Raw genomic sequence first — 72,089 nt, 5'->3', positions numbered from 1 at the left:
AAGGTGTCTTTGTGCAGCTCATTCACCTTCCTGTAGGTTAATGCTTTTCATCAAATTTAAGAAGTTTTCAGCCATTATTTTGAGTAACTTTCTGCTCCCATCTCCTCTCCCATGATACCCCATTACACTTACACTGGTGTGTGTGATGGTGCCTCACATTTCTCTGGTGTTCTGCTCATGTCTCCTCTCTGTTCTTTGGATTGAGTAATAGTTATTGATCTATCTTCAAGTTTGCTGATTCTTTTTTTCTAGCTCAAATCAAATCATTAAGCCCCTTAGTGAATTTTTAATTTCAGCTGTTATGCTTTTAAAATCCAGTATTTTCATCTGTTTGTTTTTTATATCATTTCTATCTCTTCGCATTGATATTCTCCACTTGATTGTCAGCTTTGTCATCATACCTTATTTTTTTACTTTAATCATGGAGTCCTTTAATTCTTTGAATATATTTATAAGTCCTGCTTTGAAGTCTTTGTGCCTTAAATCTGAAATCAGCTTCCTCTCAGTGTCTATTACCTACATTTTTTCCTAGGTTACACCTCCCTGTTTCTTTGCATGTCTCATACTTTTTAATTAAAACTTAATGTTTTAGTGAGAGAGTGGCATGGACATATATACACTACCAAACGTAAAATAGATAGCTAGTGGGAAGCAGCCGCATAGCACAGGGAGATCAGCTCGGTGCTTTGTGAGCACCTAGAGGGGTGGGATAGGGAGGGTGGGAGGGAGGGAGACACAAGAGGGAAGAGATATGGGAACATATGTATATGTACAGCTGATTCACTTTGTTATAAAGCAGAAACTAACACACCGTTGTAAAGCAACTATACTCCAATAAAGATGTAAAAAAAAAAAAAAAAAACTTAATGCTTTAGATAATATATGTAGTAACACCGGATATTGAGTGCCTTTCCTCCCTCTGTGGAGCTTGTAACTCCATAGCTAAAAATTTTAAATCCTGATTGTTTCAAATGCATGTATGTTTATAAGGATAGGCTGATGTTTATGTAAAAGGTTAGTATCTATGAACCTCAAATCACGTTTTACTTCGGCCGTTTAAAATTAGATGAGAAGTAAATAGTCTTACAACTGTTGAAATTTGTCTGAGTGAGATCCCATCGAGGAACTCATATCCTTTTGTGTTATGATACTGTTATTAATTTTTTTCCAAAATAATCCTGGAGTAGTATTAACTTATGAGATGGAAGACTTCTGAATTATTGACTAGACCATTGGCCAGTCAGAGGATTTCACATCCAGTAATGATTAGTGCCAACTATAACTCCTAATAAAAAAAGACAAGGATTTATGTAGTACAAATATTTCTCAGAGCAACTCTTGACACTGAGGCAATAATCAGAGGAAAAGAACATCTGAAGGTATTAATATTATACTACTTCTTTGCTCTATTCAAATAAGTTAACTCTGAATACCAAGCCAAAACTACCAAGAGATTATAATTGATAAAATGGCATACATTTTAAACAGCTTCAAAAGCTGTGATTTAAATGTTTTTCCCTTATCCACAGAGCCCTCTAGTGGAAGCAAGGACCTCAAAACTGAATCTGCATGAAAAATTACCAGGCTTTAGAAATCTCCATTTTATTTCCTCTGGATATGAAATCTGGGCTTGGGAGACCTCTCCAGGAGAAGTGACTAGCATGAGGTTTCATCCCTTTCCTTACCAACAATATATTTGCAAAAAACTTGGTGCCAATCTTGGCAAAACATATGGAAATAGGTTTAATTTTGAGTGAGATACTGTTGATAAGCACATGGACATATAATGGCAATGATCTTTTTAAAACTATCTCGCATCTTCAGTTTTCTTATATATCTTGAAGTCGTAAGATTTCTGTTGATGAGCTGTGTTTTTTTTAAGGTAAAGGATATTAATGGGACTGAGCACACATAAAGCACCTCTCCTACATCACTGGCTAGTACATATTCTGACCCTTTAAAATTATTTAACAAATGTTTGAATTTCCTGCCAAAAGTTTTGCCCTACTTTTTTTTTTCAAGCCTTTATTTTTAACCCATTGTCATGGGAAATTTCCAATCTATGCAAAAGTAGACCCAAATGCCATGGACCCTTTACCCAGCTTCAGCAGTCAGCAACTCACAGCCTGACCTGCTTCATCTATATGCCTCCAGCCACTTCCCTCTCCATGTTAATCTGAGGTCCTGCTGGAGGGTCTCAGAAACGCACTTATGAAAGCATTTCCTCTCCTCCCTACCCTATCCTCTGCTGTCTGAAACACAGGGAAAATCTGATATTATTGTTATTGTTGGAAGTAAGATTTAAGTATATTGGATTTCAGAAATATTTTGCCATGAGTTTCTAGAACTAAATTTTTTTTCAACACTCACATCAATTGAACGAGCTAAGTGAGGTGGATGGACCTAGAGTCTGTCATACAGAGTGAAGTAAGTCAGAAAGAGAAAAACAAATACAGTATGCTAACACATATATATGGAATCTAAGAGAAAAAAAAAACGGTCATGAAGAACCTAGCGGCAAGACGGCAATAAAGACACAGACCTACTAGAGAATGGACTTGAGGGTATGGGGAGGGGGAAGGGTAAGCTGCGACAAAGCGAGAGAGTGGCATGGACATATATACACTACCAAATGTAAAATAGATAGCTAGTGGGAAGCAGCCGCATAGCACAGGGAGATCAGCTCGGTGCTCTGTGACCACCTAGAGGGGTGGAATAGGGAAGGTGGGAGGGAGGGAGACGCAAGAGGGAAAGGATATGGGAACATATGTATATGTATAAGTGATTCACTTTGTTATAAAGCAGAAACTAACACACCATTGTAAAGCAATTATACTCCAATAAAGACGTTGAAAAATAAAAATAATAAAAAATTGAACGAGCTAAGGAATGTTGGCCACCAAGTGCCCGATAACTAGCAGCTCTTGTTGGAAGTCTGGTCAATGTAGAGGTGATGCAGACTAAACTTGTTTTCCAGAGATCCACCGAGGAGTTTGCATGTCATCCCCACGTTTTTCCCCAACATGCTTCTCTTTCTGCGTTCCAGCTGACACTCAACTGCGTTATCAAGTATTAGTCACTGAAAGAGGAAACTGACCTTTAGCTCACTTCTCTCTATCTCCCTCACTTTCTACAGTCACTCAGTCCTATTTTATTTCCCCAAATTCTTTCCAAACTGTCCCACCTTCTCCCTCCCCTGCCTCCCCTGCCACTGTCTTAAGTTTGTCTCATAATTCTCCTCTGGGTTGTCAAAAAAAAGCGTCAATTGATGGCCCAGCCACTGATGGTGCCCCACTTTATTTATCTTCATTTATGTGGCTGGAATTCTTTTTCTCACCTAAATTTGCCATCTCCCAGTTCAAATACTTCCAAGTTTTCCTACTGTTTTCATCAGGACTCCCCAGTGTTCTCGCCATTTGGTCCACGTATCACGGCACTGAGCACGTGATGTTCCAGGATCAGCCCAGCTGCTTCTTCAGTCTCATCCCCCCGCCCAGCGCCCACCTTCGCCTCATCACAAAGGACGGCTCTTATTTTCCCTGTTGCACGATGTCCTCTCCTACCGGGAAGGCTTTGCGTGCGTTCTCTAGGCAGCCTCCCTCCCCTCGTCCTCTCACTAAGTGGGAGAAAGAAGTGAAACAATTAAGTGCAATGTAAAGTGACAACGGTGGTGATGTTCCCGGGGAGAGGAACACATCTCACACCACATGGGGAAACGCCCAGCCCAGTCTGGGTGGAGCAGCCCAGGACCCTCATCCCCCGGACCTGAAGGAACCGTGTCCCCAGAGACCTGCTCTGGAAGCAGCCACAGGGCAAGAAGGTCACCGGGAATGGGACACAGAGAGAAGCACAAGGCATGTGCCTGAGGCACCAGAGCCCAGGTGAGCCATGTCATAGGGAGACACCCAGATCAAGGAAAGCATGCTGGTCAATGTCCCCAAAATGTCCCCAAACAGTCCTATTCTTTACTAGGAAGTCAGGAGTTATTCTGAGCAGCAAATAGTTTGTGCTGGGTCACGTCTGGCGATGTTCACCATCCTCGTCTCTCCCTTCCACTCTCTCCTCTGCATGGAGAACAAGGAAGTCACATTTCCTAGTCTCACCTGTAGCCAGGTGTCCAGATGATGCATGAGTGTGGGTGGGGGAGGTGAGCTCCTGCTGCAGCTCTCAGCCCTGGGGACCTGATTTTGGTCCGTGGGGCTGCAGCTGCTTTCAGACGTCTGGGTCACAGCTGCAGTGGGGTGGCCCTGACATCCGCTTTCCTGGTCTTGCAACAATCTTGAAAGTCCTTAATCTCTATATTAAGCTTTTTTTAGCATAGATGTTGATGTTCCCCGCAATGGATGCTGGCTGATACGCAGTTGATTCGATTTCATTTTCTAAAGATCACTAGGGCAGCAGAATGCAAAACAGATCGGAGGGGAGTAGGAAGAAAGGTGGGGCAGCCTCTGAGTTCTGCTAAGGAAGCTGATAGGTCACAACGCATACCTATCAGGGGTGCAGCGAGGAGCAGGGCAGGTTGGAGCAACCCTCCTGAACGGTTGGAGGCAAAATTAGCCTAAACTGGGGCTGACCGGGTGTGAGAGTAGAGACGGGGCAGGTTTCAAGGGTGCTTCCTAACCGTCCAGACGGATGCGCTGGTCACTGAGATAAAGTGGAAAGATGGGGAATTCAGCTGCAGAGGTGTTGAGTCGAAGGGTTGTTCTGAGTCTTGGAAGTGGAAACGTCATCGAGATAGTGCAACATGCACATTTTTGTAGCTCTGAGAAGAGGTCGCTACCAGATACGAATCTGAGAATGATCGACAGTTAAGGCTGGCGTCGGAGAGAGAATAAATGCAGACAGATATGGTGGCCGGTGGGCGGCTGGGTCGTTCGTCCAGGCGTACTGTCCTGTGTTTTTCTGCCTTCGTCTCTGTCATCAGCAGCAATCCGTGCCGTTGGCCACTACACTTTCCAAACTCTCTTACTTCCTCCTGTTCCTCCTAAGCATACTCATACCCACCAAGTTTAATCCAGTGGTTTTACTTGCCGCTGAAACTCTGGGATTTTGCAGGAGTTGCAGGTCTGGGTCCCTCCCCTGCCCTCACGTGTAATGACCACCAGACCACCGCGCCGGCTGTTATCCAGCTGAGGTCATTGGTTTACTGCCACAAGGGGCGAGTGCACCTTGAGAACCATGAGGGGTCCCAGTAACGGTGTCACGGGGGCTCATCACAGCATTGGGGCTGGCGTCGGGTGGTTTGGGGCGGCACTCAGAGAGCGCTCAGAAAACAAGGATCGCTTGCATGGCTCACGCTGGAGGACCCCGGGGTCTTATGAGAGCCTTGGGCCCTGTCTCGAGCGCCTTCTCCTGGCCTCTGTGCCTGAAATACTTCTCATTTTCCACAATCGTGTCCAACTCCCGTCCCTTATCAAGTGTCGCCAGCATCCCCAGGGAGTCGTTTGCTCCCTGCCGTGTTCCAGCGCCCTCCGGTGCCCCTGTGACTGAGTACAGCTGTGCCCGGAGAGGGTGCGCCCCAGAGGGCAGGGAAGGCCTCTTATGCCTCTTATTTCTTCTGCTTTCTCCCACCTGGAGCATCACGTCGCTCGTGGAAAATCTTCCCAACTGAACAGGGCTGTCTCACCCAGGATGCTCGGCTTGTGAATCGGGCATCCAAATGAAGCCCAGTCTCACCTTGGAAGCTTCCGGTGGCCTGAACTCCTGGGGTGGCTTCTCGAGCTCCTCCCTGTGTTGCCCCAACCTGCCCTTCCAGTTTTACTCCCAGCGACTTCCCCACGTGCACCCGGTGTCGAGCCCCTCTTTACGCCCTAACCCTCCAATCTTCATGACTGTTCTCATGGCGTCTATCCCCTGGGCATCCTCTCCTGACGGCCCGGCCCTCGGCTCCAAGCATCAAGGCCCAGCTCCAGCACCGCCGTCCTCCTGAGCTCTGACACGCCTGTTCCTGCTTCTGCGGCCGAGGGCCCATCCTGGTTCCTGGGGGCCCCGCCTGAGCAGCTCTGTCTTGAGATGAGCCCTAATGTAACCTGACTCCTCTTATCTCTCATTTCTAAACAGCAAGGAAATGCACTGTGTCTGATGAGTCCTTTTATGCTTTACAATGTGTAACCAGAATGTTTAAAACGTATGAAGCACTCAATAAGCACACTACTTTATATTAAAGATATTTCAATACATTACATCAAATGTCACTTTCTTTTCTTTTTTTGCCAGTGAAAGAATATAAAAATTTTTTTATTTTCTAGGACAAAGAAAAAAAGAAAATATTTTCAAATTTTTATTGCATTGTAACAAATTCAAAAAATAATGAATTGATTAAACTCTGTTATAAAGCAGAAACTAACACACCATTGTAAAGCAATTATACTCCAATAAAGATGTTTAAAAAAAAAAAAAAGAATTGATTAAAATGGAAAAATTGCCTATCAATGTGATGCATATACCTGATTATATTTAATCAAAAATATTTCAAATGTCACTTTCTTACAATACATCTCACCCTGTTTTGTGAGGATAGGTTTTCGTAATGACAATTGTTAAGTCCACAGAAACATACTAAGTACCTTCTCAATCATCAATAAATTGCAGGTATAGTCAATATAGGTGTGATTTTTAAGATAGTTTCTGACACATTGTATGTTCACATTCTTGGAAAAATACATTAAGGCCACACGGTTTGGGAGTGGGATTAGATTTTTCTGGAAGCTCAGTAAAACCTAAAAGTGCCTTTTTTAAGTGTCCTGAGCCACCAGATGGCAGCAGTTTCATACAGTTTTGGAGCAAAAGCTGCAACTCATGCTTGTGGTCAGATCTGAACTGAAGCTGCCTTTTCCCAGAAAGCTTCAATATTATTTATACTGCAGTTAATTTTCCTAACGTAATTATTTAGCAATAAATTATAGAGAAGCCACCAGTCAGACTACATGGTTGTTTGTTATTTCTTCATTTTCCATTATCTGGGAACAAATTAAATGATTAAAACCCACTAATCTCCTAACTTTGCAATATTTACCATGAATGTCTGCATGAAATCACATTACCTATCCACATAAGCAATTGCACCTGTACACTCCTCTGTTTTGCTGGCATTCCTCTTAAGTAACTAGAGAGTTTGTTTACCATGGAATGGGGCGCCACAGAGCACAATGGAAAGAGGTATGAAGGAAGTGCTCCTAGATTTGGGAGCGGGTATGCAGGGGCAGATGGGGAAACCCGGCTTTGCGGGTCTCGCCGAAGCAGACCAGGGCAGGAAGCCACGGAGGCTGAATTCTCAGGTCTTAGGCCAGGGTGACTTGAAGCTTAGAGGCCACGAGGCTTGCAGCTTATGTCTCTGTCGATCAACCTTTAATCTTTAGTCAGGTTTAAAAAAAAAATGTAAAAGAAACGTAGAATTCTCACTAGATCTTTCCAACTAGCCAAGCTAGGTCATTGGTTAACAAAGAAGAGTTGACTCAGAACCAACAGAACTTTGAGTGACTCAGAGACCTTGGTCTTCAGTCGGCGGACGATGTGCTTTGGTCCACCAGGGCCACCTGACCTCCTGAGCTCATGCACATGTAGAGACAATCTTATTTGCAGGAGGCACTGGAATAAGAATGGGAGATCGATCACGGTGGAGGAAAACAACCCAGGGTCACTCAGAGCTGAAAAGACACACATCCACACCACTGAAACGAATCCATGACGTGGAAGGCTTCATGGGAGGTTCTGATTAGTCTCCAAGTCTCGGTGTTCAGAAGAGGTCCCTACCCAGTATTCGGGGAATTCGTTTTTCCTGTTCTGATGTTAATGACAATGATTATAATTTGCAGTTAGGTGTTGATTATGCACCAGGTTTGTTCTAAGTGCTGTATAGTCAACGGTAGAGATGGGATTACAATTCAGGTACTGGGTCCTGAGAAGATAAAGTGAATGTGAGGCTACCTGCCTCTGATGGTGCACACTTCCTAACTCAAAAACCGCCCACACTGGAAACGTGCTCTTACACAGCAGGAATTTAGATAGACTCAGCCAAAGAAGGTGTTTTCAACAGAAGGTTCCAGGGACACAGTTAGTGGAAGCGAAATGACCTGCAGTCCTCTGAGCGCTGAGCCCTGAGCACCTTTCTGGGCAGCTGGGAGGGAATTAGTTGAGACCGGGGACCCTCGACCTCCTGCAGCTTCTGGGGAACCATGCCTTTGCTCCAGGCCTAGAGACAGTCACAGTGGCTCGGTGTGCTCTGGCCCTGGCAGACAGAGATTTCCAGGAGATCATACAGAACGAGGGTCAGCAGAGGACTCAAACCTGGACGAGAACACAGCACTGCCCAGACTAAGACTCTATTGACGCCTGAAACGGGCTTGGTCAGCTTCACTTGGGGTACTTGTCATCATGCAGACTGTCCTGGATGTGACCTTGGAACTGACATTTTTAATGAGCTCTCCTGGTGAATCTGATACACATGACTCGCAAGGCTGCACACTTTGTAAAGCGGTGCTAGAAGGTACGGTCACTAATCCTCACGGGCCTGAGGATCATCCAGGGAGCTTTTCCCGGCACAGTTCACTGGGCTCCACCTCCCAGACCACCGGGCTCCACCTCCCAGACCACCGGGCTCCACCCCCCAGACCACCAGGCTCCACCCCCAGGCCACCGGGCTCCACCCCCAAGCCACCGGGCTCCACCCCCCAGACCACTGGGCTCCACCCCCAGGCTGACCAGTTGGTCAAGTTGGGGCCAAGCATCCGTTTCCAAAAGTTCCCCAAGTGTTTCTTAAGTGGGACCCAAGTTTGAGAATGGTCATCGTAAAGAGATAAATGGGTAGTTAACATGTGAAATGAACTACCTTATATTAGAAACTATTAGAAAGAAATAGGCAATTAGAGAGAGGAGGTGAGTTTCTGAGGACAGTGGGGCAGCTCTTATATTTAAAGTGTCGCTGCGGACCAGACAACGAAGGAGAGGTGAGGGCTGGGGACAGACCCGCCCTGACGCCTGGGAAATGGGTGTGGGCCCCTGATCGGTCATGAACTGTGGCAACATCGGAGGTCACAGAAGTGTGTGAGGACAAGAGTGGTTTCCTGAGAAGAAGCCTGGACACCCACGGGGCTTCTCCTCCGTCAGCTGTTTTTGCATCACCTGAGGTTTCTGTGTTTACTTCCCTTCCACAGTGGGACAGAAGACACAGCAGGAGACAAGGCACGCTGCACATTCTCAGTTACATCCTCTCCACGGTTATGCCCCTGTATGTGGTCATGGAGGTGAAGACGTTGGTGGCCTTTATAAAGAACCACGTTCTACAAATAGGCAGGTATTTTCACGGAGAGCTAGCTTAGCTAGTTGACACCAAAAGGGAAGGAGTTGGGTCCTGGCCCCGGGGGTCCAGAGCAGCCCTGGGAGGGCAGGAGAACTGGCCGCTCAGGTGGGTGTTGCCCCGCACGGAGGCCCAGCCCACACCTGAAAGACAGAAGAGAAACTGGACATTACATCTCCTCCTCACATTTTCCCACTGACTCTGTCAGCGTGATGGTTTGGGAAGGAAGTGACAGAAGTCAGAAACACTTTCAAAGCTCAACTGCGGGTGAGACTTGAAGTTGTTGTTTTATTTTTGTTTTGAATGGTTGCCTGTTTCTTTTTAGTATTTGGTGCTGCTTAGTGTAATGGTGCCTTCGAGCCATTCAGACAGTCATTTGTGTGTAGATGTGAGGGAACACGGCATTATCATTTTACAGATGAGAAATCTACGATAGAAAAAAAAATGCAACTTGCCTAAGGTCACAAAGGTCACAAAGGAGCTGATACACCTAGCAGAGAAGCCTCATCCTTGCGTGGAGAATGGAAGAACGTGCATTCGAGCTCCTTGAATTGGTTCGAGAATATATTCACATTGGGATGCGTCGTCAGATCTGTAGCTTGGGGAAATGAATGGGGGATTTGCAGGATTCTGTGCCGTGAAAGCAATGAGTTTGAATATCATTTTCTTCCTGGTATTATTCTTCCCCTTGTCAAGCTGCTTACCCATTTTTGTGCTAATCATCTCAAAACATTCTTCATTTAGGAAAGAATTAAAACTTTTGATGAGAAAAAACAAAGATCACCATGTCTAATGCTTTAGAAATGTTCGGTTTCCCTTCACAAGGTAGCGAAACTCTGCAGTGTTGATACTTTGGAAATAGAGGGCAGGTTGAAACTCTGTGTTCACGTCAATCAGTGTCTAGTTACCAGCGTTAAATGGAGAGAATATTAGTGTTGGCACATTGAAACGAATGCATACTCGAAACTCAAGTGTCTCAGCTTTCAGCCCTTCAAGTTCACCCCACCCGGCACCCTCACACCCACATCAACAACAAGGGTTGCATCAGTGTCAGTCCCACGGGTGCCACGTGCCAAGCTCAGCCTCCAGTTTCTATTCTGCCTCGGACCCGGACTCCAGCAGAGAGTGGAATGCACAGTGTAAGAGAATGCTGAACAAGCAAAAGGCGGAAGTGACTTGACACTAAAATCTGAGTCTACTGTATGTGTTTGGGGGACGTTCCAAGCACCAGAACCCACTTATATGTGGAGGACAACATCAAAACTTCAGTCACCCCATACACTTGGGGATGAATAAGATCAAAATCATTTCTAAACAACTGTAATAGAATAAAAAATGTGTACCGTTTCCTTATATTTTCCAGTTATGATCCAAAGCTGATAAAATGGACAAAAGTAACCTACTTCCCTGGAGTGTTTAGGAGCGTTAATTTGTGTGTCCAGCATCATTGGAAATTACATTCTAAAATTTATAGATTAAATTATCTTCATAAGGCTTTCTTTGAGATCTGAATAAAAACCATCCAAGATATAATTAAGGGTTTAAGAAATAATCATATCACAAAATGCTATGTTGAACTATTTGAAAGACAACCCAGATCACTTAAATATTTCAGTCCTGCCTGCTAGAGCTTTATGCAGAGTTGGAAGTTTTCTGTGATTGTACTCTCTTACCTTTTTATTAGGAGTTAAAATTTTATTTGTTCTGTCCCATAAACCAAATTGAGTAGGAATAAATGTTATCAGGAGAACAGCAGTGATGCTTTTTCAGAATTAAAGACAGATTTTCAGTGGTGAGGGGAAAATCACCAAGCTGGAAGCAAAGTCAGGTACAGATGTTTGCAGACTAAACAAAATCTACAAATCTGAATCGATTGAGAGCGTGTGCGTGAGGCTCTCCGAAATGACCCGCTTGATGCCTGGTGTCGGTGGTAACTTCACAGCGAGTTACAGGAGGACTAGACACACGTGCCCAGTAAACATGTCAATTTCCTCTGGCAAGCAGTTTCTCAGGGAGTGTTACATTGGTGCCGAAAGGTGCCTCCCCTGGCTAGTTTGTTTTCATTATTATTTCCAGTAAATCCGCTCCACGGAAAGTTCTGATTGATCATCTCTTTCCTTCTAAACAGCCCTAGAGCAGATGTGAATCCTTCTCTTGTTTTCTCTTCATTTACTTTTTAAATGACACTGAACGCGCTGCTCTTGCAGACATGTCACTAAGCAAGGACTAAATTAATGTAGTTTGATGTGGGGTAAAAGTCTTAACGTCTCTCGCACGCTGATGGCAGGTGCAGAACCTTGCCGACAAATGCACCACAAAATTTTTTTAAAAAAAGGTTAACCCAGTAAGTGTCTAAAGCATATTATAGAAATTCAGGGTAATATAGGGATATTCATGTCAATTACTAAATACTTTTAAATGCCTGTCTGTGCCGATGATAATGTTCTGTTGTGAATGGAATATTTGAAGTTATAGAAAAGTCCTTTTTATGAATAATGTTTTTGATAATAAAGTAAGTATATGCTTATTTCAGAGAACTTAGAAAATTTGGAAAGGCATAAAGAATAAAAATACATGGCCAGAAATTTCACTCCCAATTAATAACCGTTACTAACATTTTCATTTTCTTCCAATCCTTTTTTCTTCTGTGCAAATGTGTACATATCTTAATGATATTGTGATTCTGAGATAAAAGAGTAAATTAATTGTATGTTTTTATTTAGCAAATCATGAATATTTTGTATTGTTACTAGAAAGCATTTTTAAATGGCTCTCCAGTATCTCAGTATAAAAGATTTGCTTATTTTATTTTGTTAGGTAAAATGACGGTGGGTTGTTCAACTTTAAAAGTTCTTATCAGTTGGAGATGCACTTTGGAGAAGTATTTAAGGGTGAAAATTACATGACAGGTTTGCTGGAAAAAAACACAGCACACAAGTGAGAGGCTAGATAAACAAGTTTGCCAAAAAGTTTATAATCGTTGAAGCTGGAAGATTAACCCATATTCGTGGCTGATCCATGTTTTTACAGTGTTTCTGTGAAAGTGAGAATCCAACCTTATCCATATATAAATCATACCCAGTCTTTAAAAGGTAATATTCTATTTTTCATGTCTATGTCTCCTTAAAAATGCGCTAAATCCTTCTATATTCTGAAGTTAATTTCTGGTTCTCTAATTGGCTCCATTGAACGATGTTTGCATCAATACTGCACTCTTTTAATGATTACAGATTTTAATTACAGTTAATCTCATGAAAATGAGCCCCACATCTTCAACTGCCACTTGCAGTCTTATTTCATCTCCATGAACCGTCTCTGGTCCTGCCTCCTGGTTTCCCTCTCAGCCTCCTGCTTCCCATTGGCTGTGCCTTATCGTGATTCGTGTGACTGACAGAGGGTTGGTGACTGCAGTCAATCATCTCCTGTCCCAGTTTTATTCTGAGCCCTTAGGGTGGTGTTAACTTGTCTTTCCAGCCTAAGATAGATCGAATAGGCTTTTCTTCAGTTTGCTCTTAATTGAACAAAGAGCTTAGCAGGTGAGGAGCTCTCTGCTTGGCGCTTTGTCCGACCCTTCGCATACTAGCCACCAAGATATGGCGTTTCTACCCATCGCTGGCAGCCTGTAGACTTGAGATGCTCTTCAATGAAACCCGCGTTGCATTCCCTAGTGTCTTTGAGGGCAACTCTTCTAAACCCAGAAGAGTCTCTGCTTCCCACTCCCTGGTCTTTGCCACTTTGGAGTTATGAACTATACCTGTAAAGAATCAAATCCCCCAAACTCAATACCCTTTCTGCTCTGCAGCAGAGTTTTGCTCAAGGGGATCAGGATCCCCAACAGTCAGAGAACGTCCAGGCACCTTCGCACGCCTTCCTCCTGGTGGTTTTAGGGAGTTGCAGTGTGCAATGGGATTGCATTAGTTTTCTTTTGCTCTGTAACAAATTATCACCCACTAAGCACTTTGCAACAACAGCATTAATGAGCTCAGAGTTCAGTGGGACATACATCCAGGGGGTTTCTCAGAGCAGAGCATTGCAAGGTTGAGAGAGAAGAGTCAGCCAGGGCTGTGTCTCATCCGTAGCTGCCATCCCCTCCTAAACTTCTTGCTGTTGTTGCGCGAATCATTCTTTATGGTTGTAGGACTAACGTCCCCAGGTCCTGGCTGGCTGTCGGGGAGAAGGGGCTCCCATACCCCTTGCCACCCGGCTCCTCCGTCTTCAAGCCCGGCACACGGATCCTTCCCACACTATGCATCTCTGGCTTCCCCTTCTGCTACCAGCCAGAGAAAACTCTTCTCCCAAGAGGCTCCTATGACTAGATGACCACCCAGGTCATCTCCTCATTTTACAGCCAAGTGTGCCTTGAACGCGGGAATAACATCCATGCATGGTCCCAGCCACAGCAGCTGTAGGCAGGATGCGTACACCATGCATGGGGAGGAAAACTTGGGGGAACATTCTAGAATTCTGCCTACAACAGGAATGGATAAAAAGAAGTTATGACAAGGTATTAACTGACTCAATAAGCTGTTATGAGTTTTTGCTATTTTTATTACATCTGCAGAAAGAGTTATCAAAAAGCTATATTGTGGGTATGAACGTAAATTGTGCAAGAAATATTTTTAAAAACTTTTTATTTTTAGATTATTGCAGATTCACATGCAGTTGTAAGAAATACTATAGGGAGAACCCACACCCACCGCGTACCGGTAATGTCTTACAAAACTGCAGTCAATATCACAACCAGAATATTGACACTGGTTCAGGCAAGATCCAGAACACTTCCATCCGCACAAGGATGCCCTTTTATAGCCGTTCCTACTTTTCTCCCACCCCTGCCCCTTCTAGAATCTCTGGAAACCACAAATGTGTTCCCATATCTATAAGTTGGTCATTTTAAGATGTTATGTGAATGGAATCACACAGTGTGTTAACTTTTGTGGTTGGCTTTTTTCACGCAGTGTAATTCCCTGGAGGTTGATCCAGATTATTGAGACCATCAATAATTTGTTCATGTTTATTGCTTAGTAGTATGCAATGAATATTTATTATAAGTCAAGTTTTTCTCACTCAAGTGCCACCGTTGGCCATGCTGGCAGTAAACATCACGTTGTTCATTCACAGTCTCAGTGAGACCCTCATCTCCCTCACGCTTCTGACCAGGGAATTTAGCGATGCTTTTTAATCTCCTTCATCTAGATGCAAGTTTTTGGAGAACAAATACCAAAAACCTTGCTATTTCTGTTTTGCAACCTGCCTCATATTTACCTGCGGCAAGGACCCCAGAGCCTACATAGATGGAGGTGGGGAGAAAAGCTAAACATAATCGGAGAAATACATCTTCAAATAAGACCTTGTCCAGCTGCCCTGGGGGGCTTGCCAAATGTCATTTCAAATGGGAAGCTCCAGTGATATTGGCCCACAGAGGTCACACAGGAACTTGTGCTGTTTTCATCGATTCTGAGGCTTTGGGTACAGTCCGTGCTGGCTGTTTAGGGAGAAGGAGCCAGTACAACTGTGTGTGTTATGTGGATGCAAGTGAACATCATTACAGTTCCCAAGGTAACGCCATAGAGCATCTTATTGAAACTCCCAACCATCTTTTAAGAAAGAGTATGAGATAGTTTTTCTCATTGTAAAGGTGATGACAATTACATTTAGTGACTTACCTTGTAAGTTTGTGTGAGAGAAGGCATAGAACAATAATAGAAAATAATATAGATAAATCTTCTGATATTTGGCTGAGTTTATTTTTCCATTATAACTGTTCACCTGCCAAAACTGTATTGTCTTATAATATTCAGAGAGTAAATAATTGTCTTTTCTATGGAAAATGAGAGAACAATGACAAGATGTGGCATTTTTGAATGGAAAAGAAATAGAGTTCTTTGGAATAAAGAGGAAGATAGATATAAGAAAAATAACTAATTAAATATAACCACTCAAGTTTATCCCATGAGTGCAGGAATTTTCTCTTTTTTCAGTGCAATATGGTCAGTGTGTGTCACAGTTTATTATGAGGTATGTAAGTGCATATATACCTATATATAGTGAATTGTGACAGAAATCAAAAAGTCTGAGAATAAATTATTATAACTACATATTAAAGATCTAATTAAAGTACCAGGTGAGTGCATAGAATTCTCTCAGTAAGATACATGAATGTTTAGCAACATTACATTCTACCACTCTCAAGCAGAATTTTATTCTGTTCTTTTTTTAATGAAAATAAATAAGTTCCAACATAGAAAGTGCATTAAAAATCTTGTCATCTGCAAAGGTAATATATTCAGGGAAGAGCTTATTCTTTCACATTTTTTGTCGATCCGTTGGACACAAAGTCCAGTAAATATTTAATCATTAATCGGTTTAAAATTCCGCCCTCCGGTTTGGATTGCGTCTCCCTCTGAAAACTTATCGAGTGATGGTCTCACCCGTCTGGTCGTGTCAGGCTGCCTCACAGTGGATATTGATCACCATTGACACAGCCAATGCGGAGAGCCAGACTGTCATGGGCCGTTCACTGGGGACTTATAGAAATGACCTTCAAGTAAACTTGGGAGATTGGCAGTTTACTTACAATTGCTATTCTCCAGAAGAATTCAAGAATGCACCTCTGTCAGTTCCCATGGAAACAGCCATGCGATTTTCTTTCTCAGAACGTTCTCCTGTCCACTCCTTTTGCTATCACACACGACCGGTAAAATCTCAAGAAGACTCGTTGTTTTCATAACTCTGCAACATGTACCTTTTTCAGAAGACATGAAGCCTTTCCCAGTGAAGTTCGGGAAAACTTAGCTGTCTCCCTGCTCTGATCTAAATAGTTTTGCTAATGCTTAGGTACCTTCCCATGCAGGGCACATGGTGTATTTCAGAGAGGTAGAAGGTGGAGAAAATACTGCCACCAATACAATTAAAACACAGATGACTTGGGATTGATTTTCTTCTCAAGAATCCTGCCAATGACAGAAAGAATCTCCTTTCATCACTGGCTACAAGCTACTAATCTATTTTGAACGGTTACCACTCTGGCCCATACAAAATAAATACAGAGTAAGTGAGCATATCACCTACTTATTCATTGTATTGAATTGATATAATATCTCTCAGCCCAATTATAATATATTCCTGAAAATATCTGAACTTGCCCAAAGAAAGCAATCCCCCTGGCTGACAAGGTTGAGTGATTATTCATTTACATATCATGTATTTATTAATTGGTATTAGGTGTTTAATACACCGCAAAGCGCTGAGACAGAAGCTTTAAACTGGAGAGGCACTTCCCTATGGAGACCTCGGGAACCATTTGGGGGACTGAAGAATGACAATAAACAAATAAACAGTAAATAGCAACACAAGTTGATACGTGAGCACCAGAGCTTCAGATATTGTGAAGGTGAACAGGGTGATGGGTCAGTGATGGGTGGGTTATTTTACATTGTGTGGTCAGTGCCCTCCCCCTGAGAAGAAAAGGTGGCACAAAACCATTGATGTTGAAGCAGGAAGGAGGCAAAGGGCCCTCTCAGAGCCCTGGGCAGGGGAGACAAGCGTCACCAGTGGGACCGGGCAAGAGCTCGGGTGTGTTTGGGAAAACGAGAGCCGGAGCGGAGCGGCTGAGTCAGTGAGGAAGCGGGTGGGTGGTCCACGATGACGTCAGGAAGCGGGGAAGGGGCCGCATCTCGGGGACTTCAAGCTCTGGAGTTGTTTGGAGTTTGTTCTAAAAGTGGTGGAAAGTGCTTGGGTCTCCGGGAATGTCCAAGTGCACAAATGAAGGGTTTTGCTGTAAAAGGGACCTGGTCGCTGAGCGGAGACGTGATTGCCCGGGTCATGGTTGCAGGCAGAGCTCAGCATGGTTTGGACCCGTGGAGACGGGGGCTTGAACTAGGGGGGAGGAGGAGGAGATGGAGACACCTCAATGGCTGGTGCATATTTGGGGGACAAGGTTGATAGAAACTGTTGGTGGGTTAAATAGCGTGGGGTGAGGCAAAGGGAAGAACAAGATGACCCCTGGTCCCTCCATGAAGTATGGGGACGTGGCAGGAGCATTGCCGAGATCTAGATAACTTCCGCTTAGGGCCGTGTACCCTGTCCAACCACCACGCCCTGGACCCTCATCTCCACCCGGGAGGGGAAACACAACGGACGAGGGATACTCCTGTGACCGATTCCTCTTCAAACCTCACCCCTATCCTTCCGGCCAGCACGTGAGTACCAGACCTTCAGTGTTACATGGTGTTTGTTAGAACAGAGCAAATTCTCTCCAGGCTCCTTTAAGGGGGAGATTAAACACACCTGAATAACCTAATATAAATACACATTAAGCCACAGTAAAAGCCTCTCAACTTTAGTTAGAGAAAATAATTGAAAACCAATACCCCTTGTAAAGAAGAACACACCCATGAAGAAGGCTACACTAGATGGTTTTGGAGAGAAAGTCAATGGAAACATTTTTTTTATATGTGTGAGTTTCCAAGACCCCTTGGAAGGCACGTGAAAGTCTGACCACGGTCATTTCTTCAATGACAGAAGCAGAGCATATTATTAATCAGGGCAATCTCTCTGCTTTTTTTCTATTCATATGCTTCAGGAATATACGTCAGGATTTGAGGGAGTTGAGCATCAGTAATTTTCACAAATTAAATTGTATTCCACAACTAGAATAAGAACTGTTTCAGATGAACCACTCATGGTGGTTCTAGGGCTACCATGTCGGAGCACCTGCTTCTGCCTCCTCTCAGGAGGCTGGACCTGCGTTCATTAACTGCACCGCATCCCTGCGAGCTGGGCACTGTTTCCCCGTTCACACAGCTCATGTGGCTGCAAAATCTTTGTGATTTCCTCAGCTCAGCTGTCTTAGAACAAACCTCATTCTCTCTCTCTCTCTCTCTCTCTCTCTCTCTGTCTATTTGGGGGCATCATTTCTAATTCCTCAGTGGAAGGGAGGAACATTTTAAGTGCAAAAATGATGATCAAGGAGGCTTTAAGGCACAGAGGTTAAAACCATCGGCTCACCATTCTCCCAAGAAGCTACAGCACCTCCCCAGAGCCATTTTCCTTTTTGTTTTCATGAGGTGTTGGGAGCATAGGAAAATTCATCGAGGTCCAGGGATGGGCAGTGCCTTAAAAATGTAGGGGAACAGGAACTGTTGGAAACAACTTTCTGCCCCAGAGGAAGGGACCTATGACAACCCTCCTCCCCGAGTGAGCACAGAGCACAGAGATATCTGCAAAATCTCCCTGAAAATAGCAGGCCTTGTGGGCAAAGAGAACCAGGGCAGAGCGCGCAAAGCCTGAGGGGCTTTGTGACCAGATGGCCACACGTCACAGCGGCAGGGGCGTCCTGTCCCAGCCTGGCAGCCGCTGCAGACCCACAGCCGAGCGCCCCCCTCCTCCTTCCTCTCTCAGTGCCGGGCGGCATCCGCTTCCAACGGAGACCATGGTCCTCACAACTGAACTTCTGACCCGGGTCGGGCTTTCTTCACTGATGGTTGCCTTAACCCACAGAGAACGTCTTTGCTTTCCACTAAGAACAACGATAATACATTTACAGAAAAATGCAAGTGTCTGCACTAGAAACAGTCAAAAGACAAGTGACAGATGTGCAATTACATTCAGTATATCGGACAGACAAAGGCTATTGGTAACAAAGAAATACGTATTTATCATATTTATGTACTACATATTTGTAGAATATTTGTTCTATTTTATTTATATATTTATAACATATTAATTATTACAGAGATATAGAAGATATATTTCTATTATGTATACTGGATGCACATGATTGATGATCAGTAAGCAGAGATGAACCGTCCAACAGGAGAATCAATCAGGCCCAGGTGGGATGAAGCACATGTGCACAGACTCACCTGAGAGCCCTGGCATCTGCGGCTGAGCTGCAGGACCCGCGGGGTCCGAGCGAGGGAGCCGGGCAGCGCGCGTCTGGCTGGCTTCTCTCCTGCCCTTTGGTTCTCCACCTGGCAAAGCTGCCACCGGCCACGGCCACTTCCTCGGGGTCCTCAGCAGGGTCCTGCGGAACAGAGATGCCTGCCCTGTGTTCTCAGCTTCTCCCGACAACCCGGAAGATTGTTCTAACAGTCTCTCCACTTCTGTGCAAAGGGCTGCGTTCCTGGTCCATGAACCCAGCTCAGCTTCGGCAAGGGCCTGTCCTCGGAGGGGGGACAGCAGAGTCAGCGTGCAGGGACCTCCGTCTCCAGCCCACCAGCGTCCCAGGCAGCCCCCGCCCTGGAACATGCAAACAGGTAACACACAGAAGAATTGCTAATGGCCGGTAAACACGTGGAACGATGCTTGAAAGAAGCCCTCACTAGGCCCACAGTAAGCCTCAGCGAGGTCCCTGGTTTTACAAGGACGGCACGTTTTTAAAGTTTAATAATATGCAGCTTTGGCAACAGTGTAAGGCAATTGTTCATTTCACTTCCTTCGGGCAGGAGGTATGCCTAATGATGAAAATATCCGGAGAACAATTAGAACTGTGTATGCATCAGTGAGGATGGGCTCTGTGATGCAAAAATAGTTTCCCGGTTCTCAATGGCTAAGCCCAACACAGCTCGATTTCTAGTTCATACCCATCAACGGAGTTGGTGGGAAGGGGAGAACGAGGGCCCTTTCTCCTCCACCCAGCCGCTCCAGGCTCCTTTCCCTAGTGACCCACTCCCACTGGGTCACCCCAAGTCCTCCCCTGGATCCTTTGCATCCAGCAGGTCAGGAAAGAGAGGCTGCAGAGGATGTGATGAGAGGGTCCAGCAGCCTCAGGGCCAGACTGAAAGGGCACGTTCCCTCGTCCAGAACTGAGTTACGTGGTCCAGTCCCCCAGCCCAGGGGCCCTGGCGAGGGTCCAGCTCTGTGACCAAGAGGAAGGAGGTTTAGTGAAAATGTAGCATTTTCGGCCACACCCATTAACACATGCGTGTCACTCGTTACCGTGTTCACCCACTCCACTGCAATAATGTAATGTCTATCATGGACCAGGCACTGTGCCAGCAGGTAGATGAACAGCAGATGTGAGGAAATGAGCACCCCAGGTGAAATGCAAGCTGCAAAAGAGGCCACGTCATACAATTCCATTTAAGTATGTCTATTGATTATGAGCACACATAGAAAATTACAGAAGGATTAATCTCTACAAGTTATTCAGTGCTTCTACCTGATGAGTGGCATTCTGGCTCCTTTTGTGCTTTGTGTTTATGTTTCTTTATTGTTGGATTTTTTTTTTTTTTTTAATTTATTTTTGGCTGTGTTGGGTCTTCGTTTCTGTGCGAGGGCTTCCTCCAGTTGCGGCGAGCGGGGGCCACTCTTCATCGCGGTGCGCGGGCCTCTCACTATTGCGGCCTCTCTTGTTGCGGAGCACAGGCTCCAGACACGCAGGCTCAGCTGTCGTGGCTCACGGGCCTAGTTGCTCCGCGGCATGCGGGATCCTCCCAGAGCAGGGATCGAACCCGTGTCCCCTGCATTAGCAGGCAGACTCCCAACCACTGCGCCACCAGGGAAGCCCCGGATTTTTTTTTTAAACAGAACAAGCATTTATTCCATTTGTGATAAATTCATGATGAAAGAAGGCTGAGCATAAGGGGAGGGAGATGGGGAAGAAGAGGATGAGGATGTGGAAGGACCTCTGGGGCCTGACAGGCCTGTGGTGAGCAGGGCCCCTGGGGCAGGACCCGGTTTGAGGCCAGGATGCTGGTTCCCAGTGATGCTGGGGTCTTCCTTCAAAGACCCCTCACAGGAGGCTGCAAAATTAATGACCAGATTCTGCCCGACTCCTCAGAGTCCATGAATCATGAATCAACCGGAGAATGTAAACGCAGGGATTTGGCCTCTTGTACACAATTTTTGTTGTTTCTAAAAACCTTTTGTGTGATGTTTTCATGAATGAACTTCCTTCTGCTATGGTGACCACTACAGAGGGAATGAGGCCACTTAGAGGGTGATTTTCCTGGTTTTTTGATGTTCCTGACATGGTGGTCTGCCTGGGTCCATTCCCAGCATCTCCCGAGAACTTCAGACTAGGGACATTGCCCTTTCGTGTATATTTTTGTATACTTTTGCCTCTGGTCTATGCACTTATTTCTGTATTTTCTGCATGTCCTTTGCAAATCTGCGTTTGCCCAAGAACTCTGATCGTTTGGTCTAGTCGTTTCTTAAGGTGAGCGCTTCTTTTTCCAAAGCTGGGTTAGGTTTCAAGCTACTCTCTGGACAGTGGAAACTGTCCTCACTACCTGCCTTGGTCCTGGCCTGTGACACTCAGTGACGGATGTGTTTCCTCGCTGATGTTTCCTCGCTGAGAATTTCTGCAATTTTAGCGACATTCTCTTCCTCTTCAAAGTGTTGCAACTGAGGCTATTTAGACATTGGAAACATAGTCCAGAAACCACGAAAGATTCACTGAAGCACCTGCTAGGTGCCAGACACCGTGTCAGGTGCAGGAGAGCCAGACCAAATAAAGCAGCTCCTTGCCCTGAGCTCAAAGTCTAGAAAACGAAGAAGACGGTAGGCCAGTGGTGATGGAGCCATGTCTAGTTCACCCACACAGGTGACCCTGAGGCCTAGTGCTTACACGTTCCTCCCTTTCGTTGTTCTGAGCCCTTGCTGGTTGTGCATCCACACCGAGGCTTGGGTCCTACACAGATGCAGAAATTCTGCCCTCACAAACCGCGTCTCTGCTCTAAGGCATCACTCACTGCCCCGACTTAACGCTATGAAGCCTTGGGAACACTTTGATGACGTCCGATTAACTGCACATCTGCAGGTTCATTTTATCCCCTAAGCTCGGCACAGACACAGACAGACGAGGCCTCTTAAGTTTTCCCAGTAACTTAACCACCTTTTTCTCATATGAAACATCAGTTATTCTCTCCTTGTTTTCTTGATTCTTTCTGAATACTAACTGGCTCTCTCTTCTTACTCAGGCTGGCTAGACTTTGGGGTTTTTTCTTCCCATTTCTACTGCCACATACTTTATCATGATGAAGAGGTTACCAATGCATGACCTTATATTCTGGATCTGAAATCCACACTCTCTTGGGGATTATCTGTTTTCTCCATCTCATCACTAAGCTCATAAAGGATTTGATACTCCACTCTCCAAATTGGTCTTCCTTTTGTATCACTGTCTACTCTCAGTGAGATGTATTGGAGCCTGGAGATGACTCTTCTAGGCCTTTCCCAGAGCGAGCAATCTCCTGGCCCTCAGCAATGCTGATCTAGCCTCTACCAAGCTCCGTATCAACCTCCCTCAGATGCCAAGGGCTGGGCCTTGGCAAGAATTCCAGTCGTGATGGCTCCTTCAGTTAATTCCTTTTTTCACTTATTAGGACAAATGCCTACTTATGGCTGTTTCCCTTCAGGGATTAGACCGCCCCCGGTTCTGGGTGTGTCCCATAAATTGCTCCATCGTGAGTAACTGGCCTACAGCGCCTCCCTCCTGAGAAGGGTCCCGACTGGACGAGGGGGTAACTGCCATCAGATCCCAGCGCCCATCAGCCTTCCAGAGATGCTGCAAAGTTACAACCACTTCATCAAACAGAGAATCACTGAGAACTTTGTGAGACCATCCACATGCCCTTCATCTGCAGCAGGTTTGCATTGATGCCCCAAATCCTAATTAATCCAGCTTAATAAAACTCTCTGATTTTTTAACTACAAATAAAAATTTACAATGATTATCATCTTTTATGAATTTTTTGAAGTTCCATGAGCAAAACGTAAACTGCATTTGGGTAAATCTCAGGCAGGAAAGAATTGCTTCTAACTAGACAGATCTAAGAAAAGGTAGATTTTAGTGAGATCTCCTAAAGTCAAATAAATGACGCCTTCAAAATAATCTGAAGGCCCAGCAATACTGGATCCAAAGCCAGTTATGCAATTTCTTTCCCTGAAAGTGGCTCCTAATCACCCCAAACATAAACAACACAAGAAGGAAATTTCTATGTTTGCCCGAGGATTTGGCAATATCCAGAGGATAACTCCGTGCTGAGACTGAGCAAAATAACCATCTTTATAAACAAAATCACCCCTGCTACCTTTGTCATGCGTCCCGTACAGTCAGCTCCGCCTGTGCATTTACCACTGCGATGTGTGTGCCTCAGCGTTCCTTCCTTCCAAATTCTTATTCAACTTCACATTTAGAAGGAAAGGAGTTTCCACTTCATTCTGAAAGGCAGAGGCGAGGTTGTCTTTTGGGCTTGATTCATGGAGTTGAGAGAAATACCCCAAGTGATCATTTCTTCACTTTCTGGCGTTCGAACGAGTTCCAGCCTGATCCCAGCTGCCAGAGAAGAAACACTAGGTCCTTGGGGCCAATGACTATTTCTCATTTTTCTTTATAGGTCCCTGAGCACCAAACATGTCAACTCACATAGAGAATATCCATTAAGAAGTGCTTAGTGAACTCTTTAGTCACCACATCGTAATCGCTGGTTATGGAAAAGCATCTGAGAGCAAGATCATAGCTACTCTCCCATAACAGAAATAGCTCCTCGCAGGAAAGCAGAGGAATTTTGTTGCGAACTGCGGAAGAGACACAAACATCCCAGACCCGAGTGGGTCTCCCTGGGCTGAGGTGAACCCGGTAACGTTTCCCACGAGGCTCAGAGCGTCCTTTCAGGTCAGTGGCGCTCATTCCTCCTCTTCCACAGACAGCAAACTGAAGTCCAGAGCATGCAACTCGCCCAGGGGAGGCCCAGGGTCCAAGTCAGGGCATCTCAGTCAAAGGAACAAGGACAAAAAGATAAGGAAAAGGTTGTAAAACATGCTTAATTGCAGACGGTAGAAGGCTGCATACTCATTATTTACATTATATAAAACTAGAATTTTTTTTTTTGATAATCAGAACATTTTAATTTCAAAAAATGTCCGTCCAGTTAGGTTCCTGCATGGCACACATCACAGCCCTCCTTTGTCTTCTTCGTTCACGTGTTCACACATTATTAATTTAACTCCCGCCACACACACGCACCAGGCAGTGTTGGATTCTTTCTCTGGGGGAACAAAAGGACAGTTGCAGCCCCAAGAGTGAGATGGCCTGGACCCCAGAACAGGAGGTGACAAGATGTAAATGTCGGCACCGCACTCTTCCCAGGCCAAGAACCAGCCCTAAGATTCCAGGTCTGTGAAACCGACATCTCTAGGAAAGCTTTTTGTTACTCACTGAAGACCACATGAAATGAAAATATTTAGTGTGTAGGAACCTTTTTTTTTTAACGTTTTTCATTGTGGTAAAAGTCACATAATATAAAGCATACTATTTTAACCATATTTAACTCTACAGCTCAGTGGCACTAGGTACGTTCCCATTGTCGTGAAACCCTCACCAGCCTCCATCTCCTGAACTTTCCACTTTCCTAAACTGAAACTCTGTCCACATTAAACATGAACTCCCCATTCCCTCCATCCCTCCACCCCCCAGCCCTGCGCCGGCCCCTGGCATCTACCAATGTACTAGCCGACTCTGCGAATTTGACTATTCTAGGTACCTCATATAAGTGGAATCAAACAGTATTTGTCTGCACCCACTGTATCATCACTGTGTCCCTAACACCTGGGACTCACAGGCGTTCTGTAAGGTGCGCTGTTTATAGGACGTAAAAAGATTCCTCCAAATAACCCATCTTATCCAACAAGCTTCCTTGATACACACAGTTCTTTTCCTTCACATTTATTCCACTTTAGCAATTAAATAATTTCTCACTTTAACCATTCATTCCGTTGACCAATCTCAGTTCTGCTCTTTTTTGTTCATTATGATGCAAATTACATGGGCAAAAGTAGAGAACACTTTTTAATTCATAATGTATTGAGAAAATATCATGATATTTAAGATTAAATTTGTGATAGTTGACACAGTAAATGTGGATCTATTACATAGAATAAGCCCTTAAAAGTTGAGGAATTTTGTAGGCTAATTTATGCTTTTACACTAAATTGTCTTTAAAAATAAGAATATTAGTATGCATTTACTTAATCTCGCTACTTACTGATAAAAGAAACCCTTCAGATAACATATAAAAAACACCTAAGAAAATAAAAATATTTACAAGAAGGTATTACATGTATGTTCCATGTCTCTTCTCTTAAAGATGAGCCAATCTACGTGGTTGTACATATCATTTAAGTCACTTCTAGTGCCACTGGTCAGAGGAGGTTATTTATAATGTAGCTATTTAAGGGTGGTAATTGAAAAGCAGATTGGATGTATCACTTTGTCCTCCGGGTAATAGCATTGTCTTAGAGTTTAGGGAATGCTGAAATAGAGTTACTCTTTCTTTTCTTCTTTGGGTTTTAATGGAGTCTTGACTATCTGTTCAAGTGTTTCTTCTGAAACTTTGTATGGAGGGGGAGTACAGACAAGGAGATAAAGTTTAAAGAATGTGTCCTCGAATGCCCAATTATTGTGTCTGATGAAATAGATTAATAATCATGGGGCACATTATTCTTACTTAAACAAGAGGCCATTACAGTTTTCTTTAGAACACGATACTGTGTGGTTATATTCATTTGTCATGAAAACACCCAAATGAACATGAATGGAGATGACTTTTCATTTGCTTTCAGAAGAAATGTGCTAAGCCCTTTCCTCCACTATTTATTTAATACACATGCTACACTCTTTGTCACTAAAAAATGCATTTACTTAATCTTTAAGAATGGCTGCCGTGATTTATGTGTGAGACAACTTTGAATTCCAACCTTTCAGCACCAGTGAGATGTTTTTTCAGGGTATGAGATTTTTGATTGTTCCAATCTTTATGCCACATTTGGAGTAGCTTTTGTCTCTCATCTGGTATTTAGGAGTAATTTGGGGGTAAAACGCTCATTGCCTTTTAGGAGCCAGCTACCTCCAGGCACTTGTCGGGCTACCTACTTTGAGTTCTAAAAGATGTCAAACACTGGGGGCTTCCCTGGTGGCACAGTAGTTAAGAATCCACCTGCCAATGCAGGGTTCACGGGTCCGAGCCCTGGGCCGGGAAGATTGCACATGCCGCGGAGCAACTAAGCCCATGCACCACAACTACTGAGCCTGCGCTCTAGAGCCCACGAGCCACAACTACTGAGCCCACGTGCCTAGAGCCCGTGCTCCGCAACAAGAGAAGTCCGCGCACCGCAACCAGGAGTGGCCCCCCGCTTACCGCAACTAGAGAAAGCCCGCAAGCAGCAACAAAGACCCAGTGCAGCCATAAATAAATAAATAAATTTATTAAAAAAAAAAGATGTCAAACATTGAGTTACTGTGATCGCCATTTTACAAGTGAAGAAAACTAGGATTAGAGAGATGAAGGGATTTGGTCTGTGTCATTCAGCCAGTAAACTGTGTCTGTGTCTTTCAGGGGCAGCCCCATGGCCAAGTCCAGAGCCAGCACAAAATCTGCTCCTTGGTCCACGACAAAGAGAAAAGATGAGGGGACACATGCCCAGGTCTTTTAGGAGCAAGACAAGATCACCCACATCTTGCTCGGACCCCAGCGAGAGTAACTTAGTCACCCGGCCACTCAAGGCAGCAAGGTTGCCGGAAAGATCACTGCAGCTGGGGTGGGTGTCTGCTAGCTAAATAATAAGAAGACAACAGACATAAAAGTGTGTTAGCGTCTGCAATGCACATAGGTCATCAATAAAGCTGAGACTAGTCCTAGAAACCATATGACTATGTTTATGGGTCAGAAAAGTAAACATCTATCTTGTTTCAAACTATGAAGGTTTAGATGAAATAATATTGGCAGAATCTTGATAATTATTAAAGCTGAGTGACAGGTAGACTGGTTTTGTTATTTTCTTCTCTCTACTCTTCGTTGTTCAAACATCACACCATCAAACTTGACTCAGCTACCGGGTCAGTGGGTGCTGCCCCCTCCTCCATCCTCAGCAGGTCCTGACATGAAGTTCCTCGTGGGAACCAGCCAAGCAGCAATGGTACCCACCCAGACCTCGTGCCTTCTCCTCTAAAACTGTCATTCTCTCCATGAAAATCTTGAAACTGGCCCTTGAAAGTGTATTTGGCTGAGTAGTTATGAAGTTAACCTGTGGTGAGACTATTTTCTGATAGATTCCTTCATGTTGTGATAAGTTTTATTCACTAACAAAACTGAATTTCTACATTTAGCGAGGTGAATTAGGCTTCCATACCCTCACCAGTAATGCGGTCATTAGGGACCTGTCATTGAGGGTGAAGTGCTATGTTTGGGGGCCAATGGACTTTTGTGCAAGTCTCAGCTTTATCACTTATAGCTACCTGGCCTGAAGCAAGGTATTTGACCTCACTCTGCTTCAGTTTCCTTATTTTCATAACCCGGATACTAACTTAAGCTCTGAATGAGCGGCCTTCTCTTGTTCTTACTTGGGTGGTCTTTGTTGATTCCACAAGATGAAGCCTTGCTTCGTTTTCTTAGTTCAGATGAACACATTCACACTGTTGCCTGCTTGCTTCTGGATTATAATTCTAAAATAGTTTGCTCTATGATGGATGGATGATTCGGTAGATAAATTGACAGATAGATTGCCATACCTATCAATCTGTTTACCTATAGGTACAACAGTAACCTTGTTGAAACTTTATAGCATGGGCTAAATAAGGCTGTCTCAGGATCTCTCACTCCAGCTAGTTTTGACTTCCGCTTTCTTGAATCTCCCCCAGGAAGAATTCCTTACAGAATTGTCCCTTTGTCTGGTTTCTCGAGGCTTCCACGGTGGGCTAATGTTTGATAGTGAGATCTGGGTGGGTGCGACTTGGGGTTTTCTTTTGTGAAGCGAGAGAAGAGTGATTGCAAAAGCAATGGGGACAGAGAAGGGCAAGCGGAGGACACACTCAGGCAGATCAAATAGAAAGAGTAAACTCTGTGGAAGTGGAGGCTCCTGAAGCCGATTCTCATGAAGCCACGCATCCTTGTACTTCCCACACGGCCTTCCTCTGCCCCCATCCCACTGAAGAAGGCAGCTGAAGGACACCAGTGGAGGCAGGGAGAAGCGTTGTGGGGCTGCTCTGGAAGGGTAGGGATTTAGGGGGTGGTGCCTCGTTTGCAGTCAGGGTGATAAAGATCGGTGGGAACCGGAGCATACTGTGAAGTCAGAGCTAAAAGAAATTACCTACAGATTGGTCATGAGGTAAGATAAAACGAGAGCAAAGGTTGTTTATGGCCCAAGCAAGGGAGTGCACAGAGCTGCCACTTAATGGGATGGGAAAGGTGACACGCAGACAGTGCAGTTGGGGGACCTCAATAGTCGTGTCTTGGCAACGTTGAGAATGAGGGTTGAGTGGTGATCCTTTCTGGACATATACATTTCAGAGTCAAGTAATGTACAGGTGATATTTAAAATCAAGTAGCTGGATGATCCCACCAAGAAGAGAGAAGGGCTGTGTACCAATCACTCAATCACTTCGGCAGGTACTGATCAGAAAGAAGAAGACACAGCAAAGACACGAGGACAGATGGCCATGGGGCAGAAGGGACCAGGTGTGGTTGTTCCTGGGAGCTGAAAGCAGGCTTACAGACAGAGTAATGCTGATGTGAATTGAAAAGTAACTATAAGAATTGTGCATGAGAAGCACCGTGCCGTATATTCTGTTCCCATGAAGGTGAAGGACAGTGTCTAGTTTGTTCCTACCCTTCCAGGACTCGCAGCCTTGGGGAGAGATGGACATGCATGGAACTAAGCCCCACGTTCCCAGCCCCAGGGAAGTAGTCGGTGAGGGAAAACTCAATTCCCAGTCTCTGTGGGCAGTTAGAGCAATTTGGACATGAGCCAATCTGGGAAAGCTCAGTGAAAAACCTTATTAGGCTGATTCTCAGAGAAGCATGTTTGCAGAGGAAGACCGTAGAAATAAGAACACAGACATGGGAAGTGCAGCAAGGGTTGAGCAGTGATGTTGGGGGCAGACGGAACGGACAATGGGATGAGGCAGCAGACAGAATCACAGACCTTCTTGTTTGAGGACAGAGCAGGTGGAGAGAGCCGTCTCCTCCCCTGCCCCGGTGACTGGGCTTCAGTGCTGACGGCACCAGTGAAAGTCTGTGAAGCTCCCCAGGCATCTCCATGCACCTGTTTCTTCACTGGCCAATAGTCCATAGGATCCGCCTCACCTTCTCTGAGTGGTGCCCCGACACTGAATGCAGCTGGATGAAAGGTCGAGGGCGTTATCTGCACAGCCTGTATACTCTGGGTACAGTTTAAGGAGGCTTAAAGCAACTCAGCCCTATCTTTGGATACACACTTTTTCTCTAGCAGCTCATAATTTCAATGAGAAATGGGGAAAATGTAAGATATGATTATATAAGTAGGTCTTAATTAAATATAGACATTACATGGTTTTAATAATTATTCGATCTTTTAGACAATGCGTAAAAATTTGTTTTTACTAAAAAAAATTGGAAAAAAATAAAAATAACAATGAACTAGTCTTTAAGTCCTTCAAGTTCAGCTTTGAACCGTACAGTGTTCTTAAAACAGAGATTCTTACTGTTATCATGAAATCATGAAATTCAGATGAACTTTCGCAGGCCTCTCAGAAGGGACCAGTTCATCTGTTTTGATCCTAACAGGTGTCTCAACATTAAACCAGGAATAACTCTGGCTTATAACTATTTCTGAGAAATATAGGGAAAGATGCAAGAGGATGAAAAAGAGAGAGACTGATTAACTGTGCAGTGAACGTCCAGTGATCCAACGGCGAGGCAGGCCCCAGAGCGGGGCAGGGTCCTGCACCGGCCACCATGCTGACACCAGCTCTACCTGGAAGGACTGGCTCTCCACTCACACCGGACATGACGGGTGTAGGTTAGTAGCTGCGGCTGGTGAGTTCGCTGCCCCAGTTCTCCACGTCTCCCAGCGTCCACGCTCCCTGACGTGTGACTTTGCAATTCCTCCCACTGAAGAAGAGGAATGTACTTCCCCCATTTCTTAACTTTGGACTTGGTCGGTGATTTGCTTTGGTTAGTAGAATGTTCCTGGGCGAGACAAGACCCCCAGACTGGAGAAGCATGGGTGCCGTTGCCTCTGCTCTCTGTCCTCTGTCTTCACCTGGAGGAGAGCATGCTGTACTGGCCTCTGGGGCCCAGGGGACCCTCATCTGACCCCCAGATGCTTGAGCTGGAGCGAACGCCAGAGTCCAGCCCGGATCTGAGCCCCATGGGGTGACGGCTGACGAATCCACCGAGCATCCGAGGAAGTCTGCTAATGCACATTTGCAGCAGTGGGTACTGGATACAGTGGCTAAGAATCAAAACATCCTTTTAGACGTGAAGATAAAGCCAGCCAAGAGATGTAGTCAAGAATCATGTATTGTGTATTTATGTCAATTTAATCATTAAGATCTTAATTCTCGTGGTTTAGGATTATAAATTTGAATTTCCAAAGGCTTCAGGAACAATGAAGTTTTGAATTGATGTAAGCTCTGTGGGAGAGTACATTTATTTTGACACTCATCAATATTTATGGATGTATAATAGGATTTACATCAACAGCACAGAAAACCTTCTTAATAAATGTCACTGCCTCATAGTAAAGTATAAACATAGGTCAGATCTCATGGGAAAAACAGCCGTGAAAGTGAACTTGGGCACTTGGGATGTGTCTCACCCCACTGTCAGGGGACAATATGACATAACTCCATATGACGGTCATCACGCATGCTAGGGAAAATAACAAGCCCTTTCTTCCCTACTTCTAACAGGATTCTTAACCTGAGCTACAAATTCCCAGAGGCATCACTGGGTGGGCTTTAGGTGGCCTGCGGAAACATTTTTGGACTTGGTTGCATTCATTTCTCTAGAGGAGAAGTCAGGAAGCTTTTTCTGTAATGGGCCAGGCGGCAGGTAATTTTGGCTTTGCAGGCATCTTAGTCTGCTCTGGCTGCCGTAGCAAAAGACCGTACGGTCAGTGCCTCAAACAACAGAAAGCGAATTTCTCACAGTTCCAGAGCCTGGAGACCCAGGACCAAGGTGCCAGCAGGGTTGGTTTCTGGTGAGAGCTGTTCCCCAGGATTGTAGAAGGTGCCCCTCACCGGGTGCTCACCTGGCTTCTCCTTTCCCAGGTACAGGGAGAAAGAGAGAGGGAGGGAGGGAGGGAGGGAGAGAAAGGACTATCAACTGTTGAAGGTAGATAAATTTGAATTGAAAGCTTCAGTTTATACCTAGGTTGTAGTTCATCCTGAAAGAAAAGATATATAGATAGATAGATATAGATAGATAGATAGATAGATAGATAGATAGATAGATAGATATACGCCCTACCTCTGTCCACTGAGCAAATGAGAAACTTGACCAACCTAGTTGTAATAAGTTCTCTTAGCATCCAAATTGTTGTTTGAAATATCATTTCCTATTAAAAATTGGATAATTCTCAGTTTGGGATGGAAGATGGGCAACGTTAGCCCAGACACCTTATTCTTCCATAATTTGGGGACATTAGGGTAGTATCAATGAACCAGAATCCAGCTTGAATGGATTCCCAGTGGCCTGAGATGGGACAAATGGATGTAGATCCCTACAACAGACAGAAACACACCCAAAACATCTAACTCCACAGGTTTCTAATGACACCAAAACAAACAAAACTCCTTAGTCGCCTTTGGATATTGCTAGAAACCAACGCAGTTTTTGGAATCTAATAAATAAAGAAATAGAATCAAGCATCCATTCTGCCCGTAGTATGAAAACTGGACCTCGATGTATCCAAATAGTTGACTTGGCAATGTTTCTCTTTATAGGGTAACTTCAGCTAATAATAAAGGAAGAATAAAGAATGGAATCATACTGTCACCCTTTTTCAACCCCCAGTGAAGCTGTGGATCTTAGCAATGATCATCCATGGCCATCAGTATCACAGAAGAAGAGGAAAACAGTCACTGGGTACCTCCTGATGGAAGGGACGTAGCACCCCAAGCTGATCCACCAAACACTTGATCCAAAAGATGACTTCATTCCTGGAGCTGGAAAGCAAGCCCTTCCAAAACAAGACACCAAGTCCAATGGAGAATGTGCCCCGACTGTGGCCAAGAGGAGACGCGACACCACACACATAGCTGGAGATGACCCGCCCCCGAGAGAAATCCATCCTGTTCGCTGAAGCAGTTTCAGAGATGGGCTGATGCGTATGGAGAGGGTATCTGAACGCGGCCGAGGGGATGCGTGCAAAGGCTGCAGGGGTGGCCAAGACACGACGCAGAAGGTAAAGGAGGTGGAGGAAGACCAAGAGGTGAGCCTTTGGGGTGGAAGCATGTTCTCAGGGGCTGTAACTTGGGTTTGGAGATGTTGAGAAGTGGGTTTTCAGACCATTTCTAAGAAGGCACATTTTTTAAAGGTGTCTGTGTATATGTCTAGGATGCCATTAGAGGGCTTCAGACAGAGGTATGAGCCTTGATCGGACAGGAGGGGCTCCAACCGCTGCAGTGACATATTCTAGCCACAGCCCACACCTACCCGATCACCCTCCCAATTTCCTCTGGCTACAGAAGCTGGTAAGAAAAAGGAAAGAAAAAGAAGCAATTTTCCTCCGGTAGGGAGAAAATCAGGCTGCAAAGAGCCTGGCTTCATCTCTGATAGCTTCTGCAGATAAAATGTTGTGCTGTGATCACCACCCAGATTCTCATTTCGGACCAAACACAAATTCCTCCAGCTGCCGGGGGTGATGGCTGCAGAAGCTGCCTTCCTCAGTAAGCCCCAGTGGCTGTTTTCTGGGAGCCCAAATTAAGAGGGTGCGATGGTACCTGTCAAGACACCAGGCTGCAGCTCTACTTGGATGCCGAGCAGCAAGGCTGCAGTGGCCTTTGAACGAAACACATTGACAATTCCTCTTCATCTCTATGATTTTAGGGCCTGGGGACTTCTGCAGAAAGATTATCATAAGGAAGGTATCCCAGCCTCCATATCTTGAAGATCAAGGTCCACTAAAGAAAGCTGGGGAAGAACAAATGGTGCATGAGATTAGCCATTGCCAGGAGGGCAGGTCCCCACTGGCTCTAGATTCCCTGGCCTTGGGAACTTGATGTCCGCTGACCCCTCAGCTGTGCTGGGCATCCTGGTGCACTGCCCGCCCTGCAGGAAGCCCCCCAGCTCCTCCAGGGCTGCCTCACTCCAGGCCATGCTTCTTCCTGGGGTGGGACAGGGTACCACGGGGCCCCCACCAGCCCCTCGGCTCGTGCCCTTTGGGTGCCCACCCCCCTGCACCCAGAAGCATGTCGTGAGACCCATTAGCCCCCTGTACGTTCATCTCCCACGGCTCAGCACCCACTCCTGTCTCTAGCTGAGCACTGCACAAAAAAGAAGAAGTGCTTCCCGAGGAGTCTGGAGACATCTTGAGATGTTTCCTGGGCAAACTGCCCTTCATGTGATATTCTTGGGTTTCAACACGCATGTCTTGATTTTTCCTAAATCCTCCCCGGTGCGGAGAAGGGAGATGACTCCGCACGGCCACACCATCCACTTTTGCTATCTCCAATCGGCCAGAAGGGGGCGCTTTCATCTCTTCTTTCAGCCTAGATGTGCTTTCCTTATGTAACATTCTATCCTCCTAAGATAGTATGTTATGTTCCTCCAGAAACCAGTCTTACGGCTTGGTATTAATGAAAGAAGGGGGAAGGAAAAAACTTGCAGATAAAGGAGCAAAAATCCATAGTTATTTCAAAATGAAAATATCCACTCCGTCCATGTCTGTCCAACGGCAGGAGACAAGAAAATAAGACAGATGATGACACCACCTCCTCCAGTCCCCTATCCTAGGTTCATCCCCCTTTGATCCCCCAGATGAAATAGGAAAATTTTCTATTGTAAGCAATCCTCAATATGAAAGAGTGGAAAGAAAAAAAAAAAAAAAAGAGACTCTCCACCAGGATTACTTTCTTCCTCCGTAAGTGAGCTGAGTTCCACGGCACTGACTCTTTTGAAAGGTCTAGAAAGTACGTTTTCCGAAATGATAGATTTGCAGGAATGCAGAGCCTGTGATTAGGAGAATAATCTGAGTCATACAACCCCATCCTGAACACCGTCCCCAGCCCTGAAAGAAGAAGGGTAACGCAGGTCCACGAGGACGGCTGTGGAGGAAGCAGGCGACCGCAGAGAGAGCAACACCTCAAATCCACGGTGTCTTGGCCCGTTTTAGGGGTTCGGTGGCCACCGCTGCTGTATCTGAGGAGGAAGTACTTCCTTCAAGTCTGAAAAAAAGCTGCTGAGGACGAAGGAAACTCTCCATCCTATGTCCTGTAGGGTCTGGAATGTGCTCCAAGCCATCTCAGAGGGCCCCCGTGATCGCTCAGAGGTTGATGGAAAGGGAATTGGAGACCTGAATTGTCCCAACACGTGGCTCTATTTAGACAGCACACTCTGTGTTAATGACCTTGGCAGGGCACAAAAGACGAACTCTTGACAACAGACAGTTTTGAGTTTGTGCCTGGATAAATATCAACTCCTCCGAACCTCTATAAAGCAGACTATATAATGTCAAAATAAATGAGAACAGGCCCTACAAGCTACAAGCTTCGGGCACCCCCGAAGCAGAGTGGGCCTAAGAGCAGTGGGAACCTGTGCCCCCCACCCCGGACCCTGATCTTTGGAGGGCTGATGGGAGGTGACCCTGACAGTCAGGGAGGCCCCGTCCCAGCATCCTTGCGTTCACCTTGGAATTATGTTTCACACACAGAGTCAAGTCTGAGGAATCTCTGGATGAGGGATGCTCTCATACCTGGACCATAAGGGAAAGAAAGCCAGGGCTTTACTGGAAGGAAACTGTCTGATACTGAGGATTAGAAACTGCTCAACAAGTAGTTTCCTGGTTCTAAAGTTATCGGTCATGAAAGGGTCCTAAGAATATTCATTTTACATTAGAAAACATTGAAAATATGCTTTATAAAAATAGTGAAAAAGAGAAGATTGTTATTAATAGTTCCATGACTGAATTCACTTCTGCATAACTACCCTTCAGTATGGTATTTTACATTGTTGGAATCTTATTATATATAATATATAAATTTTGTTATATATAATATATATAATATAAATATACAGTAATGTATATATTACTGTACTTTTGATTCACTTGAAATATACCAATAGCATTTTCTACGTGATAAAATATTCCTTACAAACGTCAGTGTAACGGCTCCGTGGTGTTCTCCCGGTGCTCTGTTGGACGGAAGGAAATATTATTATCTCCAATTTCCTGATGAAGAATCTCAAAGAGGACAAGGAGCTGGTCAAAGGCCACGTCGTCAGAGCATGACTGATTGTGACTGACCGGGACCCGTCTCTGAAGCCTGGGCACTTTTCTGCAGTGCTCTCTTCCCCTGTTCTGGGGTCCTGACCTTCCATGGATCTCGGCAATTACTTAAAGCCATTACTTGAGGCTTCTCTTTGTACTAACCTTGTGCTGAGACAGTTTAGGGGGAAATCAGTTTGGACTTGGCATCCTCCACATTAAGTCCAGTTACCTTTTCAGAGGAGGAAAATCACGAGCTGCTCCTAGAAAACTGATCACAGCTTGTTCTGATAACATATATACCTCTCTCAGCGTAACCCAGGGGTGATGCTCAGGCAGGAGGAGGCTGGGCAAGGAGGTTGGTTAATTTTGTTTTAAACAGTCAATCAGAATATCCTTTTGTGAGCAGGTGTCACACGCCTAACAGTGTACCACTCGTTGATGGGCCTTAACCCTTCCGTGCGTGAGGAGCTTGGAGGGCGCGTCTCATGCGGGGTAAATTCCAAGAGGGCAGGACAGGTGGACAGCATCTACAGACAGAGCCCGAAACCTCTGCTGGGTTCATCTTCGTCATCATTACACTGGGACTCATCCTGACTCGCTCTGCATTTTCCAGACCACGTGGACAGCTTTCTGGGGAGGAAGACCCTTGTTTGTCACCCTCCCCAGCCCACCTGGCTGGAAGGTGCTCACGCATCCCTAACTGTCCATGGGGCTCGGGCTGCACCCCTCCCTGCCAGGCCACCCCGCCTGACCAAGTGGTGACGACGTGAACTAATAATACACAGATTACGAATCGTAGCTCATATTTATTCCTTATGGCTGGTTACATGCCTGCTCACATGTAATCCTCACAGAAACCCTACAAGGCTTCTTATTCTCATCTCCAGTTTATAGACAGGGCAGCAAGGCCCGGAGGGATTATGCGTCTTCTCTAAGGTTCCAGGGGTGGGACCCGGGCAAGAGCGTCTGGTGCCCCGGGTTCCCAACGACGGCATCATATGTCTCTTGCAACCAATTCCTGTACAAGTTCTTTTATTAAAAAGGGAAGGGACTTCCCTGGTGGTCCAGTGGTAAAGAATCTGCCTGCCAATGCAGGGGACACGGGTTCGAGCCCTGGTCTGGGAAGATCCCACATGCCATGGAGCAACTAAGCCCGTGTGCCACAACTACTGAGCCTGCACTCTAGAGCCTGTGAGTTACAACTACTGAGCCCGCATGCCGCAACTACTGAAGCCCGCGTGCCTAGAGCCCGTGCTCTGCAGCGGGAGAAGCCACTGCAATGAGAAGCCTGTGCACCGCAAAGAAGACCCAATATAGCCCAAAAAAATAAATAAATAAATAATAAAAAATAAAAAAAAGGGAGGGGTGGAAATCAAATATAAGCCAAAGTCATTTTCAATATTCTTTAATAAAATGTAAACAAACAAAAAAAGCCTCCAATCCCCACTCAGTTCCCAATTCTCACCAAATTGTGTCCTATGCATCACAAAGGATCTAGCTCTTCAGGAAGCTTGAACGCAGAGGCCTCCTCCTGGGGTTTCTTCCCTTCACCAGCAGTGGAACAAAGGGATGTTTTCCAGGAAAGAGCAGCAGGGGGCAGAGCCAACCTGGGATACGGACCAGCTTTCTCTGGGATGCTTCACCAAGCATCCCGCAGGTGTCTGATACAGGAAGTGTGTGATCTCAAACACAAATGATTGGGAAATTGAGTTTACTAGTTAGTTTGCCAAAAAAGTTTACCTTTGTACATACAGAGAGAGATTGATATTCATATGTATCTATACACACTTATATGCGTATATACTGATGTGTATGCCTTTCTATACATATAGATATAGATAAATGTAGATAAATACATTTATCTATATCTATAAGGATGAAATTGTCATTAAATTAGGGGACTATTTTAAGAATTCTTTTAGATAAGGTAGTTTAAATCAATATTTTAAGTCACTGTAGGAACTTCTGAGTTGTGTTGCATAATTAATTGTTACTGCTTCATCTTTTCCTAACGTCCCAATGGAATTCTCATGAAAATGCAGAAAGGATGTAAAGTTATAATACTACTGGAAATCAGCAACATCAGTTTGTGTTTGTCCAGACCCAGTGAGACAATCCCACCCACCAAAGCTTAGGTAGTCCCCGGGGGCAGCCCCTCAAGGCTGAAAGAGTCACTGTGACCGCCTCCTCCCAGACCCACCGTTTCTGGGACTGGAGGAAAGACCCGTAGCATCTCCCAGACCAAACCCCCTCTCTGGGTCAGCCTGGGGTTTCCCATCAGACGCCGGAGGCAGTCATTCTGCCCACAGCAGAGTAAGGGCCCCAGGTTGCATTGTGGGGAGCCAGGGCACAGGGGCACCCCAAGAACCATGGCTGGGGACTGTGTGTCCACACATCTCTGCCTTTAACCTACTTGTGAGGTTCCAAAGGCCACCAGGCGGAGGGAGGTGGGGAGAACCCAAGTCACCTGCCCCGTCTGGGGCTTACGGGCAACACCGCCCAGCTCCTTCCTCACACGTCAGCTGACAGAAAAAGACAGGAACAATCAGAAAGAGAGTCGTGGCAGAAAATTTAAAACACAGAGTACAGTAGAGGTGAACAGAACAGAAAGAAAGGTACATTCTAAGAAAAACAAAATTCAGTTGAATTCAATAAAATTAAGTTTAACAAATGGTGCATGAGGATCTACCCTGAGCCTGGTCCTATTCAGGGCACAGATAAAGAGGTCAGAAAAATGAAGCCCCAGCTTCTATGGACCCCATGTTCCGACGGAGGAGCCTCCGCTTCTGTCTCTCTGTCTCTGCCTCTCTGTCTCTGTCTGTATTTTTCTCTCTGTCTGTCTCAGTCTTTCTCTCTTCTTCATCTCTCTCTGTCTCTCTCTCACTGTCTCTCTATCTCTATCTGTATTTTTCTGTCTCTCTCAGTCTTTCTCCTTCTTCATCTCTCTCTGTCTCTCTCACTGTCTGTCTCTGTCTCTCTGTCTCTCTCCATCTCTATCCGTATCTTTCTCTGTGTGTCTCTCTGTCTCTATCTCTATCTTTATGTCTTTCTATCTCTTTCTCCATGCAGTGTTCTTGCTAAAATAAAACCAATGGATTTGAATTTTACTTGAAATCGTGGGGCAGACAATTCACAAACATGTCCCAACAAGTTGCAGTCGTCAGAATTCACACACACACACACACACACACACACACACACACAAACTGATTCAGGATAGTTTGGTGACAAAGCCGAGGCGGACTTTTAAAAAGAAGCCCTGTAGCTCATCATCAGACAAACTGCAGAAATGTTTGAGCTTTTGAAGAGTATACTTTGGAAGTCAACCCAAGGGCCCTGTGGTGATTTTGAACACTTTGGAAATGGGTCCTCTAAAAGATGCTGTCACGTTTTTCAAGTTAGTTGGAAACCTTTAGTCACGTATCCAAGAAATGAGATGCCAAAGAGTTTCTCCATGGAAACTGAATCACGATGCAGGATATCCCTGCAGTAACTGCGGAGGGACTCAGCAAACTGAACAATGATGGCTCCAACTGGACAAAATTTAATTTTGATATTCTGTAATTATGGTTTGGAACAGACCAATCTAGAGAGAGTCTTTTGCTAGAGTCCTCATTTTTATGTGGAAAAATTAAATTTGACATATGGCTATTCTAGATTAGGTGGAATAAAATTGAGAAAGCCTATGATTTTGAAATACCAAAATTTAATAAAACATTCAAAAAATTATAACTTAAGCCAAGTTATTGGATGCATTTTGCCTCATACAAATCAGTGCCCAAAAAGGTACTTTTAATGGGGACAAAATATTTGACAACCAAATATTCAAGCTAAAATATTTACATATTTCAATATAAAAATACATAAAACTGAGAAAGCTCTGCTCGAGTGTATTTGGTTCTAAGGAGCCTTGGTATCTTTGCAACCACATCACAATTTTTTAAATTGTCAATTGAAAGTGTTGAAAATGTTGGGGCTTCCCTGGTGGCGCAGTGGTTGAGAATCTCCCTGCCAATGCAGGGGACCCGGGTTCGAGCCCTGGTGTGGGAAGATCCCACATGCCGCGGAGCAACTGGGCCCGTGAGCCACAACTACTGAGCCTGCGCGTCTGGAGCCTGTGCTCCGCAACAAGAGAGGCCACGATAGTGAGAGGCCCACGGACTGCGATGAGGAGTGGCCCCCGCTCGCCGCAACTGGAGAAAGCCCTCACACAGAAACGAAGACCCAACACAGCCAAAAATAAATAAATAAATAACAAATTAATTAATTTTAAAAAAAAAGTGTTGAAAATGTCAAAACATATAATCACAGTATGTAACTTTGAAAAGGAATCAGGTATTTTATGCAGAAAGAAATTATAAGATGAAATTATAAAAAAGTGTATGTTTTTAGAAACTATGAGTGACATAGTATCAGTTTGGATACAGCCGAGAACTTTTAAAATTAAGTGACTATGTAATAAGAATAATAATTCTGCTTAAGTGTTTTTTAATATTCAGATAATATAAAGAAGATTTTCTTATTTTGTTTCAATGTACCTGAATATACAATAGTTTTCTTTCTTAAACGAATACTTAAAATTACGTAATTTTAATAATTTTAGCACTTTTTTTTACTCTCAGTTTGGCTACCTTCATTTGGATAATAAATCATACAGTTACCTTGGTTGCAGGGCATTAGCCCAGCAGCATATGAAGTGGTGTCTTTGGTGTTTATATTTCCTCTCTCTGGTTGAAGCCGCGATTGGGCTGAGACTCAATTTGGACATCCCTGGTCCTTTGCCATAATTCTCTTAGAACTTCAATTCAGTTTAAGGGATAGAAATACAATGTAAAAGTGAAATTTAAAAAATAAATGAGAAGGATTTCCCTTCTGGGAAGATGGAATAGACATACTTTTCCTCTTTTCTGCCCATTAAGTATAACTAATAACCTTGACCATAATATATAAAACAAGCATGAGAAGGCTCAGTAGAAGGGAGACTGCCTGGGGACCCAAGAAATGAAACAAGGTGCGTTCCCCGTGTTTCCCAGGCTCAGGGCAGAAGAGACAGGCAACCAGAGGTGCCAACAAGAGACCCCAGCAGAAGCCCTCTCTCTAGTTGAAGGACCAGGAAAGGAGCAGCCCCAAGACAGAGCACTTTCAGACAAGAACCACTTCTCCAGCCACACTGCACAAAGCCCCCCACCACCCCCTATCCTGCCAATCATCCAAGGTGAGTGCGACCCCGACTGTCACCCGGCCTCCCAGTTACAGGACAGGGGCCCCCTTCCACTGCCCAGTTAGTGTCAAGGAAGCTGCTGGAACAGGCTTAAATAAGACAAACGAGACCCAGATTCTTACTCCATGACACCAAAAATACCCAGCTTTCCATCAGTGATCACTCATCACACCAAGAAGCAGGAAGATCTCAGGGTGAATGAAAGGAGACAATCGGAATAGAGATGCTGCAGTTATCTGATGAAGACTTGATAGCCACCGTCACACACACGTCGCAGCGAGCAAGCAAACACAAGTGGAGGCATGAATGGAGAAAACAGGAATCCTCTAAAGCAATTAAAATCCCCGAGAGAGAAAGAGAAGATAAAAGGAACCCGAAAGAAATCTTAGAGCCAACAATTTGAACAACAAAGCAAGTTCGGACAGTAACAGTCATGGACTGAGCAGTCTGGTTACGTCGATTCTGTGTTTCTAAGGTCCAAAAAGAGAAACAAAATGCATAAGCCCACCCATCTTTGGATTCCATAAAAAAATTTCTAGAAATATATTTTTTTATTTATTTTATTCTTTTATTGAAGTATAGTTGATTTACCATGTTGTCTTAGGTTCGGGTGTACAGCACAGTGATTCAGTTATACATATATATATAAATAGCTTTTTTCAGATTCTTTTCCCTTCTAGGTTATTACAGAATATTGAGTAGAGTTCCCTGTGTTCTACAGTAGGTCCTTTGTTGTTGACCTATCTTATGTATAGTAGTGTGTGTATGTTAATCCCAAGCTCCTAATTCATCCCCCCCCCCGCCCCAACCTTTCCCCTTTTTTCACCATATCTGTAAACTCCCACAGGGAGGAGAATTATTTCAGAGTCTCCTCCCCATAAGCAGCGTGTTATTGGGTGGCATTGGAGCAGGCTTGCCAGCTCTGGTTAATGCTACGTCTCATTTTGTACACATGCCAAGACACATAAACATGTAATCAGAAGTCTTCCAAACTGCTTTCACGCTTCCCCGGTGGCAATATTTCACCCACGTAACTTCATTTCCACATCTTGGATTCTTGCGGTGGCACATTTAGCACTGTGAGCTTCCATCATCAGGCTGAAAAAGCTGTTTGCTTCCCATGATGCGTTACTGAACATTAGAAGAGCTTCCTAACTCCTTCCTGCCTTTCCAAAAGGAATCCAGACGTATATACCCAGCACGGATTTAGACACTAAGTCCCCCTGTCTAAATCTTATTGATGTCTCAGTTTCTATATGATACGTTACGTTTGCCAACATTGGGTTTCTAAAGCACCTTTCACAGGCATTGTCTCATTTCAGGGTCACAAACACTGGGGAGGGAGGGGATAGGTAGATGGGTGTTATTACATACACGCTGCCAGGGGAAGAGATTAAGACTAAAAATTTGCATCTGCCACTGGTAACCCACACGTCTAACCAATATCAGATCCTGCCCAGGAAGTCATTATTTTGAGTTTTGGGGGCTCTTTCTAAATTTCCACACTCCCTTCTAGTTCTTTAGATCAGCTAGCAAGTGAGTTCATTTTCTGGCCCTGGCTTGATCTACTGGCCTGATCCCAAAGAGGTTTACTTTCTTCCCTATAACTGCACCCAGATCTTTCTCACCTCTACCCACCTACACCTGCCATGTCACCTGCCTGGGATACTCTTGACTTCTCTCTGTCTCCTTAAACTCTGCCTCTCAAAATGTAGTTCAAATTCCACTTCCTTCTAGAATCCTTCCTTATGAACTGCTAAAGCAATTAGTGTCAAAGGAATGCATCTGGCATGAGTCTAAAAAAGAATGTGGTGGTATTTTGTTATTTTACTCATCATGGATTTATATTTTGTTTCTTAGACTCGACTATAAGCTTTTTATCAGCAGGAATGTTCTTGAATACTCTTTGAATTTTTATGACTATAATATATAACAAAGCACAGAAAAGGTGTTCCTTTTCTAGGAAAATGTCTCTGTTGATTTCATTTAACATGGAAATTAAATTTTATCACTGGAAATACAACCTCCTATAGAATGCTATCATGCTTTGATTTTTTAAAAAATGTCGATTCTAAAACTTTCCGATGACAGATAACTCGATGCAATTACCTAGAAGAGAAAAAATGCATTTTTTTTCAAAAAACGTAATAATTTACAAATGTCAGTATAAAGAAATCTTTGTACCCAAAATGCCTCAATTAGAAATTGAAAGAAAAAAAAAAAAAAACAAGAATTGAGACATAGATAATCTTAGACATGGTTTTTATGGGTTGAAAGTCAGCAGATGGTCTGAGCAAATAGAGAAATAAGACAAAATGAAGGCATACGGGAGCAAAATGGTATCTTTATTACATATAAAGACTACTTGGGAGGATAAAGCTTGGTCTGAAAGCAAATGGGAGTCTGGTGAGTGTCCCTGAACTTGTCAGGACCCTCCAGGAGTCTCAGGTTCCCTGGACCAGGGGGCAGCCGTACTGGGAGTCCTGCCCAGACACTGGCCTGGGAAACAGGACAGTGGACACTTCTGCTCCTGTTGGCTCACCCGGAAGGGAAGATGGCACTGAGCCTGTGTGTTCAGATTAAAGTTCATGCCACCTAAATGGAAGACACTGGAGAGTTTTAAGGAAAAGTGCAGCATCTTGGATTTACCTTTTAAAATAACCACCTTCGCTGCTGCGTAGAGAATGGACTTGTCAGGAGTGAGCAGGAAACAGATGAGTTAGGGCAGAACCGTAGGAGTCTAAACACGAAATGATGGTGGCTTGGAGAACATTTAACAGGTGTCTGTGGAGAAAAGATTCCATGCAGGACGTGCATTCAAGGTGTGAGATGGATTGAAGAGATATATAGATCGGAGACGTATTTTATTCAAGATGATTTCTAAGTTTGGGGCTTAAGTAACCAGGTGGATGACATGCTAGCTCACTGAGCTAATGTAATTTGGAGGAAAAACATATCACAGGAAGTGTCCCCACAGACCAAGTAGAAATCCTCCTTTTCTATCAATACGCACCTGGGAAGTACAGGTAATGAGTAGCTTACTCAGAGCACCACAAAGACAGAATTAAAACTTAAATCATCCATAACTCCACAATCTGCACTTTTTACCTAGTACTAGACCTCTCTTAAAAGTAGTTTTCAAACAGCGAGCCCACTTGATAGGTGTGCACAAGGTTTGCCAAGGCTGGGTCGGGGGAGGGTCTTTGTGTCATTTTCCCTTTTCATCCCCTTTCCCTTCTCCCCATGATGAAAGTTCCGGTGGATGAGTGGTCGGACCCAGTTTATTTATCACGGGGTGATTTCGCACCCCCAGGCCTTTGTTCGTGATATTCTGACTTCTCGATAATCCAATTCTGCGCCGACACATCCCACCCGTCCTTTACAAATACCTCTGATAGCATTTCTTCTGCGAAGGCTTCCCCGACCTCCTTCCACAAAACATCCCTCCCGCTCTGTGTATCATTTTCCCATTTCTTGAGCCCCAGGTATAGTTTTACCTCTCGTTGGCCAAGTACCTCACTTTGCCTGTCTTGTGGCTACCTGTGAACTCTTACTTCTATTTACTCTTTGTAATAACACAGATATTATATTCATGTGTCAGTGCAAGAAAGAAAAAAGAGCGTGCGGGACAGAAGATCTGCTTCTGTTTCCCTCCCTTCCTCACGTCCTTCGTTTCTGTCAACATCACCTCTTCCCAGGAAAATCACTTCCAAGGGCTTCAGGGCAGATTACACTTGCTGCCAACGGGCAATCACAATGCCTACAGGGGCCAGAGACGCAGAGGCCTAGGCAGGCCTTGGATGGAGCTCAGGGGCTACTCGGTGCCTCCAGAGCCCAGAGAACTGGATAGACCAACGGTGGACTTGGCCAGAGTCAGCCTGTGAGCAAAGCACCTCCCCACGCCATCTACTCCAGCATAGGCGGTACTTTATCAGGAAGATAATTCCTCTGGAAGCCACACTCACTGAGGAATTTCTTTTTTCGATATAATTAATAATTACCGCCTCTTAAAAATTAAAACAAATATATGTACAAAGGTACGTCTGCGTGGGATGTGCACTGCAGCGTTTCTTCTGAGGATGACCGAGAACCATTCCTCCCTGCCATCTTTCTTGGGTTGTCTCCAACATTGCTGGTGTAGACGCCTGAGGTGCCGGTGTTGCATGGGTGCAGGGCGCTGATGGAGCTCCCGGGGCCACCTGCAGACACACGTGACAAAGCTGAGCTCAGGGTCCTGGGGCTGCCATGGAGTCCTGAACCTTTTTGCACAACTGCCCCCTTGAAGGTCTGGTGAAGCCTGTACACCCTTTCTAGGAATAATGTTTTTAAACATAGTTTTTTAAACCCACATCATTACAAAAGAAGCCAATTATATTGAACTACAGCTATGCACATATAAAGAAAAAGGTTTTATAGCAACAGATGATTTCATTACAGGATAAGACCTAGCCATACATCTCTCATCTACCATGACTTTGAAGTAACCAAGAGGGTAAATGATATTCTGTTATAAAATACCTTTAACACTTGGAATGGGGTAGAAATGTACCCGCAATTTCCTTTAGGAACAAAGTTATAGGTGCTGCTTATGATACTGGGATTTTTTTCCTATGCTCACAATGGAAGGAAATGCTAAATTTCAGGTTGAAACTGGTAGAAAGAAGGATATAATTTTTCCCATCCTAGTTTCCAGACCCCATTAAACTTCTATGAACAGAACTCTGGTGGGGTCCCCTGTGGACGCCAGGTTGAGAATCTCTGCGGCAAAACTGTGAGTGCATGAGTTTCTCTGTGTTATTGGCCAGAGAGCAGGGTTGCCTCTTGCTCCCAAGTCTGATGGAGATTTTGAGTAGAAGCCTTTCATCTTGCAGTCCCAATTTCCCCAGGACACGTGTGTCTAAGCCCTTCCCCTGTGGCACCAGGAGCCACGTTCCTGGACCAAGCCGTACGCTGGGTGTGAACCTCTGTAGAGCCTCCTGGTTCACAGATTTGGGGCCCGTTATTACTCCAAACACGCCCAGATATCTTATTCCCGGGAGTAGAGAGCAAGCTCAAGGTGGAAGCCTGACTACAAAAGTCTAAATAATAAAGAAAAATGGATGGGGAAACTGGTGACAGAAGAAAGACAGGGGGTCAGGAAATACGATTCAGTCTTGAGTATGTATCACCTTAACTCCACGGCACAAGCTTTATTGGAAATCAGGGGACAGGGCACCTTATTCTTGCTAGAATCTTGCTGTTATGGCCACCTCACAGAAAATCACAGATTCAAAAAAGTGCAGATTTTAATAGCTGTACTGAAATAGGCATCTATATGTAAAGTCACTGTAAAATCAAATAATAATTCTAAGCAAAGACCACAATACAAATTCAAAAAGCATCCCCACTTTATTTCTAAAACAACTCCCAATAAACACAAGACTTTAAGTACGCTATTCCTTAAGAGTAAACTCATCAACTGACAAATATCAGCGCCTTGCATGGTTAGAATAGTCAGTCAAGTAGAAATTTTTACAGAATAAAATCAACATGCGTCACTATGAATTGTTTTTTAGTTATAAGAGATAGTCTAAGATATTTCTCCATTCATAATGCATGTCATAAAAAAGTGTTTAATAACATTGCATCCATGTTTCCTCATCTATCCCCATGACCGAGTGCTTTGGATTCATATTTCAAGCTGTCAGACAGGTCTTCCCAGCAGCCATACTCAATTTGTTTTGTAACATTACATTAAATGTCGCATCACGATGGCTTACGTTCAAAAATGCTTTGTTTATGAAACCCGGTAATTAAGAATACTCTGAAACAGTTTAACATTGAAACACCTTGATATTGACTAGTTCAGCTACTTCTAAACCTATAATCCTGTCATACCTACATGTTATGCCAATCATTTGTTTTTTGGAAAAATACACTAGAAGGTACTAATGTATCATTTTTAAAATAGCACAACGTGCATGAAGATATTTAGGTCGTATAATCAGAACACAGATAGCTTTTCTCACTGACATAAAGAATAATTTGTAGTGTTCTTTGGTCAAAACTGAACCTCTGGTGGCAGTAGTATTGAGTAACCGCATACACAGTTGCATGGGTGATGTACTTTTAAGGGTCAGAATTAGGCAGCTGTGTGTCAGGAGGAAGAAGCCAGGAGGAAGCAGGGTATACTTAGACTGTGCATCTCTGCTTCCTCTTTAAACAAGGGTCACTCAGGTCTCAGTGAAATTCACATTTATGCAATTCTTCCAATTAGCATGAGCCAATATCCAGTGTCTAAATGAGTTAATTGCAAATGGTTAAGAGGGGAAGTGAAAGAAAACAAACAGATAAGTTGGGAAAACAGACTGCGAATCAGAAAAAGGGCAAGTACATCTGACCTTGTTTTCCATACCTCACAGACAACAAATGATACCTTTAGCGTTGTTTATTTAAAAGCTCAAATTCTTCATGAAGATGAACTGATCTTTCCCAAATCCTAATTGAAGAATGATGGTCCTGTTTCTCTCCTGGATTAATTTCATCCTAGTTTCTTACTGATGCATTCTTCCTAGAGAAAAGTCTTCAAAATTCAGGGAACAAGAGTTGGTGTTCTATCACTACACACATCAAAACAATCACTTCACTAAACTATTGGAAATAAAGCCATAGGATGGTGAAACAGGCAGAAAGCAGAGAGGTCACCTCGGCAGGGAAACTGAAGCCCAGAAAAAGAAGTTAATAGAATTCCCTAAGAATATATGATCAAATGTGTCTCTATGTGATCGCAGAAACCATAGGTTAATAATGTTTTTGTAGATTCTGGCAAAAAATAGTTTTCTCTTTTGTAGGAGATGTATTATGCTTCCAACAAATTCTTTTATTTTGTGAATTTTTTAAAAAAGACAAAATGTACAGTCACAATAGCTACATAATTGAGTGGCTATTCAACTCAGGGATGTATTGTTACATTTTATAGTAAATAATGAAGATGCCTTAGCAGCGCTTAGTGAAGACAAATATTTAATCTGTAAAGCTTTTACTAATGCAAACATTAGGGGAACAAATGATCCAGATCATTTCTTAGTTGTGTTACTAAGCCAAAAAAAATTCTACTTACGTGAAGTTAATAATTTAGAGATAACTGTTTCTCTGCTTCAGAAGAAAAATATCCAGGCTTTCACTCAGAAAACTTCTCAGAAATGGAAGTGGTGTCATACATTTTGCATTTTGAACCTAGGAGAAAGCCTCCAGTCCAGTGGTGTTTGGTGGCCCCGGTCCAGAAAAAGTCGAAGTTAGAGCCCTTGATGTGTAGACCCTCAGGGGAGAAGTTCATTGACGTGCAAATTCATTGAGCTGCTTGGACCGACAGAATCTGTGCAAACACCATTCAAGTCACAACCATGTTGGTTCTTCCACTAAAAAACACCATGAGAATCCCTGGCACCCACATGTAGAGAGAGTGTCTTTCATGTTGATGGGCAGCCGGAAGTAACTAACAAAAGGAGAAACCAAGCTTCCCAAACCCTCCCACTTTCCCTGTCCTCCCCGTTCATTGAGGCTGTCACGCTTTCCACAGGTAAAAGCATACATAGACCTGTGTTAATTGCAGGAAGGCTCACGCGTTATCAATTTAGTCCACAGTGTGTTCCCTGATGTTCCAGCTGATTCTAAATGCAACAAGTTGACAACTTTCTGTGAAGCACTTACTCTTCAGCCTGCAGGAATATTCAACTCGATTCAGAAAATAAGTCACATCTCCCAGTGGGATGGACCATCTTCCTTACCAGCGTCTGAAACAGAAATATCGAGAAAATTTGAATTAAAGTGCCTGACACCAATGACGACACAAACACCTTGGGCACTTAACGCAGTTTGGAGGCTTGGGTCCACTTTACACTTTTGGTTCCATAGTGAGGTCAGTCCTCACAAAAGGTAAGCTATGGAGAGTTTTAGAATATGAAATGCCCATCTGCCATCTAGCAGAAGCTAAACTTGAGGAAAGGATTCATTATGAACTCCCCTCCCCCTGCTCAAACCACCGTCTCTACAGTAGTTCTCAGGAAAGTGAAAACAAGACAGAACCAGGAAATCAGTCATTGAGAAGAACTTTCTATTCCAAAACTCTCTGCCTCTAGCTCCTCTCTCCTTCCCACTACGAGAGAGCAGCGTCATGGAAACATCCAGATAAATTCGACTCAATTTTTTCTGAGGCCCGCTGCGGCAATGAGATGCACAATGGCTACCGTGTATGGAACACTTGCTGTAGACCACACGTGGCCCTGGGCACTTCACAGTTATCACATTCTCCCGCTGTTACCACCCCCTCCCCCTGGAGACAGAGGCACTGGTGATTGATGTGCAGAAGGTGGGGGGCTAGGACACAGGGGAGCAGAGACCCCAGTGCGGGACAGGCTGGGGGCTCTAATGTCTGGATGCATCACAGAACCAAAGCCCAGGGCTCATTACGGTGACGCAGATTGTCTACACAGTGCATCTGCTTCCACAGGGAACACATAGACCTGACACAGCCCCAGACACGGTGCTTTTAAAAAAACTCCGTGAGTGCAGGACAGGCGGAAAAGTCACCCTTCCCAGTGCAGGTTTTCCCACCTGTTCATACTCCCACGTGGACGTGGCCCCATCCTGGCCGACTCGCTCACATCCGTGCCCGACATCACCTACGTAGGGCCCACCCTCCAGTCTGGACTTGCGATCTCAGCCTATGAAACACCACCTCCCAGCTCCCGAAACACAGCCCCCTCGGGCTCACACGTGACTGTCTCTCCAGTTTTCCCTTTTAAACCACTTTTCTGCTTGTTTCTTGTTCAGTATTTCGTTGGCTCTTCCATTTCACCATTAAAGTATCAATTATTATGAATTGTGAAATATCATTTATAAACATTGTGAGAGGTCTTCAGGTCTGCCCCAAGCCTCTCTTCTCATTGACAATATCATCCTTTACCCTGGGCTCACTGACAACTTCAGGCCTCCAACTGCTAGCCATGCCTCCCCTCTGAGTGTTCTTTTCAGCTCCAGACCCACAGGCCACAGACTCACCGGGATCTGCCTCCCCACGTGGACATCTGGATGGGTATTTCTAAAGCCGAAGTCACAAATTGCCCACCCACGCCCCACACGGCTTTACTACTCCTGGTCTTTTAGAAACAATTACTGTATTCCAGGAGCTCAGCTGAAGCTCTGAGGCGTGCCCCCCGGACGTCTCCCTCCTTCACCTGGTCCTGCTGTTCCCACCCCTGCAGATCTGCTCTCGGCTCCACGCCCCGCTGTGGCCCTCACCCCTCACACCTGCAGTGCAGAACCTCCTGCATCCATAGCTTTTCTCCATCTCGCTTTGTCCGTTTCAATCTACTACAGGAATACCTCATTTTATTGTGCTTCACTTATTTAATTATGCTTCACTTTATTGTGCTTCACAGATACGGCATTTTTGACAAATTGAAGGTTTGTGGCAACTCTGCATTGAGCAAGTAAGTCTATTGTTGCCGTTCTTCCAACACCATTTGCTTGATTCGTGTCTCTGTGTCACATCTTGGTAATTCTCACAATATCTCAAACTTCGTTATCATTATATTTGTTGCAGTGATCTGTGGTCAGTGATCTTTCATGTTACTATTGTAATTATTTTGGGCACCACGAACCACGCCTGTGTGAGCCGTCAAACTTAATCATGAGCTTTCTGCCTGGCCTTTTGAGTCCAGTGGATTTGCAGGACAGTAGACTCGTTAAAGCAATTTGAACTTCAAGTGAAGTATAAAAAGAATGTTTTTAGAAGAGAAGAGTACTAATTATAAAGACAGTTTGGCCTTCTAAGGATCAGTGAGGCAGAAGTTAAAACAATATTAAAAACCAGAGAGCAAATGTGTGTCGCTTTAAACACAGCAAAAAGTTTAGGACAGGAAACTTTGAAAGAGCAAAGAGAGGTCAAAGGATATTAAATCCAAATTAATGCAACAGGAAAGAAAAGAGTAAAATTAAATTTTAAAATGGCTCTAATCATGTACTGAAATAAAGCTCATATGAGGGTCATTGAAGATAAGGGACTTTTGAAAAATGTGTCCTGAGCTAGTGGCTTATTGTAGGTGTCACGTTGGCATTGCGAGTCCCGTAGAGCCAGCCCAGCAGGTGGAGGGGCCTGGGGGTGGTCGGGAGGACTCTCGGGGGACAACCACGTGGGGTCTGGGTAGAGGATGAGGAACTGGGACACTCTGAGTGGAGGGGTCAACAAGAGAGAAACTCATGTGATACACGCAGGGCACCCAAACCAGCGGCTGGCACATCAAAAGGTCCGCAGGGAATGAGGCATTGAGGGCGGGAGGGGGCAGTGAAAGGCAGTGTAGGTTACAGAGGCTCCACAATCTTGTCGTGAGTGTGGCTACGAAGAGCCTGAAGCTTTACTGGATTATTATTTCCTCTCTATCAGCGACGTGTTTACCTCGGGGCCCTGAGAACCGGCTCCCTACATTGAAAATTCAACAGATCTACTAGGATGTTCAGTGGGAATTGATCTGAGTCTGTTTGTCCCTTAGAGCATGACCTGCCCTTTAAATCTTGTGATCCATCTTCCACTTTAAAGGAATGTCATGAATCTTATTTTGCGTGTTTTTGTTTGTGCCTTATTTTGTCCCCTTTTCCAGAAACACAACAAGCTTCTGTTTTAAGGGCTCGGCTCTCCCATCCATCCTCCGCCCCTGTTCAATTACAATGAACGCGTTGTTCTATTTTCTCATGCTTCTCCTTCACGTCCCAGACCTGTGCTCAGCAAAAGGCTTCCTCTGCTCTCCATGTGACCTTCAGGTAGCTCGGCTTTTCTCTCCTATTCCCTTCCTGGGATCTGCAGCTCACTTTTCATCTCGTCCTTCTGTCTGAGAATGACTTACGTGATCGCTGTAGAAACCAGTCTCCAAAGACACCCCACGTGTGCTCTTCCTACAAGCGGTGAAGCGTGGATCTCCCCCTCTGAGCCTTTGACCAGTGACCCCTGGACGCGCGGCCGCTTCGGTTTCCCCCCTCTCGGAGGGCACATCACCGTCCAGGTTATTGTCTACACTCTCATTTTACTTCCTTAAATAACACATTTAAAAAATAGATGTCAAAAGATGCAGTTTTTTCAGTAGTATTTAAACTGTTTCTAAAGTGTAAAAAAAAAAAGACATGCATTTACCTATTATGCGTTTTTCTCTCTTGAGTTCATTTCAAGTCACAAAACATCAAAGACTGTGAGAGGACTGACATGTGTTTACACCAAAGGCTACAGGTTCAAGAAAGAATCCTTTCCAGGTAAGGGTCCCACAGCAATCGTTTCAACCATTTTCCCCCAGACGCCTGAGGAATGCTCACCTCCACCTGTATTTTTGACTCTCTCTCGAGGGTGGGAGGGGGCAGTGTGGCTTAGGGTGGGTGGTAGCTCATGTCCTGGTGGGGGTGGTACTGGGCTTTCCTGGGCTGCTGGCGTTTCCCCCCCCCCCCCCACTTCAGGGACAGTCACTGACTCTACAAAGCCACATTGCTTTTACTCAATTTGGAGTCAGAAATCTAGAGAAAACCAAAGTCGGTGATATTCAGTTGTCTTTCTCTCTACTTTGTTGTTTGTGAAATAAATCATTCTATGGAATTTTTGTTGTGTCAGAGGTCATGGGAGAAGTACCAGCACCCTCTCAGTTCAAGAACAGGTTAAATGTTCGAGGATCCTGAGGACATCCATTTAATCCTTTTTTAACCATGGTGATTTCCAAAACAGTAAAAGGAAGTATTCTAAATTAATGTATAAAGAGCTCTGGTTTGCAGCCTCTGAAGAAGTATAACTTATGAGAGCTGTTTCCAAGACCACACTGGCAGTTGTATCTGAACCCAGACACCAGATTTTAAACAAGCCTTAAGTAGGGACCCACGGCCAACATCAATCAGAAAACAGAACTTTGCACAAAGGAAAATTTATAATGAAAACTCCCCGGAATTCTTTTCTCAGATAAAATGAATTTTGCTGTTCCATGAGGAATGAGCCTTCATTCTATTACTGATCATTCCATCAGAGTTTGTACAAAAATCTCCAATTCTAGAAACGTTGTACTTTAGACCTTCTGACGGCATGGAGTTTATCCCTTTGCATATGTTATTATGTATTTCTGAGTGGAACAAATGATAGTACTTATACAGATAGTGTTTATGTAAGTGAGAACATCTGGTTTTCTCCTGCACTTGCCTTGGAGCAGAGCTCAGCAATTCTCTTCCTCCTCAACGAGAAAATCCACTCCTACAAGATATCACTGAGAAATGATTCTTTTACAAGCAATTCTAGAGGGGAGATCAAAGAGGGAACAAATTGTATTGTAGAACACAGATTCCCTACTAAATGTACCTTTTCCCCAAAATTCTCCCCTCTGAACGCTTCCAGGGCACCTTCAAGCTGCCGCTGCCTCCACTTCCACCCCGGCTGTCTCATTCCCGGGTGATAACCCTGGTTTGGTTTCTCTAATCGTGGTCACCCTCTTACTGAGGAAGTGGCCTACAGTCTACAAGTAGCCATTCTCCTCTTGAAACGAAGCAGGACCCTCCGGTCCTTGCCTCCCATGTCCTCAGCCTGCCTTTTGTCTGTGGAAAAACTTTAGCCAAAGAATAAGTTTAATCAGAGAAGTGAGAAAATGCAGAAACAAAGGAAAACAGTCCAGCAAGACTAAATAATAATAGTGTAGTCATTAAGCAAAGTCAAGGACCTTTAGTTCCTCCTCAAGGGTTCTAGATCCTATTCTGAGCCATGTCCTTTGAGCTGTTTTATAGATACTGAAACCCCACCAGGTGGAAGAAGTTAAACTACGTGATGACCAGACCGCAGCCATGACATCAGCTGCCACAGTTCTGCGAACTGGTCTCAAAGAAATGGGAACAAACCGACCCTGAAACTGAAGATTAACTGTACTTAAAGCAATCAAGATGATGCTGGTCAGACCACCGATGACCAGTTTCAAGATGACCGTCAGAGCTGACCGCACTGTCTCTGTACGTAGCCCCTCCCTCCGCCGATAGAAGCTCTTGCCCACCGAGCGCCAGTGCGCGGGGAGCCGGCCTTTCCACACGAGTCCACCCTCACCCGCCCCAGGTTGCCGGCCTCTGAAATAAAGCAAACTTTCCTTTCCACCAACCTGGCCTCTTTATTGGCTTTTGAGCGGCGAGCAGCCGGACCCCACTTTCAGTAACGCTCTGAAGGCAGTAGGAAAACTGTAAATACAAAGTTATATCATGTTGGATCTCTTTTTTTGTTGTTGTTCTACAAATAGTTGTACAAATCAAAATATATGCCAAAAACATCTGAGTTCATAGAAATTCTTAAGTTTATTTTCTGAACTAAACTGTGAGTTCAACCAGGATATGGCTGCATCTTTTTCTCATTTTTACAAGCCTAGCACAATGATTCACACATAATTGGACCTCAATAAATATTTGTTGGATTTAATTTTAGTGATCGGAAATATTCCTTCTCTTGGACAGAAACACAAGAATGTGTTGGGAGCCTCAAATGTGCATCCCGGAAACCGGAAAGCCTGTCCCCAGCATTAATACAGTGAGAGTCATCAGGGTACCCCCAAATGATAACGTTCAAGCTGAGACTCACAGCGTGATATGTAGCCCATTGACAATCTGGGAACACCGTGGCCTAGACCTCCCTTCAGACATTAATACGTCTCGTTCTTCCACGACCCTTTACGAGCTGCCGATCTGCCTTCTGAATTTATTCTATCTCTTCATCCTTTGGAGAGTTCCAGGCACGTGATGCTGAAATTGTGGAAACTGGCTTCCAAACGTGCACACGCCTTTCAGACCCTCCTCCCCCATGTCCATCTATGCCTGACCTCATCACATTAGGGCATCGGGTCATCACTGAGAAAGGAAAGTAGGGCTGGACTTACCCCTAGCACCCTGGCATTGCATTTTGGATTTGTGACTTTATTTATCCCTTGATTACCTACTGGATGGACCTTCTATTTTTTAAGAAGAGTATAATCATAATTTCCCAGGCCCATAAAAGAAGACTAGGAAATAGGGTCCAAAAGAGGCACATAGAAAATGCTGTGGGTATCCAGAGACATCATGGAATTAGACTCCCCAAGGGACACACTCGAGAATATTTTTTTATTGCTCTTCCAGGTGATTGCTACCTCTGGAAGTTTGGGAAACGTTCAACTAGATGGTATTTCCCACCATTAATTCCCAAGAGAAAAATGCACAGAATGTACAAATACTCCTTGTTGCATTTGTACTGGGTCTTATAAAGCGTCCAATAGGTTTTTTTATTATTATTTCTCCTAGATCAAAAAAATTTCCCAATTTCAATGCATTCAAGGAAATTTTTTTCTTAAGGATGTGTGAGCAAAGAAGGATATTTCAACAGGTGTCAGCCGAACAAAGGGTGAGCCTCTGTTACATTACACAATTTCATGACTTGCCTTTTTCTTCCTCCCTTGGCATTTAGAAAAAGGCACTTCTAGCAAAAAAATCTTCACGGGAGAAAAATCAAGAGCGAAAGAGTGTACGACCCCTGGAGCCGAAGGGCTCCTCCTCCATTGCTGAGGGATGTCCATCCCTCAGCCCCTATCTTGGAGGGTGTCCGCCTTGCGTCCAGGTGTGGGGATGTGAGGCTGTATGGTCAGAGCAGGAGAGAGAGGACCCAAGAAGGATGTAACAATAAACTAGGCTTTTTTTGAACATTGAAGGACTGAAATCTAATCCAGGTGCTCTGTGAAGGGCTGCAGAAATTCTAACAATGTAGACAGTGAAGAATAAACATGCTGAAAAATAAGGAAGATTTTTATAGTGAGCATTTCCCCGTGTCAGGGCATCCAGTTGTGCTGGGTTCGTGGTGGGCACACAGAAGTATGTGTTTTTGAATGAACGACTGTTTATTGGCTGATTTTCGGTCCCTTCCACTAGAATATAAGCCTCTCTGTGTCGTTCATCTCTGGGTGTGAGCAGGCAGGGATCCCGAGGGCAGGGCCAGTCTCCGAGCCTTAACGACCCGCCAGTAACCCTGATTCTCACTGGGGCTCTAGGACCACTGCCCTACTGCCCGCTGGCAGCCTCACCGCAGAGGGCACTGCCCCATTCATTTCCGCCTGCACTTCCCATCTTTGACTCCAGAAATGTGAGCTCTGAGGCGGGGCGGGGCGGGGCGGGCTGGGGCGGGGAGCGGGGAGGGTGCAGCTCTGAGTTACTTGTTCCAGGGTCTCCAGGACCTCGGGCTTGACATGAAGGGAGTGACCCATGGACATTAGTTCCGAGACTGACTGAGATTGTTTTCCCATCAACTGCATTCCAACAGGAGAAATGAATGATCTAAATGGTGAAATGGACTCAACGTTTCTTACTAGGTCACCTTCTAAAAAACCAGTATTTTGTGTTTCCTTCAATAATGGGAAATCAGGTGTTCACTTTTTTATGGGATAAAAATTGTCGATGTGTTTTATGAAATGTAGTTTAAAATCTCTCAGATCCACCAAAGTAAATTTAATTGTAATTAAATAAATCGTAATTCATTGATCCAGCATGAAATCTGTAGAAGTCTTGGACCTTCATCTAATGTGTTCTATAACACGGTGGTCAATGCAAACAAAGCATCGTCCTGCATAAAAAGGTGTGAAACAGCCATTTCTGCTGCTCCAGAGAAGCAAAGTGACGCCCACTGTGGGACAGGGCATGTTCTGATGGTGACCAGCCCCTTGAGGGGAACACTGAGCCCCATAATTTACCTTAATAAATTCACTTTTAGTTTTATTTTTAAGATTTTAGAACTGAGGCACAATTTATTTGATTAACTTGACAGGAAAGCTGAAGATTCAGAGTATTGTTATAAAGTACCCTCAAGCAGTACTGCCAAAATAAGGAAAAAATGCGTTCTAGTTGGCACTGTCTAATTAGATTAGTCTTTTTAAGGCACTAAAACTTTTTGAAAGTCTAATCAGAATTAATAGACTTTGGGGTTCTTATTAACCAAATGTAATAAAAATTATCATTGCTCTATATTGCTCTATTTCTTTATTATTTTTTTTTATAGAAATCAACCCTTAACTGTCAAACCAAGACCCAAATACAGCTGTGTACTCCTCGTTTCCCCTAATAATTAACTACTTTTCTGAAGTTATGTATCCTTCCTGTGCTTTATTGTAAAAATATTCTATCACATGTGCAAATATGTAATAGTACGTTTGTTTTCAAATCGTATGTAAAGGATACAGGTTTTCATATTGCATTTTCCCGAGACCTCTGGGATGTCTCCATCGCCTTTACAAAGTCCACCCTCTTCCAGAGCTCATCAGTAATTTTCTAGCCCAGCCAATGTACAGAGTCAATACCTTTCTGGGAACCAGGGATTTAGTTCCATAAGAAGCTACGAGGCAAAGGTACCTCTGACTCTGAAACAGGTGGGCACCTGTGGGGGACAGGTAAGCATGAGGTCTGATTAGATGGGGCAGCTACATTTCCTCTCAGGTGGGGACTCTTGTCCGTGGGTGTGGCCACCTGGAGACGCTGCTTCTTCCGGGTCGGGAGCCGCACATGTGCGGTCTGAGCTGGGGTGGGAACGATAGCCTTCTTGCTGCAGCTTTGCCGATTTGGATCAAGGGGAATGTGAAGGTGTAACATCCACTCCCATAGCTGAAAAACTCCAGTGTGAAAAATGTGGAAGTTCCAGGGGTGAGCCTGGACTAACAGCCTCCTTCTAAGTACTGAAGCACTCGGTGCTCAGCCAGTGTGCCTGATATTCCTACAGTGGAGACACGCTGCAATTCTTACACATTTTCGTGGAGAATAGAGGGTCCATGATAGTCCACATCGACGGTTAGGGAGGCCTCACACACACCCACACCTCTTAGGACAGGCAGGGAGTCTGCGGGGCTTCACACCAGGTAGAATCTTTTAAAAGAAACATTCATCGTGGGAACGATACAAACAAAAGCGAATTTTATAATAAATAAACCAAACTGGATGATCACCTCTAAGAATCTCATAATTATCTTGTTATTCCAGGATGAATCTTCAGTTTTAGGGTGAAAACCACTTTCATTTCTAGTGCAGGTATGTTTTCCTCCCAAGCTTGGTCTCTCTAAGCCCATCTCTCTTGATACTGTGTTTAGCTGTGATCCTTAGCTGCATTTCATTGAAAGCACACCATATCTGAGTCTTGTAACTTTTTAAACCTGCAACATCAAAACAGAGATTTGCCAAGTCCACTTTTCCTGGGTCCATTCAAATAGAGAAAATTGAACATTTGAAGTCATGTTGCCGAAATCTCGGCTTCTCTGTGCACAGATGCCGAACAGAAACACGGAGACAGATTTTGGAGGAAGAGAGAGATGGCTTTATTCTTCTGTCAGGCAGAAAGGAAGACACAGCAGGCTAGCGCCTCAAGAACTGGGCCCGCCCCCTTCGGGAATCGGAGAAGATTTTATATGTGGGGTTCGCAGTCCGGGGTATATGATAAGGATCAAAGTAGTGAAGGTCTTGCATTCTTCTTTTTCCTGCATTATTTCAAGACATTCACAGCTGGCGTCAGGCCGCCGGGTTATTGGGTCCGTCTGTCTCTGGGTTATCCGCCGCGGCTTTTTTTCTGAGAAGCAAATGCTATAAGGGGTGATTTGTTCTCAGGGGGGAACTTCATTTCTATTTTTGCTACATCAGCCACTGCTACTAAGGTTCAAAGTTATATTTGTCATCTTAATTGGCTTAAAAGTCTTTAAAGCTAGAAAGGTAACTGAGTTTGTTACACAAAGCTATGAAGCCTTTGTGAATTGAGACTTCTCTAGGAGAACATGAAAGTCAATAACTTTGAAAGCATAATTCTAACACTGAAATGTTTAAAAGGCCAGGAAGCACGTGCAATTTACAAAGTGAGAGTGTATTGTGTTACATAGGATTTTCCAAAAAGGAAAATCAACTACTACTTATTTTTTAAAGAAAAAGACCATTAAGAAAACGTGATGCAATTACTGGTCTGCATCACGATTCAATGCCTCACTTTGTTATTATTCTCCCAAGGAATCAATAGTAAGTTTTGCCTCTTTAGAGGGAGTAATACGTGAAGATAGGTTTGCCAGGGTATGAAAGTTAAATACAGTCGTCGATTATTGGAATAATTTACCATCAGAAAAGCTTCAGGCTTCTTACCATATGTGTTTTTCAGTATACTTCAAAAATAATTATTAAATACGTTTTCTAAAGCTCAAAATAAAATGTAAAAAACAACTCAGTGTGAAAAGTTTGGAAGAGCATCTAATCGTAACCTTAAATATTTCTAGAGTTTTTCTGGTCAACTTCTTTGATAGTAATAACTTTAACCTGGACAACTTTCAAGGCAAGGAAGTTACTGGAACAAATTGTCAGAGAAGTTTTCGACAAGGTTTGGCCACCCTGCAGTAAGAAAGTCAGCCCTCAACAATTCTGTCAAATTGCCCCTGGGTTCAACTTTGCTTTAACACAATAAAGAACCTGTTTTGATTACCAAATCTCACTTGAATTTGGGAATCTTGCTCTGAATACTTTCTTGAATGTTTTGTTTCCTTTTGCAGAATTCTAGCAAGTACCCGTGTTACATTATAGTGGAGTTGATAATTGTTTATTAATGGCCATGTAATATGCATTGAATATGTCATTGAATATTAATTAAGTGTTAAAAAAGAGAATGTGAATAAACCTCAGATTGCTATTTGGTTAGCTGCTACCTCTCTTGCTTGCAGATGCATTTCAAATTTAAAGTTGTGAAGTTTCTAACAAACTTAAGTCTTTCATCACTAAAGACGAAAATATAACACATAAGTAATCATTAAAATATTATGCAAAATAGGCTATAAGTTGCACATTTGGGCACGGGTCAAAAAATGGTCACATCCTACATTTTGGAAAAGAGTTAAGCTCTTCAAACATTTACACTGAGAAGGAAATTCAGCTGTGAGTTCTGCCACTTCTAACTATGAAAACAGGTTTGACCCTACAATTACGAAAAGTCTTATAAAAGGGCCAACAGGTTCTCCACGAAAATATATTTTCTGGAAGGCTGGCTAAGTCCGGGAGTGGTTTGTCAGGATGTCAGCGACATTCTTACAGAAGATTCATCTCCCAGCTCTCATTGTCCAAAGATATGGAAAACGAAATACACCGTTGAACAGCTTCTGGCTGACAAGTTGGATCCTGCGGTCCACGGGGTTACCTTACTCACATGGTGCCTTCTTCCTTCCAACCTGTAGCTCATGCCTGGCTTCCTTTGGAATTTATAAGTACCCTGAAAAGCAGGAAGTGTGGAAATCATTCTTAGTGAGGAAACTGAGTCTGGTTTGGGTGACTTCTGAATTCTCTCAGACAATTAAGAGCAGAGCTGGACAGGAATTTGAGGTTTCAGCAATTTGAGATAATTCTGTGCATTCTAAGCTATGCCCACAGTCAAGATCAAAAGGGATGCTATACATCAGGGCTTACAAATACTGGCACGTGTGCCGTATTTCCTGTCCTAACCCACAGGTCCTTGGGCAGGGGGAGCTGCTCGGGGCTGGACCGTTTCCCTGTCCTCAGCTTAGCGTTCCAGGCTGCCTTCCTCCTAACAGATGTTGGTCCAAGACTGTAAAAACAAACAAACAAACAAAAAACCTGGAAAAATGTATTAGCGTGATGAGTTTTGGAGGTAATGTAACAGGGAAGGGCCAAATCGGACTCTGTGTTCCATCTGTTTCTTTGACTTTAGCCTTTGCTTTTCGTTGCTTTTGTTATATAATCATACATAATGGCCTGCCTCGGGGAAGCCTGCCCCTCTGCCTGAATATTAAACCGAAGTGCCTTTGTACATCTGGACCCTGCCCACCTGTGGATGGCTGCAGGAAAGAAGAAATTAACACATCCCCTCCCCGAGGCTGGCCACTCCAGGGGACATTTGCAAATCATATGGCCTTTTTACTTTACTTCCTCATCTCCTCCCCCTCTCTGTGCTATAAAAAAAAACCGGCATCTAAACCCCGGGAAGATGGTTTTTCAGAGACACGAGTCCATCCTCTTCTCGGTCTGCCGGCTTTCTGGATAGAGTCGTACTTCCTGCTTCAACACCTCGTCTCTGATTCATTGGCCTGTCGTGTGGTGAGCGGAGGGAGCTTGGACTCGGTAACAGTAAGAGGAAAATGTAAAATGACAGAAAAGCATCCACCCCATGCAGTTGTCTTCATAAACAGGGTTTGCAACTGCCGGCTTTCTGGATAGAGTCGTACTTCCTGCTTCAACACCTCGTCTCTGATTCATTGGCCTGTCGTGCGGTGAGCGGAGGGAGCTTGGACTCGGTAACAGTAAGAGGAAAATGTAAAATGACAGAAAAGCATCCACCCCATGCAGTTGTCTTCATAAACAGGGTTTGCAATTTGTCAACGTTAAGTTGCTGAGAAAGGCTGGGGAACTACCAGCCTGGCCATGAATTAGTTCAGCACAGTTTCTTCTTGGTCATACGCTCATGACAGGCCTGCAGGGGTCAGTTTCCAATGAACAAAGACTCCCACTGAAAGGGCAGAACTATTGCAGGGTGGAAGGCGGGAGACCCTCCCTCCCACCAGGATTTGCAGCCTGTCCCTCCTTCCCTGACATCTCCATCCCTGGTCTACGGCTCAGCCAAGGGCATTCCCTCTGCATTGGCCTGGGGGTGGGAGGTTCCCCCTAAAGCAGGATCAAGACCAATTCCGGGGTGCAGGTAGTGTTGGGACATAAAGTTAAAAATGGACTCCCCCAACCCAGAGGCCCTCTCCACAAAGGTAATAGAGAAAGAAAATAGCTTTATCATTGAGTCAGCACTGAACTAGAGCGTGAGGCACGTCGCGGGTCATCTGCCGAGAGACGTAAAGACAGAAGGGGTCTCTCCCTCTGATACAGCCAGGCAGACACGACTGCCTACGGACATCGTTTCCAGGTAAGTGATAGCTGGTCCTCAGGCCTTTGGCGGCACACAGTCCTGCCTGAGTTTACCTGGTAGTTGGGGTGACATCTGAGTGAATCAGCTTTATGCAAAGGACAAATAAACTTCTCGTACTTATCTTTATGACAGGAGGTCATTCTGGAACTGCTGCCCTCCCAGGAAAGTGGGAGAAGGGACCCATTACCCTGATGTTTCAGTTTCCAAGAGATGAGCAAGGTCCTTGAGAAAGACAGTCCTGATAGTGAAGTGGTCAAGGGGCTTCTTTAATTTTTACAGAGATATGCGTACACATCAAAGAGGAGAAGACCAACGGCAGGGTTTCTAAGGTAAAAAAGCTCCAGGAAAGGGGAGGGCGGGAGCCTTTTCCTGTATTTCCACCAGGGGACGCAGCCTTGTGTTTTCTGTTCCTCTTTGCCCTCATGTCTTATATTTGGAAGGTGATGGCATCAGGGGTGAGGAAGCAGGAGGTGAGGTCGGGAGGGAAAATTTCTTAGCGAATAGAGGCTCCTTGGCGAGGCTGCCAGGGTGAGCTGTAGGGCAGGGCCCCGGGGACTTTGTGAACTGCAGAATGTTTCCCCAGCCGACTGTCTGTTCACCTGCCAGTGGAGGCTGAGGCCAGCAGAATCCTGAAATGTGCCCCCAAGAATCAGTGTCCTAATCCCAGGGACCTGTGAATGTCACCCCTGATTTTATTGTGCTGCGGTGCAGGCAACCTGAAGACAGGGACACCATCCTGCACCCCCACCTAATCACAGGAACCCTTGAGAGTGAGCGTCTCCCCAGGAGAAACGATATTTGGGTACAAGGGGAGTCGAGGCACGTGCCTGCTCCCAGGAAAAGGAGAGCTGGGAGGCCCCCGGAGCTGAGGCCTGGGCTGGGCTGACCAATAGGAAGGAGACGGACGTCAATCCTGCAACTGCCAGGACCTGGACCCGCCAGCACGCGGATCAGCCCAGAGCAGACCCGCCCCCCGACGCTCAGATACCAGTCAGCTGGGCCCACGCTTGAGTTTTGGTCCAGGGAGACCCTGGGTGGAGCCATCAGCTCTGACCTACAGAAATGCATATAAAAAAGGGATGGTTTAGAGCTGCTACATTTGTGGCTCCTTGTTCTGCAGGGAAAGGAAAGGACTAGAGCCTCCCAGGGAAGTCTGCTCAAGGGCTCCTGCAGCTCGGGAGGAAAGCTCTGAGCAGGGGCAGGGGGACGCAGGGCCTTGAGCTGGGATGCGGCCACCTGAGCCCCGGTTTTCAAGCCTCCTCCTCGCCGAGCTGTGATCGGAGGCGGGCTGGACCGCAAGCACCTTTGTCCACGTTCTCCGTCCCCACTGCCCCCTGAATCCGTTCACCTCGCCTGAGGCCCTTGGCCCTTCCTGTCTCTTCTCCAGTGACGAGTGGGTAAAAGACAGTTTCTCCCTCTGACGTCTGGCTCGCTTATTTCAGGATGGGGCCCATGGTGGAGGTTGGAGAGGTGAGCACAATGGCATCACCTTCCCACCTGGGCTCCCCTGCGAGGACAGGTGCTCTGGAGTGCGGGCTGGGCTCTGCCGGGGGTGACATAAGTGAGTTCTGCTTACACCGACCACAGAAGCACATCTGACGGCAAACGCCCACCCACTGTCCAGCTCACGCCGAAAGACGACTTCTCCACTAAGGGAGATGTTTCTTCTTCACAGGTACCATCGGCCTAAATTAGGTTTCCTTTGGACCTCTTTTCCCCCAATTCTCAGACTAGCCTGAGGCTGATGGGAGGCCCACCCACAATCAGGGCAAGGGGATCACACAGGACAGGTACCCAAGGGCTCGGGCGTCTAGGGGGCCATCTCAGAATCCTGCCCACACACCTGTGTTCATAAGTGTCACCTGCATCTCACGTACCAAGAAGGGATATTTGGGGAAGCTGTAGCACCAAAGAGAATCCCTTGAACTTTTCTGTTCTTGACTGACCCCTTACACTGATGCAATAAAAACTCCATTGGCTGCTGAATTATCTTCATGCTTCTGATACCTTATCTTTCCAACTATCCATCCATCCATCCATTCATCCGTCCATCCATTCATTCCACAGAGTGTTTGCCACGTGCTGGACACTGGTGTGGATGCTAAGATTTCACAAGCAAACAAAATCAGTCCAGTTCTCGTCCTCAGGGAAACCACTGTACTCATCTCAAAGCTGAGTGAATTTCTCTTTGCCTCTGCTGGTACACAGGTGAACAATCCGATAAACCAGACCTGTATGTCTGTTACATGGTCCAAGAATCCTTCAAGTTAAATGATATTTTATTGAAGTAACTCAAGCAATACTAATATTAAGTTGGAAATTAATTTTATTTGGGTTCTTACAATCTATGACACCTCTCTTCTCATTGAACTGGGCAGTGCAAACATTGGGATGGCCTCCAAAACAGTGGGTCATATTCAGGCACTTAAATACAGAGCTACGTATTCTATTGGGTTGGCCAAAAGATTCATTCGGTTTTTCCTGTAAGATGTCTCTAGTAGCGCTTAATTGTTTTTAACTTCATTTGAAACACTTTTGTTAGATTGTGTTGTGACAGATGTCATATCAGCGTGCATTTAAAAAAAAATTATCAAAATTGGTGAATTTTTGTGTAGCCATTTTAATATTGAAGGTGGAAGAAAAAAAGCAACATTTTCAGCATATTATGCTTTATTATTTCAAGAAGGGTAAAAATGCAACTGAAACACAAAAAAATATTTGTGCAGTGTATGGAGAAGGTGCTGTGACTGATCAAACTTGTCAAAAGTGGTCTGTGAAGTTTCGTGCTGGAGATTTCTTGCTGGACAATGCCACACTGTCGAGTAGACAGTTGAAGTTGATAGTGATCGAGACATTAATTGAGAATAATCAACGTTATACCATGCGGGAGATAGCCGACACACTCAAAAAATCCAAATCAAGCATTGAAAATCATTTGCACCAGCTTGGTTATGTGAATCACTTTGATGTCCAGGTTCCACATAAGAGTATTTCCGCATGTGCTTCTCTACTGAAACGTAACGAAAACATACCGTTTTTTAAAAAAAATTGTGACGGGCGATGAAAAGTGGATACTGTACAATAATGTGGGGTGGAAGAGATCATGGGGGAAGGGAAATGAACCACCACCAACCACTCCAAAGGCCAGTCTTCATCCAAAGAAGGTGATGTTGTGTATATGGTGGGACTGGAAGGGAGTCCTCTATTATGAGCTCCTTCTGGAAAACCAAACGATTAATTCCAACAAGCACTGCTCCCAGTTAGACCAACTGAAAGCAGCACTCGACGAAAAGCGTCCAGAATTAAACAGAAAACACATAATCTTCCATCAGGTTAATGCAAGACCACATGTTTCTTTGATGACCAGGCAAAAACTGTTACAGCTTGGCTGAGAAGTTCTGATTCATCCGTCGTATTCACCAGACATTGCACCTTCAGGTTTCCATTCATTTTGGTCTTCACAAATTTCTCTTAATGGAAAAAATTTCAGTTCCTTGGACGACTGTAAAAGGCACCGGAAACAGTGCCTTGCTCAAAAAGATGAAAAGTTTTGGGAAGATGGAATTGCGAAGTTGCCTGAAAAATGGCAGAAGGTAGTGGAACAAAAAGGTGAATACGTTGTTCAATAAAGCTCTTGATGAAAATGAAAAATGTGTCTTTTATAGTTACTTTAAAACCGAAGGAACTTTTTGGCCAACCCAATAAAAAACCCAATTAAAGTACTTCCATACCAAGGGAGAAACAGCTCAACCTTCATCACTTGTGTTTAGTCTAGAGCAGAAATGTGACTCTTCTAATACAATTTCAAAAGCTTGTTCAGTTCCCTCCGAGAATCATTAAATTAAAGAGAAGGGAAACTATTAAGCATTCCTGGCCATGAGGTTGCATTTAAGTATTAGCGGGGAATTAGAAATCCCATGCAAAATGTTTGCTATCGCTCTGGTGCTTCACTGTATCGCCCAAGGTCCCCTAACTGTGGAGTCACGTTACCCATGATGCAACTCTGTGGAGCACTTCTTTATGGACAAGTGTCACCTCCGACATTATTTTGCATCTTATTGGAATTTCAGGCAGAATATCAATTCCAGCAAGGCGCTCATCAAAGGAGAGAAACTGAAAGTTGCACAAGTTTTATTCCTGCTATATATAAAGTGTTCATCTTGTTTCTGCCTCTCTCATTTATATTTAGCAGCCTCCAGATTGTGTTTAAATAACGTAGCTTCTTCCTGACCCCTTCCTTCACTTGTGTAAATTGGTCTTTTCAGTAATTGGTCCCCTTTGGTGTGTATAAGTTGTATGTGTATTTGTCTTTTCTGTCGGACTGTTAATTTATAGAAGAAATTAACGGTATCTTATTAATGCCAATATTCAATAATAAATAAGGAGAGTGCCCTTCACATTGTAGACATTTAATAAAAGCCTGTAAATAAAGGAAAGAAATCACAGGTGAGTGAAGTATCTCTTATAACATAAATACCAAATCTCCCTTGGCAGAAAAATTAACAATGCTCCCTTAACTGTAAATTGATCCGGTTGAGAAGGAAAAATATCTTTTTTTTTTTAATTGGGGTATAGTTGTTTTACGATGTCGTGTTAGCTTCTACTGTACAGCAAAGTGAATTAGAGTTCCCTGTGCTATACAGCAGGTTCTTATTAGTTATCTGTTTTATACATATTAGTGTATACAAGAAAAATGTCATTTGATCAGTAATGTGATCTGTTGCTTTAACGATGTAATTCTAATGATAAAGCAGTTGGTCCTGCGTCTAAACCCAGCTCTAAAGCAAACATTCTCACTGGCGCCTGTGCATATTTATCTGTGTGTGAGCTTTTGTGGGGAGCTAAGTTTCTTCGATTTGTATTCGGGTTCCTCGTTCCTGGGTAGAACTGTTTTTGTGGTCATTTAATAGACTTCATTAAGAGAATTTCAGGGTCCATGAACCTCTCAGGTTTAGAGAGACTGAACTAAAACATAGATAAACAAGTGGCATATTTTGTCCTAAAATCTGTATAATCACTATTCTTTATATTTTGAATTTCCTTCTTTCTCATTTGATATATGTGAATAGAACCAATGTCTCTCTCTCTCACACATGTACAGATTTTGCCGAAACTGTGATCCTGTGAATGTGATAGCTTTTAATGTTTGTTATTATCAGATTTTAAAACCTTATAGAAATTTCAAGTTCAGGGTGTTGGATGTTGACTGAAGAAAGAATAAAGCTAAATGTTTATTTGGCTAGAAAATAAAGGACCTAAAACCAACTCTTCAATTCGAGGCCTCATAGGAAATTAGGGAATCTCACCCCAGTGGGAGCCATAGACACACTTGCCCCATTAGTTTTCCTGTCCCATTCTCCGTCGTCACTGGAACCAGTAGGACTGGGACACTTGTCTGGTGGCGTTGCTCCTGGGACATTCTCATGCCTTGTTTCTCTTTCCATCTTCCCGGTTACTCTGTGTAGCAAGCAGGTCAAAGCCTGCCCTGAACAGTCTCAGAGTCATCAACTCACCTGAGGTCACAAGGCTGCTATTGACTAAATTATCCCCCAAGTTCATGTGCTGCAGCTCTAACCCCCAATGTGCCTGTGTTTGGAGATAAGACTTTTAGGAGGCAATTAAGGTTCAATGAGTCATAAAGGTGGGACCCTGATCCACTAGGATTGGTGGCTTTATAATAAGATCTGTGTGTGTGTGTGTGTGTGTGTGTGTGTGTGTGTGTGTGTGTGTGTGTTTCTCTGTCTCTCTCTCTCTCTTTCTCTGCCACATGAAGACCCAGAGAGAAAGCAGCCAACTACAAGCCAGGAAGCGGCTCTCACCTGAAATGGAATCACCCAGCACCTGGATCTCTGAATTTTGGCCCAAGCAGAGGGAGACAGCGCTCACTCCCGCCTGGTAGAGCGAGACCCAGAGCTTCTCCAATACCAAGGCTCTGAAACTGCCTCTTGGCAAAAGGAGATGCCAGCCCTTTCTTGAGACTTTTCAAGAAGACTGCTCTTCTGGCTTATATCTCTCTTTTATCTGGGCTTTTAAAGAAAGTTAAATATGTTATAATGAAAAACACAGGAGTTGTTTGGGCTGCAATTGCCAGATTCTAATCTTTCCACTGAGCTTCAAACTATGCAGGAAGCCCTAAGCACGTGGGCATCCCTCTAGCCCCGCGCCACCTCTGCTTCCCCACTGGCAAGTAAAGGCAGGTGGTCAGCCGTTCCTCAGAGACTTCTACATTACATACGTTTAGGCTCTGAAGGATGTCTGTTTGTGACTAACACACTTTCAGTTTAAAAATTGTGTTTCAACACAATTGAATAAAAAAAAAAATCTTATGCAAGGTTTCTGCCAATTTTGGATACATAACATAGCATTAGTGCCAAATTTTGAATTATTTGATGTATTTCCTTCCCTGTATTTGGTAGGGTAGTGAGTAAAACTAGTAGGGAGTAAAGGGAAATTTCCTTTCTGGCTCAAATAGTTTGTAGGGATTCCAAGAAAGAAATAAATATGTATATCCTGAGGTACTAAAATAACAGTTAAAATTTCCAAATGCTCATTAATTCAACGAGTTAACGTCAATGAGTAATGATGGAAGTTAATATTTCCCTTTGGATGGTTATCTGTGTAAAGACGCTTCTGTGAATTGAATAGTGACTTTACTTATTTTCTTGTGTTCTTCACAGGGATTTTTGCCACTTTAATTATAAAACTAGGGCATGATGAAATTAAGGGCCTGATTTAAATTTAATGAGAAAGTTCTTTTTAATTCTCTTTCTGACAGATCAGTGTTCAACATTTAAAAACAAACTGAGTTCAGGGGCTTCCCTAGTGGCGCAGTGGTTAAGAATCCGCCTGCCAATGCAGGGGACATGGGTTCGAGCCCTGGTCTGGGAAGATCTCACATGCCATGGAGCAACTAAGCCCGTGCATCGCAACTACTGAGCCTGCTCTCTAGAGCCCGCGAGCCACAACTACTGAGCCCACGTGCCACAACTACTGAAACCTGTGCGCCTAGAGCCCGTGCTTCACAACAAGAGAAGCCACCGCAATGAGAAGCCTGCGCACTGCAACGAGGAGTAGTCCCCGCTCGATGCAACTAGAGAAAGCCCACGTGCAGCAACGAAGGCCCAACACAACCAAAAATAAATAGAGAAATTTATTTATTTTAACAAATAAAATAAAAGTTAAAATAGAATTCATAATAAGTAATCAAAACTGAGAGGATGATTCTTGCTAGATCCTGTCAAATGAATCATTTCCTCTTTATTCGGAGTCTGAAACAGGAAGCAGAGATGTGCTCAATTAAAATGTACACGTCACAGGTCTTTTAGACCACCTTCACAGACAGGTGCAACCAAAACACTCTAAAGATTTTTTTACGTGTGCGGTGGTTATAAAAGGCCACAAGATTACTAAGATTTTGAAAACAATATTTCTTCTTAAGTAATTAATAGTTTTTGACCTGTTCCTTTTTAAAAAATATCATCATCACCAACAACAATCACACCACCTGTTCCCCCTCCCATAGCTCTCCTATTGTTTTTAAAATGAAACCCACAGGGCTTAAGCTGGCCTGGGGTCCCTGAGGGACATGGCCCTGCCATCTTCTCCAGAATCCAGTCTCCGTGTCTTCCTTCTTTCTGTTTCAGCAGAGCTGGGTTTATTGCCTCCCGTTTCTAATGCTTGTGCATCCCATCCGACCATTAGCATCGCACGCACCTGCTGCCTGGACCACGGTCTACCTTCGCCCTGGACTCTTTCTCCTAAGCCTGTGGCTCTCAGACCATGCCGTGCATCAGAATCCCCTGGATGGTAGGACACAGGACACCGGCCCCGTCCTGGGCTGCAGATCCCGTGAGTCTGGGGTCAGATCTGAGAGTCTGCAATTTTAACAAGTTCCAGGTGCTGGAACTGGTCCAGATGCTGCTGCAGCTGCTTCGGAAACCACACTTTGAGAGACATCGCCTGAAGGTTACTGCCTGAACATCGGATGGCAGCTCAATTTCACATCCTCACAAAAGACCTTTATTCCCAGAGAAGGTCATGTTCCCCTGACATATGCTCTCATTGTTCCATATGTTTTCCTCGTAGTACATAACTTACCAAAGCAAATCTAGGGGTATCTTTTATGAATATCCATCTCTCCACTAAACTGCAAGATCAGCCACTGGTCAGGGTCTATCTCGCTCACAGTTCCATCCCATGTTTAATACATAGGCGTCTACTAGCTGCACATTTCATTTTTGTCAAACATCTTATTTCTGTGCAGATTTTTATAATAAATAATATTTCAATAAACAAGTTTTCTTTTGTATTTTAATTGTGTTGCATCTTAAGCTATGAAATTCCACTTATTTTATGGAAACTCAGATTCATCATGGATAAAATCTGGTTCCTTCTAATCCTAATCCCAAAGACTGGTAACAATTTGGTGTATTACAATTACAAATATTTTATGGTGCATATTCTTAAATATATTTAGAAATATAATACATCATACTTTAAGAATTGTTTTTTAACTTGCCTTTGTCACTTAAAATATTTTTTGTATCTTTTCATGTCAGTGCATATACTTATGCAATTTTCCTTATACTTTATACCTTTATTATACACACACACACACACACACACACACACACACACACACATATATTATGTAATGGTATGGTATTATTGTAATGGATTTCTCAATCACTCTAGTAAGGACCATTTGGATTGTTTCCACAATTTTTCTGTGAGAAGGTGTATTTTTCCATATGCTTATTAGTCATTTACAATATTTCTTCTGGGAATTGCCTTTCCATTTTTAACGTTTTTGTATTTTTATATTAATACTTTTTCACAAAAGTGGAAAGGATAATTAAAGGAGCCCCATCACTCAGCTTCAACAATACATTTTGTTATTCTTGTGTCATTTATCATCCTTACATACAGCACCCTTCATGTGTTTTAAAGCAGATCCCAGACATCATGTTACTTTATAAATAATATATTTCTTAAACAGATCATAATATTTTAAATCATGACCATGATACATTTCTTTTTTTAATTTTTTATTTATGGCTGTGTTGTGTCTTCGTTTCTGTGCGAGGGCTTTCTCTAGTTGTGGCAAGCGGGGGCCACTCTTCATCGCGGTGCGCGGGCCTCTCACTATCGCGGCCTCTCTTGTTGCGGAGCACAGGCTCCAGACGCGCAGGCTCAGTAATTGTGGCTCACGGGCCCAGTTGCTCCGCGGCATGTGGGATCTTCCCGGACCAGGGCTCGAACTCTTGTCCCCTGCATTGGCAGGCAGACTCTCAACCACTGCGCCATCAGGGAAGCCCCAACATTTTTTATTTCTTAATAATCTTTGAAATTTAAGAATAGACTTATATTCACAGAAAAATTGTGAAGACAGCATAGAATTCTCAAGACCCCAAGCCAACTTCTCCTATTATTAACAACTTAATTCCATGGTACATTTGCCACAATTAATGGACCAGCCCTGACACGTTCTTATTAGAGTCCACACTTTATGCATACTCCTCAGTTTTCCCCCTAACATCCTCTTTCTGTCTCAGGATCCCACCCTGAACACCACATTGAGTCATTCTGAGGCCCCTCTGGGCTGTGACAGTTTCTCAGACTCTCTTTGTCTTTTAAGACCTTGACATTTCTGGGAACTGATCAGAACATCCCTCGCTTGGGATTCGTCGGAAGTTCTCATGGTTGGAGTGGGTGACGGGATTTGGGGACCGGACCGCAGGGGTAATTGCCATCTCGGGGGGAATTGTCTTGCTTCTAGGGCTTCTTGGCCTCTTGGCTGACAGACCGTGGAGCATGCGTGTGGATACTAACCCATGTGTATACACGTGTCTGTGGGTGCGGATGATTCTGTGGGCTGGCTGCAAAGCGTAAATATGGAAGACACGTGGGTGCAGGAACGCAAGGGGCCTTGGTCCACGTGCTTGGCTGCACTACCAACCCAGTATGCAGAAAAGGTTTAGCTCCTTAGTCTTTCCCTCTCCAGGATATAATTTTGAATTGGCCGTGCATCGTCCCTCTTACATTCTATTTTGCTCAGTTGATTCCCAGAGCAATTCAGAGTAAGTTTCCTAAAGAAAGGGCCAATGTTATCACCAACACCTGAGGTAGGGACCCCAGCGTTCAAGTGTTAGTACCAGTAACAACAGCAGCCACGTGGATAAAAGGGGAAGGTGAGAACACACAGCAGCAGCCTCGTTCCTTTTTCTTTATTTCCCAGGATTCAGTGTCACGGTTTGGGGGTCTTTACCGACTCTTGGAGGCTACATACACCTGTAAGCTAAACTTGAGTCTTAACTGGTTTTTTGGGGGCAGTTCTCTGTGGCCTGAGAAATGAATGTCTTTTCAACATATTTACCTCCAACTTGCCATGGGATGTTCAAGTAAAGGAATAAAATAAGACATGGACTAGCCTGTTCATTTCTTAATGGCAGGAC

The sequence above is a fragment of the Eschrichtius robustus genome, chromosome 14 (genome assembly GCF_028021215.1).
Source record: "Eschrichtius robustus isolate mEscRob2 chromosome 14, mEscRob2.pri, whole genome shotgun sequence".
In the NCBI taxonomy this organism is placed as follows: domain Eukaryota; kingdom Metazoa; phylum Chordata; class Mammalia; order Artiodactyla; family Eschrichtiidae; genus Eschrichtius; species Eschrichtius robustus.
Note: the sequence above shows the minus strand (reverse complement) of the source record.